The 72089-nt window shown below is 41.8% G+C and overlaps 1 protein-coding gene and 2 long non-coding RNA genes across 3 annotated transcripts; 1 reads left to right on the top strand and 2 right to left on the bottom strand.

The window, feature by feature from the left end:
* Nucleotides 1–27996: 27996 nt before the first annotated feature.
* LOC148120090 (uncharacterized) lies at nucleotides 27997–31209 on the bottom strand. Its single transcript, XR_015734613.1, has 3 exons — nucleotides 31176–31209; nucleotides 29576–29659; nucleotides 27997–28529 (listed from the first exon to the last, which is right to left on the bottom strand). It is a non-coding gene; the product is annotated as an uncharacterized LOC148120090 (long non-coding RNA).
* A 191-nt stretch (nucleotides 31210–31400) lies between these two features.
* On the top strand, nucleotides 31401–61137 carry LOC146892243 (uncharacterized). Its single transcript, XR_015734612.1, has 4 exons — nucleotides 31401–31553; nucleotides 46473–46575; nucleotides 48869–48921; nucleotides 61066–61137. It is a non-coding gene; the product is annotated as an uncharacterized LOC146892243 (long non-coding RNA).
* Nucleotides 49783–56694, bottom strand: LOC148120089 (disks large homolog 5-like). The gene is made up of 6 exons (XM_087895864.1): nucleotides 56510–56694; nucleotides 55004–55166; nucleotides 53699–53830; nucleotides 52855–53038; nucleotides 50830–50945; nucleotides 49783–49898 (listed from the first exon to the last, which is right to left on the bottom strand). The coding sequence occupies exons 1-6, from the start codon at nucleotides 56640–56642 to the stop codon at nucleotides 49811–49813; spliced, it is 816 nt and encodes a 271-aa protein (XP_087751990.1). The 5' UTR covers nucleotides 56643–56694; the 3' UTR covers nucleotides 49783–49810.
* Nucleotides 61138–72089: the final 10952 nt, after the last annotated feature.

The raw sequence follows: 72089 nt of genomic DNA, 5'->3' as shown, positions 1-72089 counted from the left end.
ACCCACAGGGATGAAATCTGGCAGATGGATGTGTTCCACTTTGCAGAATTTTGAACATTAAGATATGTACACCACACCATTGACACTTATTCAGGTTTTCAGTGGGTGACTGCTTTAAGCTCAGAAAAGGCTGATTAAGTATTCACACATTTCTTAGAACTTATGGTGCTTTTCAGATTGTTGGAGGAATTCTTTTTTATTATTAATTTATAAAAGTTCCCACTTCTGACCTCCTCCCAATACCCTCCCATTCCCCCCACTCCCTCTCCTCCTCCCTCTCCAGCCCTAAGAGCAGTCAGAGTTTCCTGCCCTGTGGGAAGTTCAAGTTCCTCCCCCCTCCCTCCAGGTCTAGGAAGGTGAGCATCCAAACTGACAAGGATCCCAAAAAGCCAGTTCATGCAGATGAAACAAGAACCAGTGTCATTGTAAATGGCATCTCAGTCAGCCCCCATGTCAGTCACATTCAGAGAATCCGATTTGATCACATGTTCGTTCAGTCCCAGTCCTGCTGGCCTTGGTGAACTCTCATTAGATCACACCCCTTGTATCAGTGGGTGAACGCACTCCTCACAGTCCTGCCTTTCTTGTTCATGTTCTTCCTCCTTCTGCTCCTCATTTGGACCTTGGGGGCTCAGTCCAGTGCTCCAATGTGGGTCTCTGTCTCAATCTCCACTCATCATCGGGTGAAGGTTCCCTCTGATCCTGCCTTCCTTGCTCACGTTCTCCCTCTTTCCGCTTCTCATTTGGACCTAGGGAGTTAAGTCCAGTGTTCCAATGTGGGTCTCAGTCTCTATCTCCATCCATCGCCAGATGAAAGTTCTATGGTGATATGCAAAATATTCATCAGTATGGTTATGGGCCAAGGCCAGTTCAGGCACTCTCTCCTCTGCTGTCCAGGGAACAATCTGAGGATCTCTCCTTGGACCTGGTAACCCCTCTAGAATCAAGTCTCTTGCAAACCCTAAAATGGCTCCCTTAGTTTAGATATATACTTCCCTGCTCCCATATCCATTTTTCTTCCCTCCCTCCCTCCAAGTCCCCCAAGCTTTCCCCAATCCTCCCCTACTCCCTTCTCTCTAACCCTCTCCCCTTCCATACACTCCCGCTCCCGTGCACCCAATGTAGCCTGGAACTCTTGTCTACTTCCAATATCCAGGAAGAAAACTACATGATTTTCTTCAGCTTCACCTTCTTATTTAGCATCTCTAGGATCACGAATAATAGGCGTAAAGACCTTTAATTATGGCTAGAATCCACTTATGAGTGAGTACATACCATATTCTTCTTTTTGAGTCTGGGTTACCTCACTCAGTAAAGCATTTTCTATTTCCATCCATTTGCATGCAAAATTCATGATGTCATTGATTTTACCGCTGAGTAAAACTCTAATGTGTATATGTTCCACACCTTCTTTAACCATTCTTCTATTGAGGGGCACCTAGGTTGTTTCCAGGTTATGGCTATTACAAATAGTGTTGCTATGAACATAGTTGAACAAATGCTTTTGTAGTATGATAGGGCATCTCTTGGGTATATTCCCCAGAGTGGAGTTGCTGGGTGCTGAGGTAGGCTGAATCCCAGTTTCCTGAGAAACCGCCACACTGATTTCCAAAGTGGCTGCACAAGTTTGCATTCCCACCAACAATGGATGAGTGTCCTCCTAACTCCCCATCCTCTCCAGCAAAGGCTATCATTGGTGTTTTTGAGTTTAGCTAATCTGATGGTGTAAAATGGTATCTCATAGTTGTTTTGATTTGCATTTCCCTGATCGCTAAGGATGTTGAGCATGACCTTAAGTGTCTTTTGGCCATCTGAACTTCTTCTGTTGAGAATTCTCTGTTCAGTTCAGTACCCCATTTTTAATGGGTTAATTAGAGTTTTAGTGTCTGGTTTTTTGAGTTCTTTGTATATTCTGGAGATCAGACCTTTGTCTGATGAAGGGTTGGTGAAGATCTTCTCCCAGTCAGAAGGTAGCCTTTTTGTCTTACTGACAGAGTCCTTTGCTTTACAGAAGCTTCTCAGTTTCAGGAGGTCCCATTTATTCATTGATTCTCTTATTGTCTGTGCTACTGGGATTCTACCTAGGAAGTGGTCTCCAGTGCCTATGTCTTGTAGACTACTTCCCACTTTCTCTTCTATCAGGTTCAAAGTGGACAGGTTAATGTTGAGGTCTTTAATCCATTTGGATTTGAGTTTTGTGCATGGTGATAGATATGGATCTACTTTCATTCTTCTACAGGTTGACATCCAGTTATGCCAGCACCATTTGTTAAAGATGCTTTCCTTCTTCCATTGCATACCTTTAGCTCCCTTGTCAATAATCAAGTGTTCATAGGTTTGTGGGTTAATACCTGGGTCTTCTATTCGACTCCATAGATCGACTTCTCTGTTCTTATGCCAATACCAAGCTGTTTTCAATACTGTAGCTCTGTAAAAGAGTTTGAAGTCAGAGATGTTAATGCCTCCAGAAGTTCCTTTATTGTATAAGATTATTTTGGCTATCCTGGGTTTTTTGTTTTTCCATATAAACTTGATTATTGTTTTCTCAAGGTCTGTGAAGAAGTTTGATGGGATTTTGATGGGGATTGGATTGAATCTATAGATTGCTTCTGGTAGAATTGCCATTTTAACTATGTTGATCCTCCCAATCCAAGAGCAAGGGAGATCTTTCCATTTTCTGATATACTCTTCAATTTCTTTCTTCAAAGACTTAAAGTTCTTGTCAAATAGGACTTTCACTTCCTTGGTTAGAGTTATCCCAGGATAATTTATGCTATTTGTGGCTATCGTGAAAGGTGAAGATTCTCTGATTTCCCTCCCTGCTTCTTTATCCTTTGTGTATAGGAGGGCAACTGAGTTTTTGGAGTTGATCTTGTACCCTTACACATTACTAAAGGTGTTTATCAGCTGTAGGAGTTCTTTGGTAGAGTTTTATTTTTTTTAAAGTAATTTTATTAAATTATAAAAGTTTCCATTTACACCCCTCTTCCCAACACCCTCCCACTCCCCTCTTCCCTCTCCTCCTCCCTCTTTGTCCCTAAGGGCAGTCAGGGTTTCCAGCCCTGTGGGAAGTTCAAGTTTGTCCCCCCTCCCTCCAGGTCCAGGAAGGTGAGTATCCAAACAGACTGGATCCCAAAAATTCAGTATATGCAGAGGAAACTAGTCCCAGTATCATTGTCAATGGCTTCTCAGAAAGACTCCAGGCCAGCCACATTCAGAGAATCCGGCCACATTCAGAGAATCTGGTTGGATCACGTGCTCGTTCAGTCGCAGTCCAACTGCCCTTGGTAAACTCTCATTAGATCCGACCCCTTGTATCAGTGGGTGATAGCATCCTTCGCAGTCCTTCGTCATTTTCTTCGTCCTTCTGCTCCTCATTTGGACCTTAGGGGGCTCAGTCCGGTGCTCCAATGTGGGTCTCCGTCTGTATCGCCATCCATCGCCAGATGAAGGATCTATGGTGATAAGCAAAATATTCATCAGTATGGTTATGGGCCAAGGCCGGTTCAGGCACCCTCTCCTCTGTCCAGAGAACAATCTGGGGATCTCTCCTTGGACCTGGGATCCCATATATAATCAAGTTTCCTATAAACACTAAAATGACTCCCTTAGTTGAAATATATTCTTCCCTGATCCCATATTCATCCTTCTTCCCTTCCCCCCATCCCGGTCAACCGAGCTTTCTCCATTCCTCCCCTGCTCCCTTCTCTCTAACGCTCTCCCCTTCCAACAACCCTCCCACCCCCCCATGCACTCAAGGTTACCTGGGACTCTTGACTATTTTCTACCTCCTGGCGGATAGCTAAATAATCTTCACCAGGTTCGTCTTCTTATTTAGCTTCTCTAGGATCACGAATAATAGGCTCGAAGACCTTTAAATTATGGTTAGAATCCACTTATGAGTGAATACATACCGTGTTCCTCTTTTTGGGTCTGGCTGACCTCACTCAGTAAAGCGTTTTCTATGTCCATCCATTTGCATGCAAAATTCAAGATGTCATTATTTTTTACCGCTGAGTAAAACTCTAATGTGTATATGTTCCACACCTTTTTTAACCATTCTTCTATTGAGGGGCAACTAGGCTGTTTCCAGGTTCTGGCTATTACAAATAGTGCAGCTATGAACATAGTTGAACAAATGCTTTTGTAGTATGCTAGGGAATCTTTAGGGTATATTCCCAAGAGTGGAATTGCTGGGTCCTGAGGGAGGTTGACTCCTAGTTTCCTGAGAAACCGCCACACTGATTTCCACAGTGGCTGCACGAGTTTGCATTCCCACCAACAATGGATGAGTGTTCCCCTCATTCCACATCCTCTCCAGCATAGGCTATCATTGGTGTTTTTGACTTTAGCTATTCTGACAGGTGTAAGATGGTATCTCAAAGTGGTTTTGATTTGCATTTCCCTGATCGCTAAGGAGGTTGAGCATGACCTTAAGTGTCTTCTGGCCATTCGAAGTTCATCTGTTGTGAATTCTCTGTTCAGTTCAGTACCCCATTTTTTAATTGGGTTAATTAGAGTTTTAGTGCCTAGTTTCTTGAGTTCTTTGTATATTTTGGAGATCAGACCTTTGTCTGATGAGGGGTTGGTGAAGATCTCCCAGTCAGAAGGCAGCCTTTTTGTCTTACTGACATTGTCCTTTGCTTTACAGAAGCTTCTCAGTTTCAGTAGATCCCATTTATTCATTGTTTCTCTTATTGTCTGTGCTGCTGGGGTCCTGCTTAGGAAGAGGCCTCCTGTGCCTATATCTTGTAGACTACTTCCCACTTTCTCTTCTATCAGGTTCAAAGTGGACAGATTGATGTTGATGTCTTTAATCCATTTGGACCTGAGTTTTGTGCATGGTGATAGGTATGGATCTACTTTCATCCTTCTACAGGTTGACATCCAGTTATGCCAGCACCATTTGTTAAAGATGCTTTCCTTCTTCCATTGTATACCTTTAGCTCCCTTGTCAAAAATTAGGTGCTCATAGGTTTGTGGGTTAATATCCGGGTCTTCTATTCGATTCCAAAGGTCGATTTCTCTGTTCTTATGCCAATACCAAGCTGTTTTCAATACTGTAGCTCTGTAAAAGAGTTTGAAGTCAGGGATGTTAATGCCTCCAGAAGTTCTTTTATTGTATAAGATTGTTTTGGCTATCCTGGGTTTTTTGTTTTTCCATATAAACTTGATTATTGTTTTCTCAAGGTCTGTGAAGAAGTTTGATGGGATTTTGATGGGGATTGCATTGAATCTATAGATTGCTTTTGGTAGAATTGCCATTTTTACTATGTTGATCCTACCAATCAAAGAACAAGGGAGATCTTTCCATTTTCTTGTATCCTTCTCAATTTCTTTCTTCAAAGACTTAAAGTTCTTGTCAAATAGGACTTTCACTTCCTTGGTTAGAGTAACCCCAAGATATTTTATGCTATTTGTGGCTATCGTGAAAGGTGATGTTTCTCTGATTTCCCTCTCTGCTTCTTTATCCTTTGTGTATAGGAGGGCCACTGATTTTTTGGAGTTGATCTTGTATCCTGTCACATTACTAAAGGTGTTTATCAGCTGTAGGAGTACTTTGGTAGAGTTTTTGGGGTCACTTATGTACACTATCATATCGTCAGCAAATAACGAAAGTTTAACTTCATCCTTTCCAATTCGAATCCCCTTGATCTCCTTATGTTGTTTTATTGCTATTGCTAGAACTTCAAGCACTATATTGAAGAGGTATGGAGAGAGTGGACAGCCTTGTCGCGTTCCTGATTTTAGTGGAAAGGCTTTGAGTTTCTCTCCATTCAATTTGATGTTAGCTGATGGCTTGCTGTATATTGCTTTTATTATATTTAGGTATGATCCTTGTATCCCCAGTCTCTCCAACACCTTTATCATAAATGGGTGTTGAATTTTGTCAAATGCTTTTTCAGCATCTAGTGAAATGATCATATGGTTTTTTTCTTTCAGTTTATTTATATGATGGATTACATTGATAGATTTGCGTATGTTGAACCAGCCCTGCATCTCTGGGATGAAGCCTACTTGATCATAATGAATAATTTTTCTAATGTTTTTCTGGATTCGGTTTGCCAGGATTTTATTGAGAATTTTCATGTCGATGTTCATGAGTGAGATTGGCCTGTAATTCTCTTTCTTGGTTGTGTCTATATGTGGTTTTGGTATTAAAGTAACTGTAGCTTCATAAAAGGAGTTTGGCAATGACTCTTCTGTTTCTATATTATGGAATACATTAAGGAGTATAGGAATTAGCTCTTCCTGGAAGTTCTGGTAGAATTCTGCAATGAAACCATCTGGTCCTGGGCTTTTTTTGGCAGGGAGATTTCTGATAACAGCTTTTAATTCTTCAGGACTAACAGGTCTATTTAGATTTTTCACCTGTTCTTGGTTCAACTTTGGTATATGGTACTTATCTAAAAAGTGTCCATTTCTTTTACATTTTCCAACTTTGTGGCATATAAATTTTCGAAGTAAGATCTAATTATTCTCTGAATTTCCTCTGTGTCTGTGGTTATATCCCCCTTTTCATTTCTGATCCTATTAATTTGCATGTGCTCTCTCTGCCGTTTGATTAGTTTGGATAGGGGTTTGTCAATCTTGTTGATTTTCTCCAAGAATCAGCTTTTTGATTCATTGATTCTTTGGATTGTTTTCTCTGTTTCTATTTTGTTGATTTCAACCCTCAGTTTGATTATTTCCAGTCTTCTACTCCTCCTGGGTGAATCAGCTTCTTTTTTTTCTAGAGCTTTCAAGTGTGCTGTTAGTTCTCCAATATGTGCTTTCTCCGTTTTCTTTAGTTGGGCACCTTTGCTATGAACTTTCCTCTTAGCACTGCTTTCATAGTGTCCCATAGGTTTGAGTATGTTGTGTCTTTGTTTTCATTAAATTCAAGGAAGAGTTTAATTTCTTTCTTAATTTCGTCCTTGACCCAGGGGTGATTTAGTAGTTGATTGTTTAACTTCCATGAGTTTGTTGACTTCCTGGGGGTAGCATTGTTGTTGAATTCTAATTTTAATCCATGGTGATCTGACAAGACACAGGTGGTTACTAATATTTTTTTGTTTCTGTGGGAGTTTGCTTTGTTACCGAGTATGTGGTCAATCTTCGAGAAGGTTCCATGAACTGCAGAGAAGAAGGTGTATTCTTTCCTATTTGGGTGAAGTGTTCTATAGATGTCTGTTAAGTCCATTTGATTCAATACCTCCAATAAATCTCTTAATTCTCTGTTTGGTTTCTGTCTGATTGACCTGTCCATTGGTGAGAGAGGAGTGTTGAAGTGTCCTACTATTAGCGTGTGTGGTTTGATGACTGCCTTGAGTTCTAGAAGAGTTTCTTTTACATATGTGGGTGCCTTTACATTAGGGGCATAGATATTCAGGATTGAGACTTATTCCAGATGAGTTGTTCCTGTTATGAGTATGAAATGTCCATCTCCATCTCTTCTGTTTGATTTTAGTTTGAAGTCGATTTTGTTAGATCTTAGAATGGCCACACCCGCTTGTTTCTTAGGTCCATTTGCTTGGGAAACCTTTTCCCAACCCTTTACTCTGAGTAGGTGTCTGTCTTTGTGGTTGAGGTGTGTTTCTTGTAAACAGCAGAATGTTGGATCCTGTTTTCGTATCCAATCTCTAAGTCTGTGCCTCTTTATAGGTGAATTGAGTCCATTGATATTAAGAGATATTAATGACCATTGGTTGTTGACTCCAGTCATTTTTGGGGGGGGGGTAATAGAGTGTATGTGTTTTCTTTCTTTGAATTGTGCTAGTGAAGGGTCACTAGATGTCTGAATTATTGTAGTCAGTGTTGGCAATGTTGGATTCCTTGGGATGTAATTTTCCTTCTAGTATTCTCTGTAAGGCTCGATTAGTAGTTACGTATTGTTTAAATTTGTTTTTATCCTGGAATATTTTGTTTTCTCCGTTAATAGTGAATGAAAGCTTGGCTGGGTAAAGTAGTCTGGGCTTGCATCCATGGTCCCTTAATTACTGCAGTACCTCTATCCAGGACCTTCTGGCTTTCATGGTTTCTATAGAGAAGTCCGGTGTAAGTCTGATAGGTTTACCTTTATAGGTTACTTGACCTTTTTCCTTTGCAGCTCTTAATATCCTTTCTTTAATCTGACTGCCTTGTGTTTTGATTATTATATGGCGCGGAGATGTTTTTTTCTGATCCAATCTATTTGGTGTTCTGTATGCTTCTTGCACCTTCATAGGAATATCCCTCTTTAGGATGGGAAAGTTTTCTTCTATAATTTTGTTGAATATATCTTCTGGACTTTTAATCTGCAATTCTTCTCCTTCTACTCCTATTATTCTTAGATTTGGTTTTTTTTATTATGTCCCATATTTCCTGAATGTTTTGTGATGAGAATTTGTTGGATTTGCTGTTTTCTTTGGTCAGGGCGTTTATTTTCTCTATGGTGTCTTCATAATCTGAGATTCGTTCTTCTATCTCTTGTATTCTATTGGTTAAGCTTGATTCTGTAGTCTCCGTTCGTTTACCTAGATTTTCCATATCCAGCCGGCCCTCGGTTTGTGTTTTCCTCACTGCCTCCATTTCAGTTTTCAATTCTTGAACTGATTCCATTACCTGTTTGATTGCTTTTTCTTGGTTTCCCAGGGTATCATTTATGAATTTACTCATTTCTTCAAACTTTTTGTTATATTTGTCTTCCATTTCTTTACTCATTTCTTCCATCTTTTTGTTTTATTTCTCTTCTATTTCTTTTTTTTTGTAAATTTTATTAAATTATAAAAGTTTCCATTTCCGCCCCACCTCCCAACACCCTCCCACTCCCCCCACTCCCCCCTCCTTCCCCTCCGTCCCCCAGGGCAGTCAGGGTTTCCTGCCCTGTGGGAAGCTCCAGCTCCCTCCCCCTCCCTCCAGGTCCAGGAAGGCGAGCGTCCAAACAGACTGGATCCCCAAAATCCAGCATATGCAGAGGAAACAGGTCCCAGTGTCATAGTCAATGGCCTTTCAGAAAGACCCCGGGCCAGCCACAGTCAGAGAATCCGGCCAAATTCCGAGAATCTGGCTAGATCACGTCCTCGTTCAGTCCCAGTCCGACTGGCCCTGGCAAATTCTCATCAGATCCGTTCCCTTGTATCAGTGGGTGATAGCATCCCTCGCAGTACTGATTTCGTCCTTCATGTTCCTCCTCCTTCCGCTCCCCCTCCAGACCTCGGGGGGCTCAATCTGTTGCTCCAATGTGGGCCTCCGACTGCATAGCCGTCCTTCGCCAGACGAAGGATCTATGGTGATAAGCAAAATATACATCAGTATGGTCATGGGCCACGGCCAATTCAGGCACCCTCTCCTCTGTCCAGAGAGCAATCTGGGGGATTTCTCCTTGGACCTGGGATCCCATATATAATCAAGTCTCCTGTAAACCCTAAAATGGCTCCCTTAGTTGAAATATATTGTTCCCTGATCCCATATTCATCCTACCTCCCTCCCCCCCATTCCCGGCCACCAAGCTTACCCCGTTCCTCCCCTACTCCCTTCTCTCTAGCCCTCTCCCCCTCCATCGACCCTCCCACCCCCCCATGCACCCGAGGTTACCTGGGACTCTTGTCTATTTCCTACCTCCTGGTGGATAGCTAAATAATCTTCATCAGGTTCATATTCTTATTTAGCTTCTCTAGGATCACGAATAATAGGCTCAAAGACCTTTAATTATGGTTAGAATCCACTTATGAGTGAATACATACCATGTTCCTCTTTTTGGGTCTGGCTTACCTCACTCAGTAAAGCGTTTTCTATGTCCATCCATTTGCATGCAAAATTCAAGATGTCATTGTTTTTAACCGCCGAGTAAAACTCTAATGTATATATGTTCCACACCTTTTTTAACCATTCTTCTATTGAGGGGCACCTAGGTTGTTTCCATGTTCTGGCTATTACAAATAGTGCAGCTATGAACATAGTTGAACAAATGCTTTTGTAGTATGTTAGGGAATCTTTAGGGTATATTCCCAAGAGTGGAATTGCTGGGTCCTGAGGGAGGTTGACTCCCAGTTTCCTGAGAAACCGCCACACTGATTTCCACAGTGGCTGCACGAGTTTGCATTCCCACCAACAATGGATGAGTGTTCCCCTCACCCCACATCCTCTCCAGCATAGGCTATCGTCGGTGTTTTTGACTTTAGCTATTCTGACAGGTGTAAGATGGTATCTCAAAGTGGTTTTGATTTGCATTTCCCTGATCGCTAAGGAGGTTGAGCATGACCTTAAGTGTCTTCTGGCCATTCGAAGTTCATCTGTTGTGAATTCTCTGTTCAGTTCAGTACCCCATTTTTTAATTGGGTTAATTAGAGTTTTAGTGCCTAGTTTCTTGAGTTCTTTGTATATTTTGGAGATCAGACCTTTGTCTGATGAGGGGTTGGTGAAGATCTTCTCCCAGTCAGAAGGCAGCCTTTTTGTCCTACTGACAGTGTCCTTTGCTTTACAGAAGCTTCCCAGTTTCAGTAGATCCCATTTATTCATTGTTTCTCTTATTGTCTGTGCTGCTGGGGTCCTACTTAGGAAGAGGCCTCCTGTGCCTAAATCTTGTAGACTACTTCCCACTTTCTCTTCTATCAGGTTCAAAGTGGACGGATTAATGTTGATGTCTTTAATCCATTTGGACTTGAGTTTTGTGCATGGTGATAGATATGGATCTACTTTCATTTTTTTGCAGGTTGACATCCAGTTATGCCAGCACCATTTGTTAAAGATGCTTTCCTTCTTCCATTGTATACCTTTAGCTCCCTTGTCGAAAATTAGGTGTTCATAAGTTTGTGGGTTAATATCTGGGTCTTCTATTCGATTCCATAGGTCGACTTCTCTGTTCTTATGCCAATACCAAGCTGTTTTCAATACTGTAGCTCTATAATAGAGTTTGAAGTCAGGGATGGTAATGCCTCCAGAAGTTCTTTTATTGTATAAGATTGTTTTGGCTATCCTGGGTTTTTTGTTTTGCCATATAAACTTGATTATTGTTCTCTCAAGGTCTGTGAAGAATTCTGATGGGATTTTGATGGGGATTGCATTGAATCTATAGATTGCTTTTGGTAGAATTGCCATTTTTACTATGTTGATTCTCCCAATCCAAGAGCAGGGGAGGTCTTTCCATTTTCTGGTATCCTCCTCAATTTCTTTCTTCAAAGACTTAAAGTTTTTGTCAAATAGGACTTTCACTTCCTTGGTTAGAGTAACCCCAAGATATTTTATGCTATTTGTGGCTATCATGAAAGGTGATGCTTCTCTGATTTCCCTCTCTGCTTCTTTATCCTTTGTGTATAGGAGGGCCACTGATTTTTTGGAGTTGATCTTGTATCCTGCCACGTTACTAAAGGTGTTTATCAGCTGTAGGAGTTCTTTGGTAGAGTTTTTGGGGTCTCTTATGTACACTATCATATCATCAGCAAATAACGAAAGTTTAACTTCATCCTTTCCAATTCGAATCCCCGTGATCCCCTTATGTTGTCTTATTGCTATTGCTAGAACTTCAAGCACTATATTGAAGAGGTATGGAGAGAGTGGACAGCCTTGTCGCGTTCCTGATTTTAGTGGAAAGGCTTTGAGTTTCTCTCCATTCAGTTTGATGTTAGCTGTCGGCTTGGTGTATATTGCTTTTATTATATTTAGGTATGATCCTTGTATCCCCAGTCTCTCCAACACCTTTATCATAAATGGGTGTTGAATTTTGTCAAATGCTTTTTCAGCATCTAGTGAAATGATCATATGGTTTTTTTCTTTCAGTTTATTTATATGATGGATTACATTGATAGATTTGCGTATGTTGAACCAGCCCTGCATCTCTGGAATGAAGCCGACTTGATCATAATGGATAATTTTTCTAATGTGCTCTTGGATTCGGTTTGCCAGTATTTTATTGAGAATTTTCGCGTCGATGTTCATGAGTGAGATTGGCCTGTAATTCTCTTTCTTGGTTGTGTCTTTGTGTGGTTTTGGTATTAGGGTAACTGTAGCTTCATAAAAGGAGTTAGGCAGTGACTCTTCTGTTTCTATATTGTGGAATACGTTAAGGAGTATAGGTATTAGCTCTTCCTGGAAGTTCTGGTAGAATTCTGCAATGAAACCATCTGGTCCTGGGCTTTTTTTGGTAGGGAGATTTTTGATAACAGCTTCTAACTCTTCGCGACTAACAGGTCTATTTAGATTGTTCACCTGTTCTTGGTTCAACTTTGGTATATGGTATTTATCTAAAATAATGTCCATTTCTTTTACATTTTATAACTTTGTGGCATATAAACTTTCATAGTAAGATCTAATGATTCTCTGAATTTCCTCTGGGTCTGTGGTTATATCCCCCTTTTCATTTCTAATCTTATTAATTTGCATGTTCTCTCTCTGCCATTTGATTAACTTGGATAGGGGTTTGTCAATCTTGTTGATTTTCTCCAAGAACCAACTTTTTGTTTCATTGATTCTTTGGAGTGTTCTCTGTGTTTCTATTTTGTTGATTTCAGCCCTCAGTTTGATTATTTCCAGTATTCTACTCCTCCTGGGTGAGTCTGCTTCTTTTTTTTCTAGAGCTTTCAGGTGTGCTGTTAAGTCTCCAATGTGTGCTTTCTCCGTTTTCTTTAATTGGGCACCTAGTGCTATGAACTTTCCTCTAAGCACTTCTTTCATAGTGTCCCATAGGTTTGAGTATGTTGTGTCTTTGTTTTCATTAAATTCAAGGAAGACTTTAATTTCTTTCTTTATTTCTTCCATGACCCAGGGGTGATTCAGTAGTTGACTGTTCAGCTTCCATGAGTTTGTTGGCTTCCTTCCATGGTGATCTGACAAGACACAGGTGGTTACTAATATTTTTTTGTATCTGTGGATGTTTGCCTTGTTACCGAGTATGTGGTCAACTTTTGAGAAGGTTCCATGAGCTGCAGACAAGAAGGTATATTCTTTCCTATTTGGGTGGAATGTTCTATAGACATCTGTTAAGTCCATTTGATTCATTACCTCTATTAATTCTCTTATTTCTTTCTTGGGTTTCTGACTGATTGAACTGTCCATTGGTGAGAGAGGTATGTTGAAGTCTCCTACTATTAGTGTGTGTGGTTTGTTGACTGCCTTGAGTTCTAAAAGTTTTTCTTTTACATAAGTGGATGCTTTTATATTAGGGGCATAGATATTCAGGATTGAGACTTTCTCTTGATGAATTCTTCCTGTTATGAGTATAAAATTTCTGTCTCCATCTCTTCTGATTGATTTTAGTTTGAAGTCAATTTTGTTGGAAATTAGAATGGCCATACCTGCTTGTTTCTTAAGTCTGATTGCTTGACAAACCTTTTCCCAACCCTTTACTCTGAGTAGATGTCTGTCTTTGTGGTTGAGGTGTGTTTCTTGTAAACAGCAGAATTTTGGATCCTGTTTTCGTATCCAATCTCTTAGTCTGTGCCTTTTTATAGGTGAGTTGAGTCCATTAATATTAAGTGATATTAATGACCAGTGGTTGTTGAATCCGGTTATTTTTTATTTATTTATTTTTTCTTTAGTAGAGTTTGTATGTTTCCCTTCTTTGAGTTGTGCTTTTGAAGGGTCGCTAGATGTCTGAGTTATTGTAGGCAGTGTTGGCACTGTTGAATTCCTTGGGTTGCGATTATCCTTCTAGTACTTTCTGTAAGGCTGGATTAGTGTCTATGAATTGTTTAAATTTGTTTTTATCCTGGAATATTTTGTTTTCTCCGTTGATAGTGAACAATAGCTTGGCTGGGTATAGTAGTCTGTGCTTGCATCCATGGTCTCTTAGTTTCTGCAGTACATCTATCCAGGATCTTTCGGCTTTTGTGGTTTCCATAGAGAAGTCCGCTGTAAGTCTGATTGGTTTACCTTTATAAGTTACTTAACCTTTTTCCTTTGCAGCTCTTAATATTCTTTCTTTAATCTGTATGTTTTGTGTTTTGATTTTTATTCGGCGAGTGGATTTTTTTTTTTTGATCAAGTCTATTCGGTGTTCTGTATGCTTCTTGAACCTTCATAGGAATATCATTCTTTAGGTTGGGAAAGTTTTCTTCTATAATTTTTTGTAATATATTTTCTGGACCTTTGTTCTGCAGTTCTTCTCCTTCTTCAATCCCCATTATTCTTAGATTTGGTTTTTTTTATTGTGTCCCAGATTTCTTGAATGTTTTGTGATCAGAATTTGTTGGATTTGCTGTTTTCTTTGATCAGAGCAATTATTTTCTCTATGCTATCTTCTGCATCTGAGATTCATTCTTCCATCTCCTGCATTCTATTGGTTATGCTTGATTATGTAGTCTCTGTTCGTTTACCTAGATTTTCCATAGCCAGCTGGCCCTCGGTTTGTGTTTTCTTCATTGCCTCCATTTCAGTTTTCAATTCTTGAACTGTTTCTATTACCTGTTTGATTGTTTTTTTCTTGGTTTCCCAGTGTATCATTCACGGATTTACTCATTTCTTCATAATTTTTGTTGTACTTCTTATCCATTTCTTTAAGGGAGTTATTCATATCCTGTTTGAGAGACTCTATTGCTTTCATAATGGCATTTTTTTCCACTTCTACTGGATTAAGGTGTTCAAGTCCTTCTATTGTAGGGTCATTGGTATCTGGTGTTTTCATGTTGTTTTTCAGATTGTTGGAGGCATTCTTGCCTTGGCATCTGCCCATGTCTTCCTTCAAATGCTCTCTATTGGATCTTCTGATACCGGGTCAGGTTCCCTTGTTGGGCAGGTACTTCACTGACAGAAGGCCTACCTTTCCTCAGGCAGGCTATTGAAACACAGGCACTCCCTCCTGCAGGGTTGTGCTCACAGCCCATGCCCAGCGCAAGGCAGCTGCGCTGGGGAAATCCTGTCCTCCGATGAATGTCTTCTAGAAGATCAGTGTCCCTTGCTGGCCAGGAATGTTGCTGAGCTGAGACATGGCCCACTTATACTCAGGCAGGCTATTAAAACACAGGAACTGCCTCCTACCGGGTTGCGCCCACAGTCCAGGCCCAGTGCGCAAGGCAGCTGAGCTGGGGAGATCTTATGGCCCCAGGGGGAAGGAAGGAAGAGAGGAAGGTGTACCTGGATGAAAGCTGGAATGGGAGACGGGAGAGCTCTGCAGGGTGGAGCCACCACTGCAGGGTGACCAGGGAGTCAAGGGGGTCGGGGAAAGTCTGAATTCCTCCTTGCCAAACTTCTGCCGAGGGCCAGGAGCAAACTCACCCTTCCTCCGATGGATGTCTGCTAGAAGATCAGTGCCAGACGTCTTATATATTTTCTCATATTGTTGTTTCCCAGCTCACCAAAGCTCTCAGTTCCTCATCTCCGTGCAGCAGCAAATGCACCACAGCACAGGAAACTGCTGGCAACCGTTGGAGGAATTCTTGTATTGGTGCCTGCCCATGTCTTCCTTCAAATGCTGTTAGGAGAATCTTGTTGGCTTCTTCCAATCATTGCTGTGGCTATCTGTGTATTTGGGGGCGGGGTTTCTTGGTCTGTCCTCTCTTAGGTCCTCTCAGCACGGGAGTTGTCTCTCAGATCCTCTCCCACCTGAAGTAAGCCCTCTGGACAGATCTTCTGGTACAGGATTAGGGCCACTTGCTGGCCAGGGACCTCTCCGAATAGTTCAAACAAAGGACATTAAGCCTATAGTTCACAAGCCAAGAGAAGTTAAATAACAAGGTGAACCCAAAGGAAAACATATATGGATCCTCCTGGAAACTGAAAACAAACAAGATTGCTAGGCAAAAATTGAGAGCATGGGGTTGGGGATAGGCATAGGGGTGAGATTGGGGGATGGGGAGAAGGGGAGAGGGAAGGGAAAAGGGAAAGACTGGGGAGAGCTTCGGGAACTGGGAGGGTGGAAATGGAGGGAAGGCGAATATAGGAGCAGGGAAGAAGATACCTACATTAAGGGAGCCATTTTAGGGTTGGCAAGAGACTTGGCTCTAGAGGGGATCCCAGGTGTCCACGAGGTTGTCCCCAGCTAGGCCCTTGGGCAGAAGATGAGAGGGTGCCTGAACTTTTCTTGCCCCACTATCACACTGATAATTATTTTGAATATCACCATTGAATCTTTGTCCAGCTACGGATGGAGAGAGAGAGAGAGAGAGAGAGAGAGAGAGAGAGAGAGAGACCCTTATCAGAGCAAGGATTGAGCTCCCAAGGTCCAGTTGAAGGGCAGAAGGTGGGAGAAGATGAACAAGGAAGTCAGGACTGCGAGAGGTTGGTATACCCACTGAGGCAGTGTGCCTGTTCTAATGGGAGCACACCAAATACAGCTGGACCAGGACTGAATGAGCATGTGATCAAACTCAACTCTCTGATTGTGGCTGACAATGGAGGCTGACTACGAAGCCTTTGATAAAGGCACTGGGACTTGTTTTTACTAAAAAAAAACAAAAAGAACTTTTGGCCATCATGAGTATACATGCACAAATAAAGACAGATAATGGTCCAGCATATGTCTCTAGGAAAATGAAGCATTCTTTTTGCTTATTATAATATTAAGCATATTGCAGGTTTATCACACAATTCTATAGGTCAGGCAGTTATAGAAAGATCAAATTGAACTATAAAGGATATGTTAAACAAGCAGAAAGGTATGAAAAATGCCCCCAGAAATAGATTACATAATGCTTTATTAACATTGAGTTTTGTTAATGTTAATGAGAAAGGGACAGCAGCAGCAGAGATATATTGTATAATAGAAGTCTCCTGAATTAAATCAACCAGAGTATTTTGTTTCCACATGAGCAGAAAAACTATGGATACCATTAAAATTAATAAAAATTTGGTTTTAAAAGAGAAACCTCTTGAAAAAGAGAAATGACAGCTCATCCACAATGGTGACCACCATATAGATGGTAAGGAAAGCTCATAAGGGTTGGGGCAGAATTCTATTTTTGTCTTTGCAGGAAAATACTCATCTTCAAAAATTCAAGAGGCCCTGGATGTTTGGATGCTGACAGAATGAAAAATGACTATCCAATAAGGATTATCAGGAAAAATAAATATGACTCATAAGTACAGATAATAAACATATACATATATATATAAACATACATACGCATATATATATACATATGAATACATAGAGCTTGCTTTGGAGTTGGACACTGGCTCTGTCCCTCTCTACAACCAAGCATGTTGTAAAAATATAAATTCATAGTTTCTGTCTCATGTTAGGAGCAATTGTATGAGACAGAAAGAAAAAAGAATTTAGAAAAATACTTTTCTTCATATCTATATTTGTCTCTATCACACCTTTTATTGAATATATATGTTTGTATGTGTCTATATAAATAATGCTTAAGTTTTTCACAATGAACAATGAATTTTCCGGCAGGAATCTTTGAAGTTTCCAAGAAGAAGTTGGGGCCCCACGACAATAACTCCACCTGGTTGATTTGATGTCATGACGTTGCTAGCATTACTATGTGACCTGTTTTTGGGTACCAGTTGCTCAAGATAGTTCCACCCTGGTTAGCTGAAATGGTGCACTTTTTTCACAATATTCTGGACAGACCTCCAAATAGGAAGCTCAGAAGAACCCTACAAATACTCAGAGAGTATTTGCAATTAAACCAGACAGTAATCTTTGAACTTAACCATCACTTTTCTTTCATAGGATCCCATAGAAAGAATATCACCCCCATGACAATTGGAAGTAATTTTAAAAGATGACTGCTGCGGGAGGATCTTCCGCTCCATCAGCCAATAGTTGCCGAAATACCAGCCCACTGGGGCGTGGTATATTTCTCTTTTAAGAGCCACAGAGCTCGGCTTGGGCCTCTTGGTTCTGGTGCTTGGTCCCGGCTCCTGCTCCTGGCTCCTGCTCCAGCGACTAGGCTCCCTTCCTGACAGTTTATGGTGTATGTAAGCTTTACCCCCCAAAATAAATAACCCCTTAAAACATAACTGGTGTGGGATTGATTCACCGTTATTTGGCGCCCAGCGTTTGGTTTAAGAACCACCCCACACTCCCATCCCCAGCTTGGCCTCTGGCTTGGCTACCTGCTGCCAGCTCAGCTTGGCCAGCTCGGCTTGGCACGAGCTCTCCCTCAGCCATAACCTCCACGCCTCCCAGGATACACAGGTACGGACAGTCTCTGCCGGCCTACTTTACCCTGTTCTGCACGGATTTTTAAATTTTTCCTTGCAACGTGAGTCAAAGAGCTCACAGCGCAAGCTCCCTTTGAAGTTCCAGCAAGCTGTTTGAAACCCCAGCCATCCACCATAACTGATTGGGAGTGCTGCAAGCAGCTTGACCTTTAATCCCAGCACAGGGACATGGGGCCCAAAGCACTAGGCCTCTTTAGCAACAGCACAGTGGCTGTGTCATGACCCTCTGCATCAGGTTGAACAGAGTGGCAGGGCAGGAGAGCCTGGATGGGGTAGGCCAGGCTGCCTTGTTTATTGGCCACTAGAAGCTCTCTGACCTTTTGTGATCTGTGAATTTAACCTCTGGATTTGAGTGTATATATTCTAGAGTTTACTTCCTGAATCAACACCATTGCCATGTGGATTCAAGTGCGCCCCACCTCCTACTGGAAGGCAACGGTCATTACAGGTAAGATTTTTCTTTTCGGTTGAAAATACATACATACATACATACATACATACATAAATACATACAAGTACAATTTCTTTTGATTGAAAATGTCAGAAAATATTACTATCCAAAAGTTCAATGGTTTTTTTAATTGCGCTATGGAGGATATTCTGAAGGATGTCTCTGATATTCCTCTTACTTTGTTATTCCTGGGATCTGTTGCTTTTCTGGTGTTTGGCTATTTTATAAGAAAGATACAGTCCTTACAGACTGAATCTACAATGCTGAGGGCAGAGATTAAAACCTTAAGAACAATTCAGACTGATACCAACCTCCTCAAAAAAGAGTTTGGAGATTTCAAGGAGGAAACTAGAACAGAGTTTGGAGTTTTCAAGCAGGAGACTAGATCAGAGTTTGGAGTTTTCAAGCAGGAGACTAGATCAGAGTTTGGAGTTCTCAAGGAGGAGACTAGATCTTTGTCTGATATGACTCGGTCGACTGACCAAAATATCAAGAAGGTACAGTCTGATATTGCTTCTTTAGAAGGGAGCTTCACTGCTCTGGAGGAGGGGACAACCAAAATGACTCGTAACCTCCAGTCCATGACTGTAAGTGCTGAAACATTAGCTGAGAGGATTATAACCATTGAATGTGAAAATCGGACTTTATCAAAAGGGTATGATAGATTAATTGACAGGATTTCCATACAAGAAGGCACAGTACATGCCATGAGGATTATGTCCAAGGAGGATATGGTATCTCTAACGAACAAGCTCCACGCTGTGGCTACCAAAGTTTTGTTATGGTGATTCCACTTGTATTCAAGGTCTTAGTAGTGGTCTGATAGCCTGCCTCCCCTAGCTGACCCTGCCCGAGGGGCCGGGAAGGCTTTAATCTTCCTCCTGCTCCTGGATGGGAGGAGGCCTTGCATTTTCGATACTTCTTGCCTACTGATATAAATACCTGTCTTGAGTTTAATAAAGTTGCCATTTACTCTTGTAGATGAGCCAAGTCTCTTTTGTCTGTGTCTCTTTTTCAACCCTCAGGACAATCATCCCTTCTCGTGGGCCCGAGTTCAGGAAGCGCGCAGCCTGGGTCGGGCATGGGTATCCATTGGGAAGTGCAGACTCCTACAGATGGCGTCCCTCGGGTGTGCTTTAAAGAAGAATTGAAGAGTCGCGTCCTGCCATCAATGGATCCACCACGAGAACCCAAATAGAGGTGAGGGCATTCCCCCACGATCCGGAATCTGGCCAGATTTTGCAGATTTTCCAGATTTTGCAGTTTTTGTAATGTGCAGTTGTGCACGGGTGATAAGGGGGTGAACAGGTTGAACAGTTTGATTTTTAGGAATATGGGTGCTGAAGGGTCTAATCCAGAGCTGAAGGCCAGTGGGCAATTCAGCTGCTAAATTTCTTAAAGAGACTAGGCGCCAAGATCAAAGATGACACTGCACTAGAGACTGCTTAGAATTTAACTCAGTCCCTGGCTCTCACATACAGGGAACTTTAATTTTTGCCTAAGAACACAGGCTGGGCGCAGTTAGCTCCCAGTGGGAATCCGTTCCCAAGGCTACAGGGCTAGTCAACTGGTAACTAACAAAGTACATAGCCGAGGACACATAAGGTGCGGACCTCGGGCTGAGAGAGGATTAAAAATATATTTGTAAGTTCTATTAAGAGTTTTTGAATACAAAAGAAAAGCTTCACAGAGCTTGTCTTTCAGGGAGACTAGAAAGCTCCCACGCATGTTTGAATGTGGGTCACAGGACCGCACTGGGTCACTCACTATGGCTGAGGTTCTGCAAAGTGCACTTTAAACAGAGATACAGGCAGCTGTATCGCACAGGGAGAAGCGCAGGCAGCCGCCAGGTCCTGCCTGTGAGTGGCGGGGCCATTACAGACAGGCCAAGGAGGGTAAACGCAGCGGTGTGCCAGTACACTCAGCCGCGGGTGCAAACTCGTTTGGGAGGCACATCCGCGCTCACCAGGCGCAGAAAGGCAGTCGCACGGCTTCCTCGCCCAAGGCAGCCAATGAGCGGCGGGCTACAGGTACCTGGGGCAGGGCTATGCCGTTTGTGGCTGTGCCTGAACAAACAGATAATAAAGAGAATGCTAGGCGGCCAAAAAAAGGCGACTATAACAAGGCCTTGACGGTACAAACAATAGTTAAAATCTGCCTGCCAAATCTCAGGTGACAGTTTGCAGCCGGAGGGAGCGGGTCTGTGTCCCGCCCCCTGCTGTGCAGTGCAGCCTTAGCAGTTTTAAATGGAGACTGTGATAGATTCATAGGTTTTACAGACCCAAAAGAGGTTAGCTAAATCTTAAAATGGTTTGTTGCCTAATTTTCTATAAATTCAAACTGTGTTAGTTTGCATTTCCACCAGTGGTGGAAAAGTTTCTCTTAAGTACAAGTTAAGAGCAATATTTGATCTTAATCACGTTTAAGGGATAAGGTAGAGTCAAGAGTTATTTTGATTCACACTTCTCCAATGATTAAAGATGTTACAATTGAGGATTTTTTAAATGTCTTTCAGTCATTTTAAGTTTGTCTATTGAGAGTTTTCAGTTTAGGTTTGTTGCATATATTTTAATTTTATTAATTGCTCTTTGGAGGACTATTCATGGAGTCCTAATAATTTTTATATGGATTGATGACTGACAAAGATTTCCAAATCTGTAGCCAGATATGTCGATCCTATTAATTATTTCTCTAATGTTGGTGGGAGGCAATGTGCCCCCATAAAGGTAACAATTTTTATAATTCTGTCCAGTTATGTAAGTGCTCATGTACTGGATCAGATAATAATTTTCTGCCCCTGGAAAAGTTCCAGGTGGATCTGATTCTAAAAGATGTTTTAAGGCTGACCATTCAGCCCAGTTCAAAACCTGCTATGATGATGCAGGCCAATAAAAAATAATGTTTTGAGGTTGGCTAATTCAGGCCAATATTTAGGCCGATTACAATAACACAGGCCAATAGAATTTACTCCTTGGAGACAGAGACCTACAGATCTCTGTATGTCCAAGATCTGCTTGGTTGTAGTTTAGATCCTAAACAACTAAGCACATTGCTCCCAGAGACTGATGAGGGGAGCCAATTTCAATGGCGCACGCAGGCAGGATTGGCCTCAACTAGCGTCTGACAAGGTCCAGGTCATGTACTGATGTACATGGTCCGGAACAAGTTTGATTTGGGGAAGAGAAATGGTTTGCATGTTTCCACAGGATGCAGAGCTCCCGATCTGGGTTCCTGAATGTCTGGTGCGGACCGTGGATTCCTCTGTTCAGAAACCTGAGGACGAGACGAGTTCGAGAGATTCCATGGACACGACGGCAGAGGCAGCAGCGGAGTTGGCAGATTCCTGAGAGATGATCCAGCGCCTGATTTTACCCCTCTCCCAGCTTTCTGTCTCTCTGCCTGATTTGTCCCTTTTAGCCAAGGCTGCTTGACCCCCTGAGGGGAAAACAGCTACTTCCCCCTGCCCTGCTAGCAGCTTTGGATGCTCAAGGCTAAAACCTTGCCAGATACGTGAAATTACCATACTATTCATAGTATTTAAATTCGCAATTGGACGTTGTAGTCAATCTTTACAACTGGATGTGAATTTTAACCTCTGCTGGTCACAGGTTGAGATTGTGCTACTTTTTCTCGGACCCCGAAATACAAAATTGCTAATTGGCTCTAATTTAGTTTAGCTAGTCACATCAGGGGTCCCATTTGCCGGTGCTGCAGCCCTACCCAAGGGCGCTATGCTGAGCCAACGTTTCAGACATTGTGCAAGCACTGTCTCTTCCAGGAATGCTTATACATGCATACGCTGGAATGTCTTCTCCTGGCCAATGGCTTCAGGTCTGCCACGGCCTGGCCCTAGTAGGCGTTCGCCTCGAAATGTCTTTCAGCATAAATATGGCTGGATTCTATGTATGACTAATGAAGCAATGACGGGTTTATTGCACGGGGGGGGGCGGTCTCGCCTAAGACAAGGGGTGCGTTTGGACCTGAACACATTCCCGAAGACGGGTTTAGAGACCTGACTCACGACCAACATGCCTAAGACAGCTGCTAGTCATCATATTTTATATATATATATAAAAGGGAGACTTGTGGCTACCAAAGTTTCTTCCCTTCTCTCCTGGCGATTCGCAGGGCCGTGTGACCTCCAGCTCCTGGAGACTCTGCACTAGCTCTGGCTTGAGGGGATAACCTAGCTAGAACCTGGTTCTCTTTGTTATGGTGATTCCACTTGTATTCAAGGTCTTAGCAGTGGGCCGATAGCCTGCCTCCCCTAGCTGACCCTGCCCAAGGGGCCGGGAAGGCTTTAATCTTCCTCCTGCTCCTGGATGGGAGGAGGCCTTGCATTTTCGATACTTCTTGCCTACTGATATAAATACCTGTCTTGAGTTTAATAAAGTTGCCATTTACTCTTGTAGATGAGCCAAGTCTCTTTTGTCTGTGTCTCTTTTTCAACCCTCAGGACAATCATCCCTTCTCGTGGGCCCGAGTTCAGGAAGCGCGCAACCTGGTCGGGCATGGGTATCCATTGGGAAGTGCAGACTCTTACACCACGCCTTAGAATTATCAATGGAGACGATTGTGTCCAAGGAGGAAATGGTGTCTCTGATGGACAAGCTCCATGCCTTAGAATCATTAATGAAGGTGTTGGAGCATAATACTGGACAGGAGATTCAGGACTTACAGAAGGCAATGGTGAGCAGATTTACTAAGATTGAGGAAATCATAGACTCTGATGAACAGGAGCAAAAGGTAGAAAGGCAACCTTCACCTCAAAAAACTCTCAGTAGACTATGTAGTAGACTATGTAGACATAGTTATACCTGCCTTTTCAGTAATAAGATCAGAAAAGATAACCGGCTCCAAAAACCCTAAGGTCATTAAAGAACATACATGGGAGCCTATACGTATGAATGATCTGAAAGAATTTAAACAAGCAATTGTGAATTATGGACTACATTCATCCTTTGTTAGGGAGATGCTAAAATCCTGGGCTCTGAGCAGCAGGGCCACCCCTCAAGATTGGAACCAGCTCATGTCAGCTGTCCTAGAGAACGGACCTTTATGGCATTTCAAATGCCTATTCAAACAAGAGGCCAGACTTTTACAACAACAAGAATCAGTGAAAGGAATTGAGGTTTCTCTAGATCAAATTCTAGGGGAAGGACTTTACTCTGATCCTCAGGAAGAAGTTCTTTATGATGAAAACATTTTATCCATATGTGCTACAGCAGCTCTAGCACCAGTTACGAATTCGTAATGACTTTCAAAGATTATTAGGAGACATTTCCAGTCTATGACCAGCTGTTGGGATAACACCTGATCTAATAATTCATTTAAACAAAACTTTAGATGGTGACAAAGATTTGAATAGTCCCAGAGAGTTAATAGCTGAAGCAGAAAAGGAACTGATGATGGTTGAGGAAAAATTACAGGAGGCTCATGTAGATAGGGTGGATCCAAATCTTAGTTGTCTAAGGGCCTGGGACAGGGTTCAAGACTCAGGTCAGAGAGTAGAATCGTATGTCAGGGTCAAACAGGATCAGAGAGAACCCTTTAGTGACTTTTTACGACTAACTAAGGCTGTACAAATAGGGATACCTGATCCAGAAGCAAGAAATATAGTAATTGAGTCTTTGGCTTATGAGAATGCCCATGTAGAATGCAAAAGGATCCTGGGGCCTTTAAAGCTCAGATCAGCGCCTTTGGATGAATGGGTTTTACATACAATGAATGTTGATACATTTGATTATGGCAATGAAACATGGGTGCAAGAAGCAATTTCCAAAGGTAAAAGGAGACATCAGATTACAAAATGCTTTCATTGTGGCAAAATGGGACACATGAAAAGGGACTGTAGACAATGGAATTCCAGGAATAATGCCTCTTCTAGGAATAATAGGAATAGGAGGACTCAGCCTTCAGGTTCATGTAGGAGATGTGGAAAGGGCAGGCATTGGACGAATGAGTGTTGGTCAACAAGAGATAAACAGGGCAACCCGTTGCCATTGGGAAACTCAATAGGGGGCCTCTCGAAGGCCCCCATGGCAAATGTGGTGCAGTCATTTCTGATCACTGCAGAGAACATGCCTCTTCAGGGAAATTAGAATGCCCCATGCCTACTGTTAAAAGCAATAACAGCCTGAAGGATGAGTTAAATGTGGTGAATGAATCAAGAAATCTAAGAGGACAAAGTAAACAAATATTCTGGCAGACTTCTATAAATAAACAAAGACCACAGCTAAGAGTGTGTGTAAATGGCAAATTTATTACTGGCTTACTGGACACAGGTGCGGATGTAAGTAAGTATCATTACTTCAGAATCTTGGCATCCGCATTGGCCTCTTCAGGAGGTAGATATTCAGTTCTTAGGAATTGGAACCCTATCTCGAGTAAGACAAAGCACGAGATGGGTCAATTATATAGGTCCAGGCAGACAAATAGGAAAACTAAGGCTATATGTAGCAAATATTGCAGTGAATTTATGGGGCCGTGACCTATTGCAGCAATGGAATACACAAATTAACATTCCTGCTGCTTCCAGAGCCTATATTTCTGAGGACAATATTACAAGATATTACAGATGGCAGAAACCAGCCATTAGAGCTATACAAGAACACAACACAATTGATGGCCCTTCAGAGGTACCAACAGCCATGCCTTTACAATGGTTGACTGAGAAACCAATATGAACTAAACAGTGGCCTTTAGCTGAGGAAAAGTTACAGGCTTTAGAACAGGTGGTACAAGAGCAATTAGATGCTGGACATATAGAAGAATCTACCAGCCCATGGAACTCTCCTGTATTTGTTGTTAAGAAAAAATCTGGTAAATGGAGAATGGTGACAGATCTTAGAGCTATCAACAAGGTTATTCAACCTATGGGCCCTCTGCAATCTGGAATTCCTCTGCCCTCCCTGTTACCAAAGGGATGGCCTCTTATAGTTATTGATCTGAAAGATTGTTTCTTCACTATACCATTACAAGAAAAAGATAGAGAAAAGTTTGCCTTCACAGTGCCTACCTATAATAACTCTCAGCCTGCAAGGAGGTACCAGTGTACCATCCTCCCACAGGGAATGTTAAACTCTCCCACCCTGTGCCAATATTTTGAAAGCCAACCATTGAAAATTATACACAAACAATTTCCTAAGTCCATAATATACCACTATATGGATGATATCCTGATATCTGATCAAAATAAAGACACCTTAGAAAGGTTGTTTGAAGAAGTAAAAATAGTATTACCTGAATGGGGATTGCAAATTGCTCCTGAAAAAATTCAGAGAGGAGATTCTGTTAATTATTTAGGTTATAAAATAGGTTTACAAAGAATTAAGACTCAAAAGGCACAAATCAGGAGAGACTGGTTACGAACTCTTAATGACTTTCAAAGATTATTGGGAGACATTTCCAGTCTATGACCAGCTGTTGGGATAACACCTGATCTAATAATTCATTTAAACAAAACTTTAGATGGTGACAAAGATTTGAGTAGTCCCAGAGAGTTAATAGCTGAAGCAGAAAAGGAACTGACGATGGTTGAGGAAAAATTACAGGAGGCTCATGTAGATAGGGTGGATCCAAATCTTAGTTGCATTCTAGTCATATTGCCTTCCAGAATTTCTCCTACGGGAATTTTAATGCAGAGGGAAGATATTATTTTAGAATGGATCTTTTTACCACACAAACCAAGTAAAAAAATTAAAAACTTATGTGGAAAAAGTCTCTGAATTGATTATAAAAGGAAAATTGAGACTTCGTCAATTAGCAGGTATAGACCCAGCAGAAATTATAGTGCCTTTCACTGCTGATGAGATAAAAAAGTTGTGGGAAGACAATGAACCATGGCAAAGAGCTTGTGCTAATTTTTTGGGAGAAATCAATAACAATTACCCAAAAAGCAAGAGACTTAACTTTATAAAGAGAACTTCTTGGATCCTCCCTCGAATTGTCCATGATGCTCCAATAACCGGAGCCCTTACATTTTATACTGATGCTAATAAATCAGGGAAAGCAGGTTACAAATCAGAAGAATTGAGTAAAGTGGAACAAAGTCCTTATGATTCTGTCCAGAAGGCAGAATTATATGTCATCCTTATGGTGCTTAGGAATTTTAAAGAGCCTCTTAATATAATTACTGACTCACAATATGCAAAAAGAGTTATTTTGCATATCGAAACTGCTGAATTTATACCTGATGATACAGAACTGTCCTCATTCTTTATCCAGGTAGAAGACATGATCAGAAACAGGCTCTGCCCTATGTATATAACGCATATCCGATCCCATACGGGTCTGCCAAGTCCTCTATCACAAGGTAATGCAGACATTGATCAATTATTGATTGGTAGTGTGCTGCAGGCATCTGAATTTCATAAAAAACATCATTTCAATAGCAAAGGCTTGAAAAAAGAGTTTTCTATTACATGACAACAAGCTAAGGAGATTGTAAAGAAAGGCCCTACTTGCTCTTTTTATAACCAAACACCATTGCCTGCAGGGACTAATCCAAAGGGTATTAAAAGGAATGAAATTTGGCAGATGGATGTGTTTCACTTTCCCGAATTTGGCAAATTAAAATATGTACATCACACCATTGATACGTACTCAGGTTTCCAATGGGCAACTGCTTTAAGCTCAGAAAAAGCTGATTCAGTAATCACTCATTTATTAGAAGTTATGGCCATCATGGGTATACCTACACAAATAAAAACAGATAATGGTCCAGCGTATGTATCTAGGAAAATTAAACGTTTTTTTGCTTATTTTAATATTAAGCATGTTACAGGTATACCAGGGTTAGAACTCTCTTACTTAAACAAAAGGGGGAGGTGCTGCGGGAGTATCTTCCGCTGCTTCAGCCAATAGTCGCTGAAGCACGAGCCCACGGTGTTGTGGGAGCACCTTCCGCTCCATCAGCCAATAGTCGCTGAAATACAAGTCCACTGGGGCGTGGTATGTTTCTCTTTTAAAAAGAGCCACAGAGCTCGGCTTCGGCCTCTTGGTTCTGGCGCTTGGTCCCGGCTCCTGCTCCAGTGACTAGGCTCCCTTCCTGATGGTTTATAGTGTATGTAAGTTTTACCCCCCAAAATAAATAACCCCTTAAAACATAACTGGTGTGGGATTGATTTGCCGTTAGATGACGTCCCCTCTCCCAAGGAAGTTTGTTCTCAGGGTTAGGGATATCATTTAGTGATTGATTATAATTGCTATAAGGATGGGGGTTGGGGAAATTTTATAGGCTCAAGGATCTCATTGAGAAAAAAAGGGAAAATTGGATGGGATAATAGATTAGTATGAACTTACTCACACTAATAATAATAGTGAGGCAGGGACTTACAGGTAAATAGATTTCCTGAATTTCAGAAGAAAGAAGCTCAATACTTACCCATAAATAGATGGAACTATGAAAAATTATAGAGACTTCTAATGTTGGATATATATATATATATGTATATATATATATGGATATCCTCTTTATTACATTTTTATTTTTTAAAAAAGAAAACAAACTTTTTTCATTATACATACCAATCCAAGTTCTTTCTCCCTCCTCTCCTCTCATGCCCTCCACATACCCTCCAACTCCACCCCTGTACAATCCTCAGGGAGGGTAAGGCACACTGCTTTGGGGAAGGTGCAAGGCCCTCCCTACTATGTAAATGCTGAACAAGATCTCATCCACACAGAATAGGTTCCCAAAAACCCTGTGAATGCAGTAGGGATAAATCCTGGTGTCACTGCAGGTGACCCCTTAGTCTGCCCCAGCCATGCAAATGCCAGCCACATTCAGAGGGACTCCTTTGGTCCTATGCTTGTTCCTTCCCAGTCAGGCTGGGGTTGGTGAGCTCCTGTCAGCTCTGACTGTTTCAGTGGGTATACTCATCATTATCTTGACGTCTTTGCTCATATTCTCATTCCTTCCGCTCTTCAACTGGACTTTGGCAGTTCAATCCAGTGTTCCGATGTGGGTCTCTGCCTCTGTTTCCATCAGTTGCCTTATCCAAATTAACTAAGACAAAGAGAGAAGAATTTTGGAGAACCAAGAAAGTGAAACGCTTGTATAATAAAACCTGGCATTTTAGGGAGAAATTAAAGAGGAAATCAGAAGATGGAACAATCTCTCATGCTCATGGATCAGTAGTATTAATGCTAAAATGGTTTTTCTACCCATAGCAATTCTTAATAAAAAACAATAAATCAATATTGTTGTATATATTCTGAATATTTTGTATTTTCATACAAAGTTGGAGATTTTTACTTCAACTTCTTTGAAGAATTGTATTAGAATTTTGATGGAGATTGTGTTTAATATGTAGTATATACTAAAGAAAAGACAGCAACTTTAACAAATGGATGGGTGCTTGCAGAAGAATGAAAATTAATACCTATCTACCACTTGGCAGAAAACTACAAACTCAATACAAGATCTGATATCCTGAATCTAATAGAAGAGAAATTAGGGAAATAGCCTTGAACTCATTGACACAGAGGAAGACTTTCTGAACAGGACACTGATAGCAGAGGCATTAAGACCAATTATTTATAAATGAGACCTCATGAAATTGGGAAACTTCTATATGATGAAGGACACTATCACATGGGCGAAGCAGCAGCCTGCAGAATGAGAAAATCTCTTTACAAATTAGACATCTGGGAGATGGTAGATATTTAAAGTATTCAAATATAAAGCTGGAAATAAAAAATAAATAATCCAATTCAAAAGTGGGATAGAGAAGTAAGCACAGAACTTAGTTCTGTGGAAAGAAGTGAAACAAAAAAATGGATGAGAAACCTTTAAAGACATGTTCAACATCCTTAGTCACCAGGGAAATCAAATTCAAAGTACTTTGAGATTTCATCTTATACCAGTCCTAATGGCCAAGATCAATAAAATAAAGCATGTGCTTTCAATGATGTAGGGGAAAGGTAACACTTATTCATTGCTGATGGGAGTACAATCTTATCTAGCCACCATGAAAATCAGTGTGTTGGTTTCCCAGGAAGCTAGAAATCAATCTACCTCAAGACTTAGCTAAACCATTCATAGATATATACCTCAACAAAATACTTGCTGATTCATGTTCATTGTTGTTTTCTTCATAATAGCTGGAAACTGGAAGCAACCTAGATGTCCACCAACTGATGAATGGAAAATGAAAATGTGATACATTTAGACAATGGAATGTTATTCAGCTATTAAAAATCATAAAATTCTCAGGTAAATGAATAGAGCTAGAAAACATCTTCTCAACTGAGGTAACATAGATCCTAAAAGACATTGTATGTTTTCTTTCATATGTAGATGTTAGCTTTTAACTTTAGGTGACACCTTGTTGAGCCGTTGGCCAAAGAGGTCCCATGGAAACCCTCAAACATCACAGGTTGCTTCCAATGTTACTGATCACTTTCCACAAACTGATAGTAAGGCTCTATTGCTGAAGGTAACATTTACTTCTATCATCAAATATGGAAGAGCTGAGCATGTGACTAATTAGAAGCTTCTCTTTTATTGATCAGCTATTTTGGTCCTAGAAGGTACTCTGCTTGATACCATAAGAGAAAGGTAATCACCAATATTACCGAGCTACAAACCTGTAACTTACAGCAGTGACCTGCCTGTGTAACACACTAGCTTAATAATGGCACAAATTTTATGGGTGCAACCAATAACTTTGTTACTTCCTGAGATGGAACTCATAACTACACTGCAAAGTCACTAAAAACTTCAAACTGATATGTCACGGTCTTAGGAGATGTCTAATACTATTTTTCTGATAAAGGAACACAGCAATAAAATGTATGTTAATGTCAGCTGATTATACCCATAGACCAGCACCTTGCCCAATCCACATCTTCTTCTAGTAGATGGGAAACCCCCAAGTGCACAATGTGTAGAAAGTGACAGATATTGGAGCATTGAGTCCGAAACGGGATGTTTTGATTGAACCCCTCCCCACAAGGCTCAGGGAGGTATGAGGAGAGGAGGCAGAAAACCTGTAAGAGCCAAAGGTGGTGCATGATTACAAGGAAACAGTGACTTCCAGGCACAAAAGGACTGATGTACGTATGAACTCATGTAGACCGTGGCAGCAAACACAAAATTTGCACAGATTCAATCCTGTAGGCCCAGCAATCAGAGGGTGAAGTGTTCATATAATTCTTTGAAAATTTGGTATATTCATATTATGTATTTTGGACATATTCATCCACGCCATCCCTCTCAACTTCTTCTCCTCTTAAATAAATATATATATATATATATATTTAAGACATATATCTGCATATATGTGAGTATATATATATATATATACACACACACACACACACTCACACACACACACACACATATATTTCACTGTGTTCAATTTCTGCTGCCAGTATATGGACAGGAGTTGGGAGTTGGGCCTCCACTGAGAAATGGTTGACCAAAAGGGTTCCAATTCTTAAACTGACTCTTTCCCCAGAAGATATCAACTGTCAACAGCTCCTCAGAAGCCCCGCCCCCAGAAGGGGCGTTCACTGGGGGGCACTTCTGTCTACTCAAGGTCCACAGGCAGCGCATGCTCGGGTGGGCGGGGTTGTATGCAGTGGGAGTCAAGGATGCCCCTGTTAAGCTTCTGGGCTCCTTCAACACCACAGAGCCTCGACCTCTCACCAGCTGCCGCCAAGGAGCTGCTGCTAAGGTCACCTTCAAGGCGTGGAGCTGCTCGGACCTGGCCGCGGGTGAGCCCGGGGAGCCAGCCGACCGGTGAGGGCTCAACTTAGTTGAGGGAAGTCTGGGCGTCTGAGGAGCGGTCCCGCGCGATGGCCTCTTTGCCTCGGTTGCCCGCGGCCATGCGCGAGATGCAGGACCCTGGTCAGGCGAGAGCATCCGTGGCCAGGGGTGTGTGGCATGGTCGCCAACCCCAGCCTCCATGGACCCCTGTTCTCCTGCTACCAGCTTCAGTGGCTCCTGCTGGGACTTTCCTCTGCAGGACAGGTTCTCGGCGGGGACATCGTAGGAAAGAGCTCCCTGGTACAGTGGATCAGTCAGGTAAGCACTGCATGCCCTGGCAGTCTTAGGGCATTTTCCCACGCTTTCTCTGCGGGGGGCGGGGGGTGGTGGGGAGGGTGGGCGTGACCAATGCTCAGAAAACTGCATTCAGGTCCTCCCTTCAGGGCCCCAGTGCAGAGGCCAACACTTTCAAACCCAGGAAGTTGCTGCTTTTGGTAAATAGGACTCTCAGGATGCATGAAACAATTGATGTAGAAAAATCTGTTTTCTTCTAGTTGAGAAACTGTCTACCCCCATTTCCACCCCATCTTGCCTGAAAATCTGGATCACATTAAGTTTCTAGACTCTACTGTGAATTCAGGAATTCAAATGAAAATTGGATTGAGGAACATTTTATTATTCGGTCTTTGATTTTCCACTCCACAATGAAGCTACTTTGGGATTTCATCGCGAAAGTGATGTGTCTTTTTTGGTTACAACCGTCACCCCCTTATCATCCCCTCTTATTTCCCAAAGTCACTTATTCATTTCTTTAAACCTTTGGATTGCCCGGGTCTGGAGAAGTGCTCCAGTGTTTTAAAGGTCATTGATGGTAAAGATGTTCCCATGAGTTCAGGTATCTGTGAGATAAATCGTTGTCATTTTATACACCTTTAATTCTTGGGGCTTCCTAACTGCATTGAGCATGTGCCTTCTTAAGTTTGGGGTCGATTCATTCCACTGCATTTCCTTGGCTGGATTTATGCTGTGATTATGATTCTGTTTTAATTCCCAAGTGGAACTAGCTTAAGTGTCCTGTCATTCATATTGAAGCGACTTAATTACCTTGCATGTCTTTAAAGTGCATTTATGTTGTATGTATGTGTCAGAGCTTACATCTTTTATAAGGCAGAATTATATTCCATTGTGCATATACACTAGAGTTGCTTCTACCTATTGGCTGTTGGGATTGAACTGTATAAACATGGGCATAGAAAAGTTCTTTAAGCCCTTTCTCTCAGTTATTTGGGGGAATCTTCCTACAAAACTTCAGTTGTCATGGTATCCACAACAGTCATGTACACTGTGGGAATAATGCCATTTAACACTAATGTCTTTTTAAACTGTTTTATTTTCAATATGTGTGCATATGTGTCTGTGTGCATGTGTTAATACATATACCTGTGGCATTCAGAAGAAGGCATCAGACCCTGTGGGGCTGGAAGTATGGGCAACTGTGGGCCACCTGATGTAGATACTGGGAACTGAACTCCATCTTCTGCAAGAAGAGTTTGTGCATGTAACATCTGAGCCATCTCTTCAGTCCCACTACCATCCCCATAAAGGGCTAAAATTTAATTTGTTAAATCTCAGATTCGAAGCTCATATTTTAAAAGCATGACCAAAAGGAGTTATACTCGAAAGACTCTGTATGTGAAAATATTTTGATTGTGTTTGGGGAAAGCTGTTGTGTGATTTTCTTTCCAGATAATCTCACTTCTTTTCCATAACTCTCTTTATGGAACTCCATTTTGACTTGAAGGGCAAGCTGGTAAACTGTTGTTTGTCATTTAGAAGGTGGTTATTTGCCTAGTGGTGGTGGTGCATGCCTTTAATCCCAGCACTTGGGAGGCAGAGACAGGCAGATCTCAGTGACTTCCAGGCCAGCCTGGTCTACAAAGTCAGTTCCAAGACAGCCAGGACTGTTACACAGAGAAACCCTGTCTCGAGAAACAAAATGGTGGTTATATTAGAAATATTCTCCTCTTCTCCTATCCCTGTGACCTTTTCTTCTTTTTTGGTAGAGATGGAGATTGAACCCAAGGCCTCTTGTGTGCTGGGCAATGGAAAGGGAAAAAGTATCTTAGACCCCAAAGTAGGGAAAGATGCATAACTCCTTTTTAAACATTATTATTATGATTATAATTATCATTATTATTGTTATTGTCTTTCTTAATTTAAATTTTGTGCCTAGATTTTTTGGTATTATTGTATGCAGTGACCTGAAATTCTAGTCAGCACTGCTGTGACTGTTGGGTAATTAGTACTGATGGTTCTTATTTGTATTATGTAAATAGGCTTTGATTGGAGCAAATTTAAACTGTTGTAAATTGCCTATTCATTTCTATAACTCTATTTTTGATAGACTTAAGTTAAAATTGTATGAAGGAGTTTTTAAAATGAGGGACAAAAATGGGAAAACTTCCAAGTAGCTGTCTAGTAAAGTCATTGACGGGAGTATGATTGCTGTCTTTTATTTTTCTTCTCTGAAGCAGGCAGTGGCTTTTTGCTCCAGTGATACCCTTTGTCTTAGGGTTTCTATTGCTGTGAAGGACACCATGGCCACAGAAACTCTTATAAAGGAAAACATTTAATTGGGGCTGGATTAAAGTTTCAGAGGTTTAGTCTGTTATTGTCATGGTGGGAAGCGTGATGACATACAGGCAGACATGGAGCTGGAGAAGGAGCTGAGACTTCCATATTTTGATCCCCAGGCATCAGGAAAAGACTGGGTGCCACTGAGTCTGGGCTTAAGCATCTGAACCCTCAAGGCCCACCCCAACATTGACACTTCCTCCAATAAGACCACACCTACTTCAACAAGACCACATGTCATAAAAGTGCCACTCCCTATGTATGGGCCAAGCATTCAAGCACACGAGTCTATCCAAGGAGAGCATTCCTACTCATCCCTCAGACTCTTAAAACTGTCTCTGTAGGGACTGGAGAGATGGCTAAGAGGTTAAGAGCCCTGGATGCTTTTCAGAGGTCCTGAGTGGTGCGGGAGAATTATCTGTATTCTGTCAATCATATTTTAATAAAACGCTGATTGGCCAGGCAGGCAGTATAGGCGGGAAAGCCAGACAGGAAGTAGGGGTGGAGCAAAGAGACTGGGAGTATTCTGGAAGCATAAGCTCTCTCTCAGCCATTTCTGTACAGACCATTGAAGAGGCAGCATGTAACTTGCCCAGCAGAGAAAGATACGGAGCCATTATGGCTAACATAGATGAGAATAATGGGTTAATATAAGTTATAAGAGTTAACAAGAAGCCTGACCTAATGAGCCAATCAGTTTATAACCTTATGGAGTCTTGTGTGTGATTTTCTTTGTTGCTTGCCAGCTGTTGGGGTACTGGGAGAGACATGATTGCTCACAACAATCTGTAATGTGTGCCAGTGCCCTCTTATTGCCTGCAGTGTAGGCATACATGTGGGTAGAGTGTTATACACATAAAACTCTTATTTATTTCATTCTGTTAATTTACTGTATCTTTCCCAGAATTAAGGTACTTTTGAAGCTCCTCATTCATTATTGTGAAGTCACACCTTGTACCTCTCTTCTGTAATAGCCTTGGACCTGATTGGTAACCATAGTAGTTTGGGAGTCTTCTGTGGTTATTGAGTGTGCCATAGGTACTTACTTTTTTTCCTTGACTGGGTAGGTTTTAGTGGAAAAAGGAAGTTAAGTAATTTGCCTTTAGCCTTTTGAATGTGAAAGGTATTGAATCACATCTGTGATGGTTATAGGAAGTTTGGTGCATGTGTGAGAGCCAGAGTGTCAAGGTCATTCTCCTGGAAAGGAACCCATTTGATACCAGTAGATCCATTCTACTAGACCCTAAGTGAAGCTTGTCATCATTTGTTCTCTTCTTCTTTACCCAGGGAGCTTTTCATTTTTCCTGAGTTTCAAAAGTAAAAATTCAGACATATTACATATACATGCTCCTTTAAAATTATACTATATCTTACAATGTGCCAGCAGAAGCTGTCTGATACTCTGGAACTTGAGTTTCAGATGGTGATAAGCAATCATGTGAATACTGGGGACAAAGGACCTGTGCAAGAACAACCAGCGCTCTAAACTGCTGAGGCATCTTTCTAGCCCCTAGTCTAATTATTAAGTGACTACCTATACAAATACATAGTCATAGCATTATCTACATACAATGGGTTGCATACTTAAAGAATTTTTTGTCTTCAAAATTAGTCCTTCCCCATGTATTGCACAGCCCAATTTAAATAAGCTGCATTTGAAGCGCCCAGAATCCTCTTGAGCCCAGTGCTCGTTCCATGGAATCTTGTGGTCCTAGTGTTTATGCACTGACCACAACTTCATTTTGCTTCTTTTAAACTTGTAAGTTAGGAGCCAGCATTTCAGCATCTGTTTTAATTGTTCATTATTTAACATTTCTTAAGCTTGTAACATGCTGTTAGCACTGCCATTGACCAGTTTAGTAAGAGCATTCATTAGAAAGTAGCATAGTTGTTTGTGTAAATGTAGCTATTTGGATATTTTCCAGTCTTTACAAATTCAGCTCTTAAACACCTCTTAAATTAAAACAGACTAGTACTATATAAAAGGTAGTATAATTGTTCTTAGACTACATATTTTAAGAAATTTATAATTTTCCTTGGTAATGGAAATGACAAGGCTAAGACAAATTTTAAGTTGAAAGGAAAACAATGAGAACTGATCAGTCTGTAAGATAGCGAATTACATCTAAGAACTATTAGTTCTGCTTATGTGCCAGGCACTGTTGACATGTTTAAACTAAGAAATGGACCTGGTACTACTCAACTCGCCCTGAAGAGTTTAATTAGAGGGCCTCTTTTTTGTGGCACCTCTTAGGCAGTCGTCTGTGTCAAGATGAAATTGAATATCTTCTTCCCAGTGACAGGCCATTAGAAACTCTCGGAAGTACATGATGAATGCAAGCTTTGTGTATTCTGTGAAAGGGCAGGACCACGGAGAAGCAGATGATTCTCTGGTGAAGAGTGGAAGGGTTATGTGGTCTGAATCAGTGGTGGGCATGACAAAAAAGTCTTCCCATGAAGTAAGGTGTTGTGACCCATGGTAGTGTGTCCCTGCTTTTGAGTAAGGGCCATTTCTGTTATAGACCAAGGAGAACTGGAGAGAGGAAGGGCAAGACTGTTTGTGAATGCAGTGTGGATGCCAATATGAGTGTTCTCAACTTGGATATTGTAAAAAAAAAAAAAAGGAGAGAAGGATACTCCTGGACTAACGAATACTACTGTACCTCTTCAGATGGGACCTAAAGGAGTTAGCAGAATCAGAAAGCTTTTTAATCCCTCTAACCTAACCCTAATCCTAACCCTAACCCTAACCCTCGTGTTTGTCAGAAAGCTCTTAAGCATAGAAGGTAAGAAGCCCAAGATCAATGTATCCAAGATTCAGCATCTTTTGCTACTCTGTGTGTCCTACACCAAAAATACTGATATATTGCTCTGAAGAAACATTGTACTAAGAAAAGCATGGAGGATACTGCAGAACATGCTAAACTTTTGGCCAAGAATATCAAGGAAGTCAAAGAAAAGTACCAGGAGGAGATTGCTGAGGCTTAAACTATCCTTGCTGAGAGTTTCTACTTCTGAGTCCAGTCAAAAATATGTTTTTAAGGGTAACAAATAATCACATCTTGAATCTCCAAAAAATGTTTAATTAGAATAAATTGCACAGTTTTTTTATTGTGTAACAGTCCTATCTGTCCTGCAGCTAACTCTGTAGACCATGCTGTCCTGGAACTCACAGAGATCCACCAGTGGTTCCCGAGTGCTGGAATTAAAGGCATACTCACTGTGCCTGGCTAGACTATGTTTTTACTTGAGTAACAAGACTCCCATGAATGTGTTTCACTATGTCATAAATATGCTTCAGTCTACCAGTCTGGAATCCCTTCTGTTGTGTTCCACCACTATCACCCCGTTGTCTATGTCCCCACGGCCTCGTGTCCCAACACCCCATTCTCTGGGATCAGTCTTCCTATTTGAAGAATAGATGCTCACAATGATGTATTCTTCTGATTATCTCTTCACCCAGAGTGAAGAACATTTCTAAGATGTTTGGAACAAATAGTCAATCCTGTTTTGAGATAGAAAAGACAAATACAAGTTGACACTTAAAATTCTTCCCTAGTTGTGCTTGATGGGCACACTTGCAATCCCAGCACTAGAATGAGGAAGGGTGATGGTTCTGAGGTCCAGGCCAGCCTGGGCTACATGGGTCCTGTCTCAAAAAGCGGAAGCAAATGAAAAAACACCCAGACCTTTTCTTGGATCCTGTAGCCCCTTTTACACTAGAAAATGATGCCAGGGGATCATGTAAAGGGTAAACCTGTAGATAACTTGTAAGTACCAGAAGTGCATTTTGAAAGGAGTCAAGAGCTACCTACTTTATGAGAGTGAAATTATCTAAATAAGCTGTAGAAAAGGATGCTAAAATATGTAAAGGAAGTTTCTTTTGTTGCCTTCTTACAATATGGGATATTAACTTATTTATTGAAAATAGTCAAAGGACCATATTTAAAATTAGAATACTGCTTTAAATGTGTTATGGCCTATTTCTAATTTTAAAATTTGTGATACCTTCATTGTATGGAACCCTGAGAAACTTTTCCAGGTTTTATGATTAAATTAAGGCTATGGATGGGATTATGTCTTAATTCAGGCAATGGTTTTATGTCTGATGTGTCAAGTTTGAAGAATGTCTGGACTGAATGTGGTGCCACACCTTTAATTCTAGCACTTGAGAGATGGAGCCGGCCATGGTCTACATAGTGAATTCTAAAACTGCCAAGGCTACCCTGTGAAACCCTTAAAAATATCTGCTTTACAGAAAATAGTATTTTGTGAACTATGCAGTTGATAAGCAGTCCAAAACCACATTGGATTTGAATGAATTAAGGAAGAATATCAGTTTACATGCATTGTAGGTCTTGTAGTATACTAGTAATTTATTTATTTGAGATAGAATCTCTATTATGTCATATACCTGTCATAGTGCTCAATATATAGACAAGGAGCCTGGGTTTGAACTCACAGAGAACCACTTGCCTCTACCTCCTTAGTGCTGTGGCTAAAGACAAATGCCAGCACACCCTGCTAAATTAGTGATTCTTGAAATTAAACCTAAAAATAGTCATCAGCTTGTCTGTCCATGTGATACTGTGGAGCAGCTGGAATGGGTCTCAGATCTCTTACCCATCCCACATGAACAGGTGTTCCTATACATTGTCCACATGAATGGAATGTGATCACTAACTTGTGGTGGTGAAAGTCTCTTAGATTGTCTTATATATTGAAATGAATGGCAGAATATTTTATAAGAAAGTACTTATAAGGAGTTATGAAAGTATTTTAGAGTGCCACAGAACCAAGAATAAATGGTAGAATATTTGATAATTTCTAATGCCAAAACAGAAATAGAGTTAAAAAATTGAAAGTGGTGCAAATGTTTTGATGGAGGTATGCTAGTATGCTCATGCATTCTTATGTAATTTTTGTCCTTTGCCTCTCTCATCTCCAGTGTGGTTTTAACACTCACCTAGACTTCTGTAAGGTAATGGAGGGACAGTGACCTTTTACCATTTTGAAATTCAGGTGCCGAAAAGATAGGAAGGAGGAATTTTACTTTATAAACTTATTCCTATTTTCAGTTACTTTCTTTTTTGTTTCTTTAATAATTTCTTTTTAACTATTATTGTTATTTATTATTATTATTATTAAAAAGTTTCACCTCCTCCCCTCCTCCCATTTCTCTCCCACAATTTCCCCTCCCCTCCCTCTCCAGTCCAAAGAGAAGTCAGGGTTCCCTGCCCCGTGGGAAGTCCAAGGTCCTCCCCCCTCCATCCAGGTCTAGGAAAGTGACCATCCTTCCTAGCATCCAAACAGACTAGGTTCTCACAAAGCCAGTACATGCAATAGAATCAAAACCCCGTGCCATTGTCCTTGGCTTCTCAGTCAGCCCTCCTTGTCAGCCACATTCAGAGAGTCCGAATTGATCACATGCTCCATCAGTACCAGTCCAGCAGACCTTGGTGAGTTCCCTTTAGATCATCCCCACCATCACAGTGGGTGGGCGCACCCCTCGCAGTCCTGACTTCTTGCTCATGTTCTCTCTCCTTCTGCTCCTCATTTGGACCTTGGAAGCTCAGTCCAGTGCTCCAATGTGGGTCTCTGTTTCTATCTCCATCCATCACCAGATGAGGGTTCTATGGTGATATGCAAGATATTCATCAGTGTGGCTATACGATTGGGCCAGTTCAGGTGCCCTCTCCCCAGCTGCTCAAGGAACAAGCTGGGACATCACCTTGGATACCTGGGAACCCCTCTAGAGTCCGGTCTCTTACCAACCCTAAAATGGCTCCCTTAATTAAGATCCATACTTCCCTGCTCCCATATCCACTCTTCCTCCATCCCAAACATCCCATTCTCCCAAGCTCTCCCCATTCTCCCCTTCTAACTTCTCTTTCCCCATCTCCCCTTACCTCCACCCAACCCCCACCACAAAGCTCTCAATTTTTACCTGGAAATCTTGTCTACTTCCAATATCCAGGGGGGTAACTACATGTTTTTCTTTGGATTCACCTTCCTATTTAGCTTCTCCGGGATCACTAATTATAGGCTCAGTGTCCTTTATTAATGGCTAGAATCCACTAATGAGTGAGTATATACCATATTCATTTTTTTTTGGGTCCGGGTTACCTCACTCAGAATAGTGTCTTCTATTTCCATCCATTTGCATGCAAAATTCAAGATGTCATTGTTTTTTACCACTGAGTAGTACTCTACTGTGTATATATTACACAATTTCTCTATCCATTCTTCCATTGAGGAACATCTAGGTTGTTTCCAGGTTCTGGCTATTACAAATAATGCTGCTATGAACATAGTTGAACAAATGCCTTTGTAGTATGATAGGGCATCTCTTGGGTATATTCCCAGGAGTTACCACTCCTGTGGTAGGTTGATACCGAGTTTCCTGAGAAACCGCCACACTGATTTCCAAAGTGGTTGCACAAGTTTGCATTCCCACCAACAATGGATGATTGTTCCCCTTACTCCACATGCTCTCCAACAAAAGCTATCATTGGTGATTTTGATTTTAGCCATTCTGACAGGTGTAAGATGGTATCTCAAAGTTGTTTTGATTTGCATTTCCCTGATCGTTAATGAGGTTAAGCATGACCTTAAGTGTCTTTTGGCCATTTGAACTTCTTCAGTTGAGAATTCTCTGCTCAGTTCAGAGCCCCATTTTTAATTGGGTTAATTAGAGTTTTAGTATCTAGTTTCTTGAGTTTTTTATATATTTTGGAGATCACACCTTTGTCTGTTGCAGGGTTGGTGAAGATCTTCTCCCAATCAGTAGGTTGCCTTTTTGTCTTAATGACAATGTTCTTTGCTTTACAGAAGCTTTCTCAGTTTCAGGAGGTCCCATTTATTCATTGTTTCTCTTATTGTCTGTGCTACTGGGGTTCTACTTAGGAAGTGGTCTCCTGTGCTGATATGTTGTAGACTACTTCCCACTTTCTCTTCCATCAAGTTCAGTGTGTTCAGATTGATATTGAGGTCTTTAATCCATTTGGACTTGGATTTTGTGGATGGTGATAGATATGGATCTGTTTTCATTCTTCTACAGGTTGACATCCAGTTATGCCAACACCATTTGTTGAAGATGCTTTCTTTCTTCCATTGTATACTTTTAGCTCCTTTGTCAAAAATCAGGTGTTCATAGGTTTGTGGGTTAATATCCGGGTCTTCTATTCAATTCCATTGGTCAAGTTCTCTGTTTCTTTGCCAGTACCAAACTGTTTTCAATACTGTAGCTCTGTAATAGAGTTTGAAGTCAGGGATGGTAATGCCTCCAGAAGTTTCTTTATTGTATAAGATTGTTTTGGCTATCCTGGGTTTTTGTTTTTCCATATAAATTTGATTATTGTTCTTTCAAGGTCTATGAAGAATTTTGTTGGGATTTTAATGGGGATTGCGTTGAATTTATAGATTGCCTTTGTTAGAATTGCCAGTCTTACTATGTTGATTCTACCCATCCAAGAGCATGGGAGGTCTTTCCATTTTCTGGTGTCCTCTTCAATTTCTTTCTTCAAAGCCTTAAAGTTCTTGTCAAATAGATCTTTCACTTCCTGAGTTACCCCAAGTTACTTTATACTATTTGTGGCTATCGTAAAAGATGAAGTTTCTCTGAATTCCCTCTCTGCTTCCCTATCCTTTGTGTATAGGAGAGCTACTGATTTTTTTGAGTTGATCTTGTATCCCACCACTTCACTGAAGTTATTTATCAGCTGTAGGAGTTCTTTGGTGGAGTTTTTGGGGTCACTTATGTACACTATCATATCATCTGCAAATAACGAAAGCTTGACTTCTTCCTTTCTGATTTGAATCCCTTTGATCTCCTTATGTTGTCTTATTGCTTTTGCTGGAACTTCAAGAACTATGTTGAAGAGATATGGAGAGAGTGGACAGCCTTGTCTTGTTCCTGATTTTAGTGGAATGGCTTTGAGTTTCTCTCCATTTAATTTGATGTTTGCTGTTGGATTGCTATATATTGCTTTTATTGTATTTTAGGTATGATCCTTGTATCCCTAACCTCTCCAAAACCTTTATCATAAGGTGTGTTGAATTTTGTCAGATGCTTTTTCAGCATCTACTGAAATGATCATATGGGTTTTTTTTCAGTTTATTTATATGATGGATTGCATTGATAGATTTTCGTATGTTGAACAGCCCTGTTTCTCAGGGATGAAGCCTACTTGATCGTAATGGTAATTTTTTTTAATGTGATCTTGGATTCTGTTTGTCAGAATTTTATTGAGAATTTTTGCATCGATGTTCATGAGTGAGATTGGTCTGTACTTCTCTTTCTTGGTTGGGTATTTGTGTGGTTTTGGAATCAGGGTGACTGTAGCTTCATCAAAAGAGGTTGGCAATGACTCTTCTGATTCTATTATGTGAAACACATTATGGAGTATAGGTAGGTCTTCTTGGAAGTTCTGACAAAATTCTGCATTAAAACCATCAGGTCCTGGGCTTTTTTTGGTCGGGAGGTTTTTATGACAGTTTCTATTTCCTCACGACTTATAGGTCTATTTAAATTGTTCACCTGATCTTGATTTAATTTTGGTAAATTGTACTTATCTAAAAACAAGTCCGTTTCTTTTACATTTTCCAACTTTGTGGCATATAAGCTTTTATAGTAAGACCTAATGATTCTCTGAATTTCCTCAGTGTCTGTGATTATGTCCCCCTTTTCATTTCTGATCTTGCTAATTTGCATGTTCACTCTCTGCCTTTTGATTACTTTGGATAAAGGTTTGTCACCCTTTTTTTTATTAAAAATTTCCGCCTCCCTTTTCTCTTTCTCTCCCCACCTCCCCCTCCCCACCTTCCCCATCCCACTTCCTTCTCCCTCTTTAGTCTTAAGAGCAGTCAGGATTCCCTGCCCCGTGGGAAGTCCAAGGTCCTCCCCCATCCATACAGGTCTTTAAAGGTGAACAGTCAAACAAACCAGGCTCCCACAAAGTTAGACCATGCCCCAGAATTAAATCCCAATGCCATTGTCCTTGACTTGTCAGTCAGCCTTCATTGCCCGCCACGTTCAGAGTGTCCATTTTGGTCACATGCTCCATCGCTCTCAGTCCAACTGGCCTTGGTGAGCTCCCATTAGATCAGTCCCACCGTCTCAGTGGGTGGACGCACCCCTTGTGATCCTGACTTCCTTGCTCACGTTCTCCCTCCTTCTGCTCCTCATTTGGACCTAGGGAGCTAAGTCCAATGCTCCAATGTGGGACTCTGTCTCTACCTCCATCCATCGCCAGATGAAGGTTCTATGGTGATATGCAAAATATTCATCAGCATGGTTATGGGACGAGGCCAGTTCATGGACCCTCTCCTCTGCTGCCCAGGGAACAATGTGCGGATGTCTCCTTGGACCTGGGACCCCCTCTAGAATCAAGTCTCTTACAAACCCTAAAATGCTCCCTTAGTTGAGATATTTACTTCCCTGCTCCCATATCCATCCTTCCTCCATCCCACCCATCCCATTCCCCCAAACTATCACGAATCCTCCCCTTCTCAACTTCTTTCTACCCAGCTTCCCTTACATCCACCCCTAACCCCCCACCCCCGTGCCCCCATGTTTGCCTGGCAATCTTGTCTACTTCCAATATCCAGGAGGATAACTATATGATTTTCTTCCGGTTCACTTTCTTATCTAGCTTCTCTAGGATCACGAATTATAGGCTCAAAGGCCTTTAATTATGGCTAGAATCCACTTATGAATGACTACATACCATATTCCTCTTTTGGGAACTGGGTTACCTCACTCAGTAAAGCGTTTTCTATTTCCATCCATTTGCGTGCAAAATTCAAGATGTCATTGTTTTTTACCGCTGAATAAAACTCTAATGTTTATATGTTCCACACCTTCTTTAACCACTCTTCCATTGAGGGGCACCTAGGTTGTTTCCAGGTCCTGGCTATTACAAATAGTGCTGCTATGAACATGGTTGAACAAATGCTTTTGTGGTATGATAGGGCATCTCTTGGGTATATTCCCAAGAGTGGAATTGCTGGGTCCTGAGATAGGTTGACTCCCAGTTTCCTGAGAAACCGCCACACTGATTTCCACAGTGACTGCACAAGTTTGCATTCCCACCAACGGATGAGTGTTCCCCTCACTCCACATCCTCTCCAGCATAGGCTATCATTGGTGTTTTTGAGTTTAGCTATTCTGACAGGTGTAAGATGGTATCTCACAGTTGTTTGGATTTGCATTTCCCTGATCGCTAAGGAGGTTGAGCATGACCTTAAATGTCTTTTGGCCATTCAAACTTCTTCTGTTGAGAATTCTCTGTTCAGTTCAGTACCCCCATTTTTAATTGGGTTAATTAGAGTTTTAGTGTCTAGTTTCTTGAGTTCTTTGTATATTTTGGAGATCAGACCTTTGTCTGATGAGGGGTTGGTGAAGATCTTCTCCCAATCAGTAGGTAGCCATTTTGTTTTAGTGACAGTGTCCTTTGCTTTACAGAAGCTTCTCAGTTTCAGGAGGTCCCATTTATTCATTGATTCTCTTATTGTCTGTGCTACTGGGGTTCTACCTAGGAAGTGGTCTCCTGTGCCCATGTCTTATAGCCTACGTCCCACTTTCTCTTCTATCAGGTTCAATGTGGTCAGATTAATATTGAGGTCTTTCATACATTTGGTCTTGAGTTTTGTGCATGGTGATAGATATGGATCTACTTTCATTCTTCTACAGGTTGACATCCAGTTATGCCAGCACCATTTGTTAAAGATGCTTTCCTTCTTCCATTGCATACCTTTATCTCCCTTGTTGAAAATCAGGTGTTCATAGGTTTGTGGGTTAATATCTGGGTCTTCTATTTGATTCCATAGGTCGACTTCTCTGTTCTTATGCCAATACCAAGCTGTTTTCAATACTGTAGCTCTGTAATAGAGTTTGAAGTCAGGGATGGTAATGCCTCCAGAAGTTCCTTTATTGAATAAGATTGTTTTGGCTATCCTGGGTTTTTTGTTTTTCCATATAAAGTTGATTATAGTTATCTCAAGGTCTGTGAAGAATTTTGATGGGAATTGCATTGAATCTATAGATTGCTTTTGGTAGAATTGCCATTTTTACTATGTTGATCCTCCCAATCCAAGAACAAGGGAGATCTTTCCATTTTCTTTTATCCTCCTCAATTTCTTTCTTCAAAAACTTAAAGTTCTTTCAAATAGGTCTTTCACTTCCTTAGTTAGAGTTACCCCGAGATATTTTATGCTATTTGTGGCTATCATGAAAGGTGATGTTTCTCTGATTTCCCTCTCTGCTACTTTATCCTTTGTGTATAGGAGGGCAACTGATTTTTTGGAGTTGATCTTGTACCCTGACACATTACTATAGGTGTTTATCAGATGTCGGAGTTCTTTGGTAGAGTTTTTTGGGTCGCTTATGTACACTATCATATCATCTGCAAATAACGAAAGTTTGACTTCTTCCTTTCCAACTTGAATCCTTTTGATCCCCTTATGTTGTCTTATTGCTATTGCTAGAACTTCAAGCACTACATTGAAGAGGTATGGAGAGAGTGGACAGCCGTGTTGTGTTCCTGAGTTCAGTGGAATGGGTTTGAGTTTCTCTCCATTCAATTTGATGTTAACTGTCGGCTTGCTGTAAATAGCTTTTATTATATTTACGTATGATCCTTGTATCCCCAATCTCTTCAACACCTTTATCATAAAGGGCTGTTGAATTTTGTCAAATGCTTTTTCAGCATCCAATGAAATGATCATATGGTTTTTTTCTTTCAGTTTATTTAAAGGTTTGTCAGTCTTGTTGACTTTCTCAAAGAACCAGCTCTTTGTTTCATGATTCTTTGGATTGTTTTCTGTGTTTCTATTTTGTTGATTTCAGCCCTCAGTTTGATTATTTCCAGTCTTCTACTCCTTCTGGGTGAGTCTGATATTTTTTTCTACAGCTTTCAGCTGTGCTGTTAAGTCTCTAATGTGAGCTTTTTCAGCACCAGTTGTGGACCCACAAGTTTACTTCCTCCACACATTAACTGTGACTCAGTGTCAGTCTCAGGAGTCAGACCCATTTCTGGAGAGCTTCACAAGAATAAATCAGTCATCTGGAAGAAAACCTTCCTCAATATACAGTGAGCTCTGCTGTGGTAAAACAGCAGAATAAACCATCCTTCTCCCTGCTTAGCCTTGCACAGATGTGCTCTCCAGCAGAGGCAATTGACTTTTGCTGCAGGCTCCATCCACTCTTGCTAGTTTGAAGCTTCCTTCCAACACTTAGTTGGAGCCCCAAGAGACTTCTAACCACAGCTTTACCACCAGGAGAGTCTTCTCAATTCTGCATTTCACCTGATCTCCCTAATCTGCACTGTCATTCCAGGACGAGATGTGCGAGACCTACTCAAGCCATGACAACACATGATGCTGGAGCAGGATCTTGAAAGCCTCGCATGGATGTCTGGCATTCTAAGGCAATTCACATTCCTATATCATGAATTTGTCCCTTCTGGTCTCCTTAAATTTCTCTTATTTCTTGAGGGTGATTCAGTCTAACTAATACATCACACATGGCTAGATGGATATAAGTCAATTGTAGGGGCTGAAGAGATGGTGCCATAATTTTCAGTATTTCTTTCTGTCACAAAGGAACAACAGTGCAGATAAAAAGCCTCCAGGTTCAGGTGGAATCTGATGCTCTCTTCTGGCTGCTGGTGGAATTGAATGCGTGTAATGCACCACCCTTCAGCAGGTAAAACATACATACATATATGTGTACTAAATAATCTGAAAAATTAAACCAAAGCATAGTTAATGCACAGCACCAAAACAGAATAAAAATGCCCAACATATCTTAGAAGTCATTCTGTCTGCTCTGTGGTTATCCCTGATGCTGTATTTCAAGGACACCAGAGACAGATCCTTCCTGTTATTGTAATTTCTTTTAAAAAATATTTTATTGATTCTCTGTTGGTTTCACATCATGCATCCAATCCCACTCTTCCCCCTACCCATTCCCTCACATCTGTGCTCTGCTCTTGCTACCTCCCCACCAAACAGAACAAAGTTTAAAAGAAAAACCCAAACTCAAAATCAAAAACAAACAAAATCTTGGTGAGGATTCTGCAGTGTGGCCCCATGAGTCACGTAGTATACCCTTCAGTCCATACATTTTTTCCTGTAAGTTTTCCAGATCTTTCACTTCTACTACACTATAAATAATGTATCCTCACTGGGACTCATCTTGGATATCCTATTGAAGCTTGTGTCATGGAGTTCCTGCTGCTTTTGGTCTGCAGATCCGGGCCCTCTTTGCTCCAGCAGTTCCTAGATTAAGAGGATGTTGGGGTGGGATAGCCCTGGTTCTGGGCCTGTATTGTAGCTGGGTTAGTTAATCTGCCAGGCTTCCCTCATCTTCACCACCCACACAAGCTTTCCAGCACTGCCTCAGTTAGGTCTCCCAGAATGCAGAGAGGCCATTCTCTGCCCTCCCATCGAGCTCTCACACACTCAGACCACAAAGGGCCAGCTCCCTGCACTGCTGCTAACAGGGTCAGCTCTACTGTGCTGCTCAGTCCAGGTGCAGGACCCAGCATCCTGATTATTATAGTTGGGGAGAGGCAGGTCCAGTTCACCCTAGTGTTGCAACCTGTGAAGAGTGGGCTTAATCTGTGCATGGCAATAGAGGCAGACATGGCCCTTTGCAGCAGCCCAGGCCCAGAGGACACATATGGCCACTGGTGACAGCATAGGCCACTCAGATCTGTGTGGCCCCAGCAGAAGTGTAGCCCTCAGAGACTAACATGGTCCTAGGTGGTGACTTAGATCTCTACTTCTGTGTGTCTCTTGATTGGAAACATAAGCCATGGATATCAACAGACCCTGGCTGCATTTGTAACATGGACCCAGACATGGTCCTAGGCTTCATCCTGGGCATAGATGTTACCATGGCCTTGGTTGTCAATGCATGTCACTCAGATCAGCATGGACCCAGCAGCAGACCCCAGGTGGGCCTAGGTGATGGCTCATAATCCAGGCTCTGCACTGTCTTTGATGGCAGCATGAGCCTTGGACATAAATGCTCAGACCCTGGCTTCAGCAGAGACATAGACTGAGATTTGGTTCTCAGCAACAGTGCAACAGTCCTGGCCCAAATGTTATTATGGTCCTGAGTGGCAGCTCAGCACTCCAAGACACACTTGGCCCCTGTGGGAGCATATTCTTGTGAGTAACACAGTGGCCTAGACTGAAGGTAGCTGCAGAGCCCTCAGTAGTAACTGAAGTCACAGATACCAGCATTGCTGCCCACAACTCTATCAGGGCCATGGCCTTTGGCAGCAGCCCAGGCAGGGACAGCACCATGGCCCAGGCAGCAAGTGGGATACAAAGTTTTTGCACATGACCTTAGTAGATGTTTGTGTATCCTGAGAGGCATTAGAACAATACTGTGGTGTTTCTCATTCATTTGTTCCACATGTTCATTTCATTAAACAGAATACTATAGTTTAATGATAGCTAAATATATAACAATAAGGATGCAACACACACACATACACATACACACATATCTGTCATGAAATGGGTATACACGAAGTTGGCAACAGCATCTACAAACAAACACAGTCCACCTGTGCAGCCCTGGCTTTCTGGGAACTAACTGTATAGCCTAAGATGGGCACCCAAGAGTTCTGGGGTCACAGGACATTCTGGGGCTACAGGAATGAAACACTACACATGACCAAAGAAATTGGTCTTCAGAGTAAAAAAAAAAAATTGGAAATCTGTCTGTCTGGAATAACTGGACATCAACGCAATCTTCCATGACAGGAGAATCTCCACCACATAGTGAGAGCTGAGGACTCAGTCAGCTTGCCGAGGCAGTGACATTAAACTGTCAGAAAAAGTCCTGCTCACCAACATCTCTACCCTTGATGTTGTTATGTCCCTCACGGAGGCCCCTAGATGTTGAATGTCAGGGTTCTCAGTAATTCTTGTCTCAGAATTTCTGTATCCCAAGCTCATTTTTGATTTTTTCTTTTCTGCAGGATTATTGAGTCAACAGACCCATGGATCTGTTTGGGGAAAGATCACCTGGAGGGTGAGTACTTGCCTCACTGGTGAGTTCACAGCTGGAAAGGAGTGTCTTCGGAGGAGGAAGCCATGATCTTAGGGTGGAGCATGTCATGTGGTCATGTGTGGCTTCTTCAGCCTCCTCAGTTTTCCCTCAAGAGTGGCTGTCAGAAAAGGAAAGGCAACCAGACCTAGAGCAGCCTGGCTAAACCACAGGCTAGACAAAATCAGGGCCTAGAGCAATACTGACCAAATAAATTGGTCTGAAGAGTGAAGAGTGGGAAATAACTTTTTTATTAATAAAAATATATTTATTTTACTCAATAGTTCTTTTAAGGGAGCACAATGTAAACACTAAATAACCTAACAAAATACCAAAACAACAGGAACAAAAGGAAGATAAAATGAATTCAAAACTTCAAACCATAGCAAAGAAAACAAGAAAACCCAGACCAAACAAAACTCACAAGAAAACCAAACAAAAAAATTAGCAGCTTGCTTAATTAAACTATTAGCTTAGTCTTGCTGCAGATTTTGTAGTGCAGTCCTACAGCCTGTGGCTGGCCTTGGAAACATGGTAGGAAGGCAGGTACCAATTGTGCAAGGCCTTTTCAAAGCTAGTATAGCCACGCCTTCTCAGGGCCTTGCAGGGTGTCCTCTGAGGAGGAGGCCTTGATGCCAGGGTGGAGAACGCCATGGACACAAGTTGTCTGTGGCTGCTTTGGCCTCCTCATTGCTCTCAAGAGCAGCTGTGGGAGAAGAAAAGACAGTCAGTCCCAGAAGCATCCTGGCAGACCACAGGCTAGAAAAAATCAATGCCTATTCACAGAGAGGAACCAGAGTCAAAAGCCTCCCACCCCCCTATGAATGCCATTGCATGGGTTGGGAAGCAAAGGTGGCTCACTTGCCTGTGAGACTTAGTGCTCCTGCTGCTGCAGCTCTGTCTGCAGGAAGCTCTCATCCTGGTTTGTGACCTGTTCCAGCTCTGACTGGAGATTTTCCGACCTAGAGGAGGAAGGCAGTTAGGGAGCAGGCCTGGTGGTGTCCTGCTAAGTTAGCTACTGAGCCTGAACCAGCTCTATTCAGCGGGACAATCCATCATTACTTTCCAGCTGAGGTCGTTTCCTGCATTCCCCAAGGGAGAAGGGTCAGAGTGCACCTGGGCCTGGAATTTTTTTCCTCAGCTCTTAAAATCTTCTAGAAGATGAACTGAGAGTTACACTGTGCTGGGCAAGAAAATATAGCACATTTCTCCTGTTGTCTAGATACATTATTTTAGGAAAAATAACAGTTTAGCAATGCCTGAGTAACAGCTCAGGACAGATCTGCATGGCCTTGATTAGATACCAGGTGAGAGTGCACAACCTGGGGAACTCAACGTAGACCCTCTAGGGGAGCCTACACAGCACTCCAGTTTAGGCTCTGATTATTCCCACAGCACAGAAACCTTCCTGCACTCAACTCCCCAACTCTTAAATCTTCTCTTATAACCAATGTACACTGCAGAGAGCCTGTAATGAGCAGGAGTGTGCTGCATGCAGATCTGCCCAGAGGCAGGAACTTCTCTCTAAAGGTGATGTTCTGGAAGGAAAATAAAGGGGCAGGAGCACACAGTGTCCTCCACAACTAACCCCCCTCCTTCTAGGTTTATGACTACCATAGGGAGATTTGTGGGGAGACACAGAGGACATGGTATTGAGAAGATACCAGAGAACTCAGAAGGGAATAAGGGGTGCACAATTCCCAGAAACACTAAGGATCAAACATGGTGTTTTCTGGAGAAGCTCTTGATTGGGCTAGCACAATATCCTGAGGTGATCTTTCCCTGACTGCGGCCGAGAGGCAGACACCCAGCTTGCAAGAGTCCCCAAAAGAACAGAATCCAGGTACAGGTGAGCTACCTGGTTCTAACTGCTCCTCCCCGCTGGGCTCCTACCTCATCTCAGGGACACTGACATGAGGCTGCAGCTTTTCTGCCAAGTCCCCGTGCTGGGTCACCAGCTCCTTCTGCTTCAGGACATTCTTCAGTCCTTCATCCAGGCTTTCTTGCTCCTGTTCATTAGAAGATTGTGTTCTCACTGGAGGGTTGCCCACTCCCATGTACACACATACACTCATGAATATACACATGAATGTTAATGTACACATACAAACACAGTGTAATACAATAACTTGTATAGTTACCCAGTTAATGCTAGTATAAGGAACAATCAATCACCAGGATATTATTGAGTAGTTAACTTTAGTCAGAAGAAGGAAGAACACAGTGCGATTTCTTTGAGTAAGAAACGTCTGATTAAGTCAGTGCCAAGTGATTACATGTATTATCTCATGCTGAACAATATTCCATAGAAGGGCTCAGCAACAACATACTTTTTCACTTTTTGAATGATGGACATCTGGGTAGTTTCTCCTTCAAGGCTGCTCTAAGGAATGCTGCTAAGACCCTGATGTTCCCTCGTTTCTCTGTGGACACCTACTTCATGTTCTGGACTGACTGAGTCACCTGGGTAGTGTAGTTCAACTTTCTGAAGACTTGTGTGTGGCTTCTCAGTGCATTGCATGGTTTTATAGCACGCCCAACATCTGAGAGTCCTCATTTCTCCCAGTCCTCCATGAGACTGATTTTAATTCAGAGTGAACAACTCTGAATAAGAGCAGTTACTGAGTGCTGCAGACACAGCACATGGTGAGTGCTTTAGACCAGTGGGTGCACTGAGACAGCCCCATTCTGACATCACGGCATGGCTGTGGGACTCTGCTGGACTGAGATATGCTGGAAGCACACTGTACATCAGAATCTCTCATGAAATAAAATCCAGGCCAAGCTCCAATGCCAGGGTTAACTGAGCCAAGGTTGGGCAAAGTTGGAAAAAAAATGAGAGCAGACAATATGTATAACGAGAAAAAGGGACAGAGAAGTCATAGTGAGCCACCTGACCATTAAGGATGCAGTTGCCACTCACCCAGAGCAGAGAAGGGACACAAACCTCATCCAGCCAATCCTGCCTCTCAGACACCTTGATTTGCCACAGTGGCCTCCTAAACTTCATGTACCACATTTCTTTGGTTTGCTCCAAGGATTTCTTGCAGATAAATATTTTTGCCTCTGCTAATACCTAACAACCACTGAGTCACAGAAGTTTTCTGTCCATTTGTTCTAGACAGCTAGGTGGACATGAAACATGGACAGAAATTTTGAGGTACATTGAAATGCCTAGGCTCAAGAGAATAAGGGAGTCAACAACAGAGGACAGCACCAAATTTCATTATGTAGCCTGCAAACATACTCACCATTGCACCCATTTATACAAGCCTACATAGATACCCACAGACCCCAGAGATCAGAAGTGAACAGAAAAAATGAAGAGGACGTCACGGTGAATGAACAGTTAAATTTAGAGTATGCTCAACTGAGAGCCTCAACATTGCTAGCCATCTCTTGGGGTCTAAAAATGCCTAGAGGAGCACACAGCTTCATCAGCCTGTGTTGAGGTGATTGGAGAAAATGTTCTCTTGTAGCCTCAAATCACCCCAACCCTCAGACTGTCAAAATCATCCCACATCCATGGTCATCCAGTCAGCACCAGACTGGAAGCTCCAGGATGGGAGAAATGTCAAGCACCACCCTCATCAAGCTGACCTCATCAAAGAAAGCTCTGTGCTGTTCCCTAAGTAACTCCCTGTATAGTAGCCCTCTGAACATAATGTCATGGAGGTGTGATACGTGACTGACGCATCTCCGAATGTTCTCTGGCTTCTAACAGAACAGGAGGTTTTGCTGGCCAAACATCTGGTTTCTTGTAGGAGGATAGCTCTACAGAGAACCTTGTGCATGACCACAAAAAGCACAACTGGATGGTATGTAGGTGGGAGTCTAGATGGGTGGATGAATCTTTACATGGGTGTCTGTATGTTTATGTTTGGACAGGTGGGCAGACTGTCCCCTGCCACAGCCTACCTGCTGCTGCTCAGTACAGGGGCCACAGATCTTCTCATGGACCTCCTTCAAGAGCCTCTTCACCTCCTCACAGGACTCTTGCAGTTCAGTCTTCTCCTTCCGCAGCAACCTGTTCTTCAGTCTCAACACATGTACTTGTTTTTTCAGCTGAGTCCAGTCTCGTAGGACCTGGCCATGGCGGTAACTGGACCAACACCAAAAAATGGTGAGCCCCAGCCAGCCTCCATTTGCCATGCCTACGTCCATATGCTACCAACACTGAAAAGTTGAAAACCCCCACACAGCCCAAGACTGGAACTCTCAGTAGCCAAGTCAGCATCACTCAGAGGCAGGCCAAATCCAGAGAATAAGCAGATTCCAGGAAGATTCAAACTACTTCTGAAAGCCCTGGTAATCAAAAGGTATCCTGTGCCTCTGAGAAGAGAACAGGGTGCAGCCCAACCTGTGCTTAACTGTTCATGGTGTTAGGAAAGCCTCAACAGGAAGAGGACAAACATTCTCTGAAGGAGCGCAGAACTCGCAACAGGAGTAAACTTTGTCTATGGAACCCATGGAAACCAGCTCTATGAAGCCCCTGCCAGAGCTCCATAGGCCTTGGGCTGCCAAGTATCTTCTTCATGATGTGAACCATTTTTCTAAGGGCTCCTGGAAGGCTGGCAGGACAAGGATGGGAGGGCCTCAGTGTCTTTTCACACTTAGCAAAACCAAATCTAGGAGACACAAATCTGACAGCCACAGGCTAGGCTACTTGCTAAGAGGCAGACAGTTTGGAACCAGAGCCTTCACTTTGGGCCAAGACAAGTGAGGGCAGAAGCGGTCCCTCTCAAGCTAATCAGGCACTTACCCGACTGATTCGGTCTCCTCCATCAGCTGATTGCTCTTGTCCACGGCCTTACTGATCTCCCTGGGCAGTTTCAGCTGGTCATTCACCACCTGCTTATGCTCCATTTTTAGCATCTCAAACTCAAAATTTAGCCTGTGGTAGGGCATGGCCCCAGGAAAAAAGAATACCATGAACACATCACCTAGGATCACATGAATGAGGCTTGTGTTACACATTGCCCTAGCCCAGCGTATGTCACAGCCTGGCACTTATACACTGGGACCTTCTGGTGCTTATTATACTTCCTATCCTGCCCCCAGAACAGAAGAGTCAGGAGTCTAAGAGAGGGAGCATGAGCACCCTCAGTGGGCTTAGATTGGCTCTCTAAGAAGATCCCAGGAATCTGTGCCACATAATTAGGTCCACCAGAAGCCTATGATCACATTTCTCCTGTCTTCATAACCGGGTGCCTAATTCCTGAATTCTAATTCCTGGGTGTCTATTGCTGCACAAAGGACCAGAGGACATAATCAGTATTTCCAGGGAGGAGTCCCAACTTTAGAATGACTTTCTAAACTCCACAGGGGATTTCAATGTTCCACCAAGGGCAGCACAGTGGCTAAGAGGTGTGCTGCTCGACACGGGCTTCCCTGGCCTCAGCAGTGCCATCACCTCAAAACTCGGAGAATTCAAAATCCTCAGGCCATGCCACAGACCCCAGACTCCCAGGAGCACACAGACACATATACACACACACACATGCACACACACATTCACACATGCACATACACACACACATACACCACATGCAATCAGGATGCCCAAGAAATACAGGGAGGTGGCATTGTCTCAGAGCATAAAGATCAAGACCAGAGAGGACCAGCTATGGGCTCCAGGCCTTCCGGAAGGCATCACATTTAGATGGATGAATGGGACCAGGTCTCTCCAGCTGCTTCCAGGAGCCTTTAGCTCACAGTTGTCTGCTGGTCAAGTACAAAGACTCACCACAAACTCACAGCGCCTAGCATCTCCCACAAGCCAACACCTGTCAAGGCCTCTTGAAATGCATGTGGAGAGCTCATGTGGCTACAGTCTCTAGCCACAGCCAATGATTCAGGCCATAGGCTCTGCTTTTCATTTGGAGGAAGCAAAACAGCCTCTGTTCCTATCTTACTCCGACTGAGGCTTCAAGTTCTACATCTCGAATGTACTTAGGAAAATAAGGCACCAGAACAACCTGGAGTTTCAGTCTCCTGTTATTCAGAAAACCTGTGATTGCTTCTGCAGTGTCAAGATTGTCAGCAGAGAACTGGGCATGGTGACTACCTGTTGTTCAAATCCTTGTCGGTATAATTGGCCAAGAATTCACGCAGCTCATCTGCCTCACATGTCATTTGATGTAGCTGATTGGTGAGTTCCTCCAACTTTTTCATCTGCTGCTCCTTCTCAGTGAAGGTGGAGAGTTTTGATGGTGCCTCCCCAGTAGTCCCTGAAGGCAGATAAAGACAAATAAACTTGTATTCTTGAATGGCATAGGGCCAGGAGAGTCCATGCTGAATTCAAAGAAGCATAGGATGAGAAAATGCTAAAAACCCAGAGAAAGTTCCAAAGAGCAGGGCAACTTTCATCAGTCAGGGACCCCTGAGCTCCGTATCATCAACCTCTGGATAATCATATGCATCACTCCCTATTGCTGTCCCCTGGCCCTGGAAGGCATAAGCTAGCCCAGCCAAGTAGAATTGGAGGACAGGGTCAGCTCACATCTGATGTGATGCAGGTAAGTTCTGTTGTCCCTAGTGCTTGCAGCACCGAATCCTGATCACATGTGTCCAGGACCAAAGCATCTAATGGCTGAAGCCTTGGTGCATGGCCAGGGGAGTTTCCCTCCCTTCCTATTGGCATCAGATTCCCATGGAAACTGAAGGAATCCACTGAGGATGAAGTGTACAGCAACACCCCAGCTAGAAAGAGACCCTCATTAGTCAATTTCTTCCTCCTGCCCTCTTTTCCACTTAGAATGAAATGAAAGATCTCCCAGAAAAGAATCTGCAGCCTGGACAATTCATTATTCTCCCAATCAACCATCAGAAACTCTAGACTCTGGGTCTGCCCTTTGGAATCTCAGAGAAGCAGTATAGGTCCATTGCTTCCCAGAAGCTCCCAGCTGCTGAGGTTCACTACCAGAAGGCCCAGCTCATGTTCACCTTCTCCAGGAAGCCCTCTGTTCTCTGTTTAGCACACACCATGCCTTCCCCAGATCCACTTTTTTTCTCATGTTACACGCTGGGAGCTTCAGACTTGCATGTTAATAGGGAAGTCAGGCAGGGGCAGAACATAGTCACCAGATCCACAAAGCCATCCTCACTGGCAGCCCAGGACAACCAGAGCTGGCAGGATGGGAATGATCCCTGCCCAGGTTAGCTAGCTCTAATTTCTCAGGATGAACTGGAGACCTGTGTGCCACCCACTGGGGGTAAGTTGGAAACCTTAGAGCTAACTGAAAGACAGCCCCACTTGGTGACTCCTGCCCTGCTGGTGGCTGTGATGTAGAGTATGAGAACCTCAAGCTTCACCAGGGCACTCTCCTTTCCCTAGTATTAGTGACATGCAACCTAAAGGACCACAGAAGGGGTGAAGTGCAGTGATGGACCTGAAATCTCATTAAGTCCTCTGGGTCTCTTTCCCCATGCAGAATGAAAACAGAGGGTACCCAACAAAACAATTATAGCCTTGTCAATTCCCAACTCAGCCAAACTAATTATCATGAATCCTTGATAGGGGTTTGCTCCCACCACATCCAGAAAGTGCCCCACCTCCCTTCCCTGAACTCACTGCGTCTTCCCCAGAACAATTTGCTTCTCCCTGTTTTCCAGTGAGACCTAGGGCCTGCTTCCTTCTGCCTCACTGTGGTCTCTCCATGCTGTCCATTCTCTCTTCCAAATAGATGCCTCAGTCTAGACAACATGTCTATAAGCGAATCTTATAGCCACTGATCGAATGTCCTGAGGGCAGTTGGTGTTGCTACAACACAAGTGACATCACAGGATTCCAAGAGCTCTCCAGGATACAATAGAATTTCCAGAGAAGGGTTGCTGATGTCACGGGCATAGCCTTTGCCTTCTTGCTAATTATTTCTCCCTGAACTGACCAGAAGCTGAGTTTCAATTCCATGAGTCTCTCCTGTGACACAGGGAAGCCATTCAGCACTTCCTTTTTCCAACACTAGAGATTTCTCTGCTTCATTAGAATCTTTTCACCGCTTCACCCACAGAGGGTTGAACTGGCTTATTAAGCACTGACCAAGAATGGCCCTTCCCCTCCTGAACATCCATACCCAATAATATGAGAAATAAAGCATGCCAAAAAATTAAGTCAGAATGATGTGGAGTAGGAAGGTTGAGCCCTCTGAAGTGAAAAGGCACCTGGGGAAGACTGAGGTTATGGGAAAGTGACTGTTAATAATTTGTAAGTGAGGGGCTGGAGAGATGGCTCAGAGGTTAAGAGCACTGACTGCTCTTCCAGAGGTCCTGAGTTCAATTCCCAGCAACCACATGGTGGCTCACAGCCATCTATAATGAGATCTGGTGCTCTCTTCTGGCATGCAAACATACATGGAAGGAATGTTGTGTACATAATAAATAAATAAATCTTTTAAAAAAATAATTTGTAAGTGAGCTGAGACTGTTATGAGACCCAAACTGCTCTAGACTGCCCTCTCTCCATGCCTGTGTACTAGTCAGGGCTCTCTAGAGTAACAGAAGTTATAAAATGGATCTCTCCATATATTGAAAGAGGATTTGATTGAATGGCTTTCAGGTTGTGCTCTAGCTAATCCAACAGTGACTGACTATGAATCAAAAGTCCTAGAATAAAGTAGTCGCTCACTCCACAAGGCTGACATCTCAGCTGGCCTGCAGTATATGTTGGAATCTTAAGGAGATGGGCTCTAATGCCAGTGAAGGAATGGTTGTGCTGATAGGGCGAGAGCAAACAGAGAAAGGGTAAACACTTCCTTCCTCCATATACTCATATAGGCTTCCAATAGGAGTGTTCTAGATTGCATCTGGATTAAAGATCTGAATTAAAGGTGTGACCTCCATCCTCAAAGATCCATACTAGAAGTCAATCTTCCTACTTCAAATTAAGAAGAAATCTCTCATAGGTGTGCCCTTGATTTGGGGGTTTTAGTTAATACCAGATGTAGTAACGTTGACAACCGAGAAAAGCTATCACAGTCGTGTTCCCTTCTTCACTAATATTCATGAGTTAATGTCTCCCTTTGAGAGTGAAAGGAAGGACTGGTAATAATCAATATGTATTTCAGAATCATCTAGAGATCTCGTGGTCATGATGACTTTTAGTGATCTCTTTATGACCATGGTTGGCTAAAGCAGTTTTTGGTTTCTTTGGTAGGAGGGGACCAGATAGAAACCTAGTTACAGAAGAATCTGGTTTATATCTAGAATTAAATATTTGAGATTCAGATAACTATGTTATTTCTGCCAGAAACTGTGGTGGAAAAGGGTCAAAAATGGGTACTCTTTAAAGAAAAGGGAAAAAAGCAAAAACACCATTCCTGGCAGGAAGAGGGGGGTGTCAGAAAGAGCCACGTGGATTTGGACTAGAACTCCTGATCACGTGTTACCTACTCCGTGCATCCTGTGAAAGGAAAGGGCTTCTAGATAGAATAGGAGGACCCAGGGAAGACTACTGTGGTGTCTTCATTGTGATCAACAGTAGAAGCCTCTAGTTGCTTTCAAAACAAAAAGTGATTTATTAGGATTTGAAGTTTTCATGGCAGCCAAAGGGGCAGGATTTGGACACAGCAACAAGAGGAAGCAAATCATACTCCAGAGCTAAACCATATTCTAGACCTCACCACTGGCACTAGCAGGATGAGTGTGAGCACTGCAGTTTGTGTCACCAAGGACACCGACTTTACACGATCTGCCTGGTGCTGCTTTAGAAGCTTCCAACATCTTTGACTCCGAAGATGGGATACAGTCTTCCCCAAATCATCAAGCACAATAGACTCCTCCATTTCTTAACAACATAAGCTCTGGCTTGGGCTTGTATATGGGACCTATCCTCTGTAGTAAGGGGTAGGACTTCTGATGGGAAGTCCTCCACCAAAGCAGTAGAAGGATGGTCATGTCTACCCTGCAGCCTCCAGAAGGGGCTTCAAGAAGTAAAACTGACCAACTGCTCTTAGTTTGCTTAGAACATTTTAATCAACTGCTTCATTTGTATCTATTGATTTTTCTATTTTATTCCACCCAAATGATAAAACACATGGATAGATTTTGTAATTCCTAACATTGTTTTCTTGGGAACACACAATTTGTTCCACTATATTTTAATATATGGGTGGGTTTACTTATAATATTAATATCTATGTAAATAAGTGAAAGTAGGCCTATAACTATTTGATTTTCTTAATTTTGTAAACAAGCCTAACATAACCTCAAAAGAGTTGGTGCAGAGCCAGACATGATGGTATACCCCTTTAATCCCAGCACTTAGAAGAGAGGCAAGCAGATTGTTTAGTTCTTGGTGAGCCTGGTCTACATAGTGAGTTCAAGGACAGCCAGGACCACACAGAGAAACCTCCATTTGAAAAACAAGAAGCACAGAATTGAGGTACTGTTTTCATTTATGTTTGGGAATAGCTTTCATTGAAAAGTCATTGCTGAGTTGAACACAATGGTTCCAGCCTGTAACCCCAGCACATAGGAGGCATAGACAAGAGGATTACTGTAATGTTGAGTTCTGCCTGGTGTACATAGTGAGTCCTAGGCCAGTGAAAGCTACATAGCAGACTGTGTCTTATTTGAAAAGGACATTATTTCTTCTCTAGAACTAGTAGAATCTGGACTTTTCCTGTGAAGCAGTCTGAGTCTAGAGATTTCAGTGTGATGAGGTCAATTTCTACCTCAGTTCCTTGTTTTATATGGTTTCACCTCAATACCTGACAGAAACAATTGGGAGTGGAATGGTTTATTAGGACTCAGTCCATCTCAGCAGAGTAGAGAGGTGGGGAAGCTCAGTCTGTGGAGGCGGGAGGCTGAGGTTGTTTCCATGGCAGCATACCAGAAAGCTGCCCATAGGCTCAAGTAGCTAGTCCAGAAGTAGGCCTAGACTAGGCTTTACTGCACAGAGGCACAGCTGTAGTGACCTCCTAGGAAAGCCCCTCCTAAGAGTCCCCAACCTTCAGAGGTAGCAACAACAGCTGGAGGACAACTGTTCAAAATGAGAGCCAGCCCTGCGGAGAAGTTTCTGAGACTCTCTAAAGCAGAGCCTAAATGGAGGAAGTAGCCCTCTGGAGAGAGAGGTACTGGGGATTATCTTGTCCTGCCTGACTCCTTCTCCTCTCTATGTCTCTGCTTCCTGTCAGCCATGAGGAGCACTGATCCCACTCATCTTATATTGCTACTCTGGTGTCCCAACCAAGTCAATGGTCTTGAGCATCCACAGATTGAACTCAAGGGAAGTGCACAGCAGGACAAACCCTTCTCTTCTTAAGTCAATTGTTCTCAACCTTCCTAACACTACACCCCTTTAAGACAATTCCTCATGGCATGGTGATCCCATAACCATAAAATTATTTCCTTGCTACTTCATATGTATAATTTTAATGCTGTTATGATTCATAATATAAATAACTGTTATGCAAGATATGCGATATATGGCCTCTGTGAAAATGTCCTTTCACTGACCCAAAGGGTATGTGGCCCACAAATTAAAAACCACAACCTAAGACATGCTTTCTGGATTTGCATTAACAATATTATAAAATAGGATGAAATATTTTAGAGAAAAATCAAGTCAGGCAATTTACTGTAGTAAACTAGTGTGTCGTTTTACATCTTAAGTCTTTATAGACAAGCTTAAATAGCTAATATAAAGTTTACACACAGTAATACCACCTGCTACCTGAAAGCTACTGTACATTTTGCTACGTGGTGTAGCTCATAGGAAAGAGGAGGTAGAGTTATGTATTTGTTATGAGTACATATTAAAACCATCTTTTAACTTTATTTGAAAATGCCAGGTCAGTGAGATCAGAGTCAGTTAGTTACCTAGGCAAAATGTCACATCCATGACAAGAACAGCCTTGGATAGCAAACATAGTTCACAACTTTCTATGAGCAAACCCACTTCCCTATAGCACTCATTCCAAAAGCAATTGTCAGATATCCATGCTTGAGTAGTTGTGAAAATACTAATAACAGTTTCACACATCAGAGGAAGCACTTTGCTCACCTTCATAAAGATTTGGATGGCTTAGATGCAAAAGTACAGCAAGATGCAAAACGATGGATTCGACTTAACGTTGTATGGCAAATGACACTGTAAATATTTACTCACGATCTTCCTTATCCATCTAGATAACAACTGAATGGCAGTACAACCCTTTCAGTTCACAAAGCCTAAACCAACAGCTTCCCAGCATTCCCCGGTAAGTCCTGTTTGAGACAGGTCAGCCTCCTCTTGAATGTGGATTCTGATTTAATCAAGAATGCATCAAAGATATTGGTGTGCATTCTAACATATTTGTGCATACATAATCTTACATAATTTTACTGACACAATACTAATTTCATTAGCTATACAACAGAGATTGTTTATATTTTGCCTTGTCTCTAGTAATATATGCCTGTTATGCCTAAGAACTAAAAACGTTAATTTTGTGATACTATTATCACTTGAGCCCCTGAGAACCAGGAATTTAAAATTCAACGCCAAAGCCATGGTTTTGAGCCCCAATTGTCAATATGAACACATGACATATTTTATCTTCTTTATGTATAGAATATCCTCAAATGTAAAAACATTGTAGGCCTTTAATATTACCACTGAACAAATGTCACATGTCAGTTAAAGGTTTAAAAATTTAAATGTATTTCACACTTTGTTTTTTGAATTTTGAATATGTTCACCATCTGCCATTACAGGGACTTCTCATAAAACAACAGAGCACCTAACCTGTACCGTTGTTGGGGGAATGGACTTGAATTATATCAGCAGTGTGATCCCTGTCACACACTCCGCTGCCAGTGCTCAGGCCATATGTTGGACATGGTATACTTCATCATGAACATGCAGTCACAAAACCCAAACCACAAAGAACTACATACTAAACAGAGTTCTCCAATACCACAGATAAAGATAAGAGGGAAATATGTGAGCTCTATGGATTATGACATCAAAAACAACCTTCAAGATTAAGAAAGTGACAAGGGATGTATAATTGGGAGGCAATAAAGACAGATAAGAGATTAATATAAGATTCAGTGTAGCTGTTGTTACTGGTGGGAGAGAGAACATTGCCATTGAATGGGATGTCTGAGGAGCTTCTGAGGGACCTGAGAGTTCTCTGTTCAATCTTCCTGTTGATTGTGAGACATCCATTTATCATGAGTCACTAAACCCAGTATTTGCTTTGCATATTTTAGCTGTTTACTTTTAAAATGCAGTAAGGATTGGGGTGATATGCCTCAGTGTGGAAAGACACTGGCTGTAGAAGTCCTGTGAGTTCAATCCCCAGAAATCACCTAAAATCCCAGAACAGTGGCACACATCTGGGATTCCTTCAGGCCCTAGCAGAAAAATGCAGGGCAGACACTGGAGACTTCCCGGAAGCTGGAGGGCAGCTGGACAGGAGTACACAGTACATCCCAGAAATAAAAGAGACCTGTCTCGACACGGTAGGAGGAGAGCCAATTCTTAAAGATGTCCTCTGGCATCCACAGTTAGGGTTCTGTTGCTTCAACGAAACACCATGACTAAAAGCAAATTAAGGAGGAAAAGGTTTATTTGGTTTCCATTTCCATTTCATTGTTCCTCACTGAAGAAGTCAGAACAGGAACTCAAACAGGGCAGGAACCTGAGTCAGGAGCTGATGCAGTGATCATAAAGGGGCATTGATTACTGGCTCACTCCCCACAGCTTGCTCAGCCTGCTCTCTTATAGGACCCAGGAACACATGGGCAGGGGTCTCCCATATTAATCAATAATTAGAATAATTCCCTAAAGACTTGTCTATATCCTGATCTTAGAGAAATATTTTTTTCAGTTGAGGCTCCCTTCATTCACTCTGATGACTCTAGATTGTGTCAAGCTGACATAAAATTAGCCAACACAAGTGATACACACACACACACACACACACACACACACACACACACACACACAGATTAACCCAACACATACAATATTCTAACTTGCTTTAATGTTGCTGTGATTAAACACTCTGATCCAAAGCAAATTAGAGAAGAAAGGATTTGTTTCATCTTACAGTTCTCATGTCAATATCCCCAAGGACAGGAACTCAAGGCAGGAACTGAAACAGAGCCCATGGAGGAGTGCTGCTTAGTGACTGGAGCTCTTGTTCTTATTCAGTTACCTTTTCTTTTTTTTTTATTAAATTATAAAAGTTTCCATTTCAGTCCCTCCTCCCAACACCCTCCCACTCCACCCACTCCCTCTCCTCCTCCCTCTCCATCCCCTAGAACAGTCAGGGTTTCCTGCCCTGTGGGAAGTTCAAGTTCCTCCCCCCTCCCTCCAGGTCCAGGGAAGGTGAGAGTCCAAACAGACTGGAGCGCCAAAATCCAGTATATGCAGAGGAAACAAGTCCCAGTATCATTGTCAATGGCTTTTCAAAAAGGCTCCGGGCCAGCCACATTCAGAGAATCTGGTTGGATCATGTCCTCGTTCAGTCCCAGTCCAACAGGCCTTGGTGAACTCTCATTATATCAGTCCCCTTGTATCAGTGGGTGCTCGCATCCCTCGCAGTCCTGATTACTTTTTTTATTTTCTTCATCCTTCTGCTCCTCATTTGGACCGTGGAGTGCTCAGTTCGGTGTTCCAATATGGGTCTCCATCTGTATCGACATCCAACGTCGGATGAAGGTTTCCTCTGCCCTTGCCTTCTTTGCTCACGTTCTCTTTCCTTCTGCCTCTCATTTGGACCTAGGGAGCTAGGTCCAGTGTATCAACATGGTTCTCCGCCTCCATCTCCATCCATCGCCAGATGAGGGTTCTATGGTGACATGCAAAATATTCATCAGTATGGTTGTGGGCCAAGGCCGGTTCAGGCACCCTCTCCTCTGTCCAGAGAACCATCTGGGGATCTCTCCATGGACCGGGGATCCCCTTTATAATCAAGTCTCTTGTAAACCCTAAAATGATTCCCTTAGTTGAGGTATATACTTGCCTGATCCCATATCCATCCTTCCTCCCTCCCCCCATCCCAGTCCCCCAATCTTTCCCCAATCCTTCCCTACTCCCTTCTCTCTAACCCTCTCCCTTTCCGACAACCCTCCCACCCCCCCCCCCCCCATGCACCCGAGGTTACCTGGGACTCTTGTCTATTTCCTACCTCCTGACGGATAGCTAAATAATCTTCATCAGGTTCATCTTCTTATTTAGCTTCTCTAGGACCACGAATAATAGGCTCAAAGACCTTTAATTATGGTTAGAATCCACTTATGAGTGAATACATACCGTGTTCCTCTTTTTGGGTCTGGCTTACCTAACTCAGTAAAGCGTTTTCTATGTCGATCCATTTGCATGCAAAATTCAAGATGTCATTGTTTTTTACCGCTGAGTAAAACTCTAATGTGTATATGTTCCACACCTTTTTTAAGCATTCTTCTATTGAGGGGCACCTAGGCTGTTTCCAGGTTCTGGCTATTACAAATAGTGCTGCTATGAACATAGTAGAACAAATGCTTTTGTAGTATGTTAGGGAATCTCTAGGGTATATTCCCAAGAGTGGAATTGCTGGGTCCTGAGGGAGGTTGACTCCCAGTTTCCTGAGAAACCGCCACACTGATTTCCACAGTGGCTGCACAAGTTTGCATTCCCACCACCAACGGATGAGTGTTCCCCTCATTCTACAACCTCTCCAGCATAGGCTATCATTGGTGTTTTTGAGTTTGGCTATTCTGACAGGTGTAAGATGATATCTCAAAGTTGTTTTGATTTGCATTTCCCTGATTGCTAAGGAGGTTGAGCATGACCTTAAGTGCTTTTTAGCCATTAGAAGTTCATCTGTTGTGAATTCTCTGTTCAGTTCAGTACCCCCATTTTTTAATTGTGTTAATTAGAGTTTTAATGTCTAGTTTCTTGAGTTCTTTGTATACTTTGGAGATCAGACCTTTATCTGTTGAAGGGTTTGTGAAGATCTTTTCCCAGTCAGAAGGTAGCCTTTTTGTCTTACTGACAGTGTCCTTTGCTTTACAGAAGCTTCCAAGTTTCAGTAGGTCCCATTTATTTATTGTTTCTCTTATTGTCTGCGCTCCTGGGGTTCTGCTTAGGAAGTGGTCTCCTGTGCCTATATCTTGTAGACTACTTCCCACTTTCTCTTCTATCAGGTTCAAAGTGGACGAATTAATGTTGATGTCTTTTATCCATTTGGACCTGAGTTTTGTGCATGGTGATAGATATGGATCTATTTTCATTCTTCTACAGGTTGACATCCAGTTATGCCAGCACCATCTGTTAAAGATGCTATCTTTCTTCCATTGTATAGCTTTAGCTCCCTTGTCAAAAACCAGGTGTTCATAAGTTTGTGGGTTAATACCCGGGTCTTCTATTTGATTCCATAGGTCGACTTCTCTGTTGTTATGCCAATACCAAGCTGTTTTCAATACTGTTGCTCTGTAATAGAGTTTGAAGTCAGGGATGGTAATGCCTCCAGAGGTTCCTTTATTGTATAAGATTGTTTTGGCTATCCTGGGTTTTTTTGTTTTTCCATATAAACTTGATTATTGTTCTCTCAAGGTCTGTGAAGAAGTTTGATGGGATTTTGATGGGAATTACATTGAATCTATAGATTGCTTTTGGTAGAATTGCCATTTTTACTATGTTGATTCTCCCAATCCAAGAGCAGGGGAGGTCTTTCCTTTTTCTGGTATCCTCCTCAATTTCTTTCTTCAAAGACTTAAAGTTCTTGTCAAATAGGTCTTTCACTTCCTTGGTTAGAGTTACCCCAAGATATTTTATGCTATTTGTGGCTATCATGAAAGGTGATGTTTCTCTGATTTCCCTCTCTGCTTCTTTATCCTTTGTGTATAGGAGGGCTACCGATTTTTTGGAGTTGATCTTGTATCCTGCCACATTACTAAAGGTGTTTATCAGCTGTAGGAGTTCTTTGGTAGAGTTTTTGGGGTCGCTGATGTACACTATCATATCGTCTGCCAATAATGAAAGTTTAACTTCATCTTTTCCAATTCGAATCCCCTTGATCCCCTTATGTTGTCTTATTGCTATTGCTAGAACTTCAAGCACTATATTTAAGAGGAATGGTGAGAGTGGACAGCCTTGTCGTGTTCCTGATTTTAGTGGAAAGGCTTTGAGTTTCTCTCCATTCAATTTGATGTTAGCTGACGGCTTGCTGTATATTGCTTTTATTATATTTAGGTATGATCCTTGTATCCCTAGTCTCTCCAACACCTTTATCATAAATGGGTGTTGAATTTTGTCAAATGCTTTTTCAGCATCCAATGCAATGATCATATGGTTTTTATCTTTCAGTTTATTTATATGATGGATTACATTGATAGATTTGCATATGTTGAACCAACCCTGCATCTCTGGGATGAAGCCCACTTGATCATAATGGATAATTTTTCTAATGTATTCTTGGATTCTGTTTGCCAGTATTTTATTGAGTATTTTTGCGTCAATGTTCATGAGTGATATTGGTCTGTAATTCTCTTTCCTGTTTGTGTCTTTGTGTGGTTTTGGTATCAGGGTAACTTTAGCTTCATAAAAAGAGTTTGGCAGTGATTCTTCTGTTTCTATATTGTGAAATACCTTAAGGAGTATAGGTATTAGCTCTTCCTGGAAGTTCCGGTAGAATTCTGCATTGAAACCATCTGGTCCTGGGCTTTTTTTGGTAGGGAGATTTTTAATAACAGCTTCTAATTCTTCACGACTGACAGGTCTATTTAGATTGTTCACCTGTTCTTGGTTCAAATTTGGTATATGGTACTTATCTAAAAAAATGTCCATTTCTTTTACATTTTCCAACTTTGTGGCATATAAATTTTTGTAGTAAGATCTAATTATTCTCTGAATTTCCTCTGTGTCTGTGGTTATGTCCCCCTTTTCATTTCTGATCTTATTAATTTGCATGTTCTCTCTCTGCCGTTTGATTAATTTGGATAGGGGTTTGTCGATCTTGTTGATTTTCTCCAAGAACCAGCTTTTTGCTTCATTGATTCTTTCAATTGTTTTCTATGTTTCTATTTTGTTGATTTCAGCCCTCAGTTTGATTATTTCCAGTCTTCTACTCCTCCTGGGTGAATCAGCTTCTTTTTTTTTCTAGATCTTTCAAGTGTGCTGTTAAGTCTCCAATGTGTGCTTTCTCCATTTTCTTTAATTGGGCACTTAGTGCTATGAACTTTCCTCTTAGCACTGCTTTCATAGTGTCCCATAGGTTTGAGTATGTTGTGTCTTTATTTTCATTAAATTCAAGGAAGACTTTAATTTCTTTCTTTATTTCTTCCTTGACCCAGGGGTGATTCAGTAGTTGACTGTTCAACTTCCATGAATTTGTTGGCTTCCTGGGTGTAGCACTGTTCTTGAATTCTAACTTTAATCCATGGTGGTCTGACAAGACACAGGTGGTTGCTAATATTTTTTTGTATCTGTGGAAGTTTGCTTTGTTACCCAGTATGTGGTCAATTTTCGAGAAGGTTCCATGAGCTGCAGAGAAGAAGGTATATTCTTTCCTATTTGGGTGGAATGTTCTATAGATGTCTGTTAAGTTCATTTGATTCAATACCTCCAATAATTCTCTTAATTCTCTGTTAGGTTTCTGTCTGATTGACCTGTCCATTGGTGAGAGAGGAGTGTTGAAGTCTCCTACTATTAGTGTGTGTGGTTTGATGACTGCCTTGAGTTCTAGAAGTGTTTCTTTTACATAAGTAGGAGGCTTTATATTAGGGGCGTAGATATTCAGGATTGAGACTTCCTCCTGATGACTTGTTCCTGTTATGAGTATAAAATGTCCATCTCTATCTCTTCTGATTGATTTTAGTTTGAAGTCAATTTTGTTGGATATTAGAATGGCCACACCTGCTTGTTTCTTGGGTCCGTTTGCTTGAAAAACCTTTTCCCAACCCTTTACTCTGAGTAAATGTCTGTCTTTGTGGTTGAGGTGTGTTTCTTGTAAACAGCAGAACGTTGGATCCTGTTTTCGTATCCAGTCTCTTAGTCTGTGCCTTTTTATAGGTGAATTGAGTCCATTAATATTAAGTGATATTAATGTCCAGTGGTAGTTGACTCCGGTTATTATTATTTTTGGTTTGTTTGAGTAAGCAGTGCTGACAATGTTGGACTCCTTGGGTTGCAATTTTCCTTCTATTACTTTCTGTAAGACTGGGTTTGTAGCTGCGAATTGTTTAAATTTGTTCTTATCCTGGAATATTTTGTTTTCTCCATTGATAGTGAATGATAGCTTGGCTGGGTATATTAGTTTGGGCTTGCATCCATGGTCTCTTAGTTTCTGCAGTACCTCTATCCAGGACCTTCTGGCTTTCATGGTTTCCATAGAGAAGTCCGGTGTAAGTCTGATAGGTTTACCTTTATAAGTTACTTGCCCTTTTTCCTTTGTAGCTCTTAATATTCTTTCTTTAATCTGTATGTTTTGTGTTTTGATTATTATATGGCGAGGGGATTTTTTTTTTTTTTATCAAGCCTATTCGGTGTTCTGTATGCTTCTTGAACCTTCATAGGAATATCATTCTTTAGATTGGGAAAGTTTTCTTCTATAATTTTGTTGAATATATTTTCTGGTCCTTTGATCTACAGTTCTCCTTCTTCAATCCCTGTTATTCTTAGATTTGGTTTTTTTATTGTGTCCCAGATTTCTTGAATGTTTTGTGATGAGAATTTGTTGGATTTGCTGTTTCCTTTGATCAGAGCATTTATTTTCTCTATGGTATCTTCAGACTCTGAGATTCGTTCTTCCATCTCTTGTATCCTATTGGTTATGCTTGATTCTGTAGTCTCTGTTCATTTACCTAGATTTTCCATATCCAGCCGGCCCTTATTTTGTGTTTTCTTCATTGCCTCCATTTCAGTTTTCAATTCTTGAACTGTTTTCATTACCTGTTTGATTGTTTTTTTCTTGGTTTCCCAGTATATCATTCATGGATTTACTCATTTCTTCGATGTTTTTTTTATATTTTTCATCCATTTCTTTACTCATTTCTTCAATCTTTTTGTTATGCTTCTCATCCAGTTCTTTAAGGGAGTTATTCATATCCTGTTTAAGGGACTCTATTGCTTTCATAATGGCATTTTTTCCCGCTTCTTCTGAATTAAGAGGTTCAAGTCCTTCTATTGTAGGATCATTGGGTTCTGGTGTTTTCATGTTGTTTTTTAGATTGTTGGAGGAGTTCTTGCCTTGGCGTCTGCCCATCTCTTCCTTCAAATGCTCTCTACTGGATCTTCTAGTACCAGGTCAGGTTCCCTTGTTGGGCAGGGAATTCACTGACAGAAGGCCTACCTTTCCTCAGGCAGTCTATTGAAACACAGGCACTCCCTACTACCGGGTTGCACTCACAACCCAGGCCCAGCGAGCAAGGGAGTTGCTCTGGGGAGATCTTGTGGCCCCAGTGGGAAGGGGGGAAGAGAGGAAGGTGTACCTGGATAAAGGCTGGGACGGGATTCAGGAGAGCTCCGCAGGGAGGAGTCGCCTCTGCCTGTTGACCAGATTGTCAAGGGGGGCGGGGAAAGGCTGAATTCCTCCTAGCAGAAACCCTCTGGCCAGGAGAAAACTCACCCCTCTTCCAATGGAAGTCTGCTAGAAGTTCACTCTCTCTTGCTGGCCAGGAATGTGATTGAGCTGAGACAGGGCTTGCCTGTCCTCAGGCAGGCTCTCAAAGCACCGGAACTGCCCCTACCGGACTGAGCCCACAGTCCAGGCCCAGCGAACAAGGGAGCAGCTCTGGGGAGATCCTGTGTCTCCAGAGGGGAGGGGAGGAAGAGAGGAAGGTGTCTCAGTTACCTTTTCTATACAGCCAATGCAGACTTACCTGCCTAGGGATGGCATACCACAGTGGGCGGGGCCCTTCTATATCAATCCTTAGTTAAGAAAATTCCCCATATATGTATCTACAGGCCAATATGATGGATGTAATTATTCAACGAAAGTTTCTCTGCCCAGCTTGGCAAGTTGACAAAGGAGGTGGCCCCACACATCCACAAATAAATATTAAAATACAAATAAAGAGTATTAGTTTGAATAAAATTGACAAACCATGTTTTCTGTCTAATATTTTGCATTTTTTAAAATGAGAAACTTAAGCATGCTAGGCAAGATTTCTACCATTATTTTATATCCTCCAGACCCTGTAACTTCAAAGTGTGCGCTTGTGTTCATGTGCATGGAGGCCAGAGGACAGGTTCCAGTGTTGTTAAACTTTCTTACTTCTTTATAAAAAGCAAACAGGCTCTTTTGTTGTCTGCAACCCTCCAATTAGACTAGGCTGGCTCACCACTGAGCCCTAGGGATGGTCTTCACCCTCCCTTTCCAATTACCAGCATACACAGGTTTTCCCCACATAGGTTCTGGTTGATCAAATTCAGGGTCTTGTGCTTACACAGCAAACACTTCTTGACTGAGCATCTCCCGAGCCCTAACTCAACATATCTTTAATTTTGCCTTTCCCCTGCCTACTTTGGATTTTTTTTAAACTTACACAGAGTCAAATTCACTTTTTTCACTTTATACTTCTGAGTTTGAACATAGATGTAGTATTGTGTAACTGTGACCATAACCAAGAGAAAAGACACCTCTGTTCTCCCAGAATTCTCTATGCTAATATATATACTAGCATAGAGAATTATATATATAATTATATAATATATAATATAATATATAACTATTATATATAATATATAATATTATATATTATAATAGTTATAATATATATCTATTATATATATATATATATATCATATAATTCTATACAGTCTCCCACCACCCTGCCACTTAGAATTTTTAGAATTTTGTCTTTTCTGGAATGTTAGAGGATGAAATAATACAATGAATAGCCTTTTGAATCTTCCTTGTTTCACTAGCAATAATGCATTTTGTGTAATGGTGTAATGACATGTATCAATAATCTATTCTTGTTCATCACTGCATACTAATTTATGTCTTTTCTCTGTTTCCTATTTCTCGTTTGGTTTCTTTCAGGTTTGGTGAAATTGATATGGAAACTTCCTACATCGAGAGGAGAAAGGAGAGAGCAGAGATAAGAGACCAGACACCCAACCCCAGAAAGGGAGAGAGAGTCATGGAGAAGGATGTGTCCTAATGATGTTCCAGTTCCCTCAACCCCAGAGATTCTGGTGTAGTGTTCTGTGTGTATTACTTAGGGATTGTTTTTGAACATATTCTCCAAATGTGTTTCTGCTCTTTGCAAACATAACCCTCCTCCAATCTCTTGAATACTGAGCACAAACTTTATTTTTTTCTGTAGAATTGTAGGAAAAATTATAGGAAGACTGTCTTGATTTGTATAAATTCCCCCTAATCATCATCCCATTGGCAATAAATGTTAATTGGCTTAAGTATGGGGTACATAACAGGGATATTTTATGATTAAATGAACAATTATTTTGTTTGACTATGTATGGTTCTACAGTGATAGTTCCTTTCTTGTACATCACCAGGTTTTCTGAAGTTAATTGTCTGATTTCCCCATTTATTTGTTTATTCACCTGTTAGTTCATCAGCAAACATTTCTACAGATCTTAACCATTCTCTCCTTTCTTTCCTGCAGCCCTCATCCCAGTCCTTTCAGTCCTGGTTGCAGATGTCTTCTGAACTATTCTGACAACTACATTCCAAATGCCGTTGGTTGTATGCTCTCTGCTGCACCCTGTACCTCCTCTTGCTCTGTGCCCTCATGCCACTGGGACACACCTTTTACTAGGTCCCACCAGAAAGATGCAGGGCAGGTAAACTTTTGAAAAATAGTTATTGTAATCCATTTTGTTCATTCTTGGTAGCTTGGAAATACTTTCTGCCACTCAATGTCATTACAACCTTATTGTCTAAATTTCAGCACAAATCACAAAAAGTCAGGAGCTTCTGTAATAAAAACTAGCTTTGTCTTTAGAGGTCTAAATTTTCATAATGACATCCCTGGTGTGATTTTTTTCAGCCATGTTGCTTGATGCTCAGTGAGCTCTACCTAGACTTGAACTCTTATACCATGGCACCCTACATTTCTTCTCTGTAAGGGACCTTCTGTCCCTTCACTTTCTCTGTGCTTGCTCATGTCAGTGACTCTTTGACTGATATCTTGGATTGATATGTGTATTTTTTCTCTCTTGTTGTCTATATCTTTGCCTTTTTGTTTACCTCTCAATTTAGAGTTGATGG

This window comes from Myodes glareolus, chromosome 12, assembly GCF_982192425.1.
Source record: "Myodes glareolus chromosome 12, mMyoGla1.1, whole genome shotgun sequence".
Lineage (NCBI taxonomy): Eukaryota > Metazoa > Chordata > Mammalia > Rodentia > Cricetidae > Myodes > Myodes glareolus.
The sequence above is the reverse complement of the archived record's forward strand: the minus strand, read 5'-3'. Positions and strand labels throughout refer to the sequence as shown.

Bases quoted from the DNA above. Each gene is read 5' to 3' on its own strand.
- LOC148120089 (XM_087895864.1), bottom strand. From the start codon at position 56,642: ATGTTGTCTAGACTGAGGCATCTATTTGGAAGAGAGAATGGACAGCAT. The intron at 55,167-56,509 runs GTGAGTTCAGGG...ATCTGCCTTCAG, and splicing joins ATTGTTCTGGGGAAGACGCA to GGACTACTGGGGAGGCACCA. The intron at 49,899-50,829 runs GTAGGAGCCCAG...TTCCTCCTCTAG, and splicing joins GTCAGTGTCCCTGAGATGAG to GTCGGAAAATCTCCAGTCAG.